Source organism: Pinus tabuliformis, chromosome 2_1, assembly GCF_031772625.1.
Source record: "Pinus tabuliformis cultivar Carrire ecotype Pingquan chromosome 2_1, CPIR1, whole genome shotgun sequence".
Taxonomy (NCBI): Eukaryota; Viridiplantae; Streptophyta; class Pinopsida; order Pinales; family Pinaceae; genus Pinus; species Pinus tabuliformis.
In genome coordinates, this window is record NC_142299.1 from 138939953 (window position 1) to 139012041 (window position 72089).

General features: G+C 36.2%; 1 pseudogene; it reads right to left on the minus strand.

The window, feature by feature from the left end:
* Positions 1-1987: 1987 nt before the first annotated feature.
* Positions 1988-58742, minus strand: LOC149199161 (putative glucan endo-1,3-beta-glucosidase A6; annotated as a pseudogene).
* Positions 58743-72089: the final 13347 nt, after the last annotated feature.

Sequence of the window (72089 nt, forward strand, 5' to 3'; positions counted from 1 at the left end):
TAATAACGAGAGGAACCTTACCTCCTCTACAACAAAAGAAGAAATTTGTAGCTATCCACCACGAACCTAAAAATATGATGGACATATCTCTAAGTGCAGGCAAGTTTATTCTCAGATGAAACCCCATCGGGGACATTAGGGAACTGGGGATAACCCTCCCCTCCTGGATGGGCTAGTCATAAATTATATTTCCTCCTTAGTGGGCCTATACCACACCCTAGGACCAACAATGAAAGTCTACTCCTGGGCACTCCATCAGTGGATCAGATGCACCCATAAGACAGAGAACGCTTTCAGGGATGTAGCCTCTTCATAGTACTTGAGGATGCCTACATTGCTTAAGAGTGCTCAGGTCATTGAAGTAATAGGGTTAGGGTATAAATCTCTCTCTCTCTCTCTGATCTACCATGTTCAAACCATAATGTATGGGGCCTGCCTGCTACTCTTGATCCCTATGATAACATCTATGCTACATGATTGACATATAAAATACATTAGCCTCATTCATAAAATATAATTTATTTTATTAAATGAAAAATGTATTTATAAATATGGAAACATAACTTTAAATTAAAAATCAGTGGTGAGCTCAAAATAAAGTCATGCATCAACATTGATGAACTTTCAACTATAACCACACTGATATTGGTGCACACATAAGTATGATGCACCACTGTTGGTTCAAAAACTTAAATTTTGATAGCAATGTGGCACACTTGTGCACCAGTGCGCACATATAACCTTTTTGCATTGCTACATAACGCTCAGGTTATTGAATGCACCGAGATATAGTTATATTTTTAATTATTATTTTTGTGGTGCGCTTGGTAAATATAAACACACTGAGTGTGACACATTTGTTGCATCTTTCCTGGTGCATTTTCATTTAAACAATGCACTACAATAATGATGGTGTGTTATGTTCATGCACTGAAATGTGGTGCACCTTGTAAATTTACATAGCGCACAGTTATTGGTGTGAGCCAAACATATCAAGCGCACCACGTGGTGAACTTGTTTTTTTGAAAAACAATGAAATATTTAACCTAATTTGAAATTCTAATGTGCTAAAAATATAAATTAGAAAGAAACATAGGCATTACTTGGAAATTTGGTCCCCGGGGAAGCATTATGGACACATAATGGAGAAAAACAAATTTTAACACGGTTTGAAAAAATTAGAAACTCAGACAATGATCACAATATGGAAGGATGGTGAGCAAGAGAGGCATTGATGTTTGGGTGCTTGCATGTGGAAAGAGTGGCACCGGTGCTTCAAAGCTCTCCCACACTATAGATGGTAAAAATCAAAATTACGGCTGGGAGGGTTTTTTTATTTAACCCTCCTCCAGTGAATTTCTCTAACCGCACCAATCCAGGATATACCCAAAAGAGCCACATTTTCTTTTAATTAAAAAATATCGTGGTTATTTTCTCGAGATTCCCCAAGGAATTTCTATACAAGTACCGCACTAGTGTTGTGCTTTTACTATAGCAACACTCTTTTTCTAGAAATTAAAAATTGCCTAGAAGTGTGCTTTAGAGAATGCCCCTAGGTGTATTGATAAGTTTACTGCACTAGAGTGTTGTTGGAAAATAGAACCACATTTTTCTAAAATTTAAAACTACAGTCGTTCTCCTTAGTGGTATGGACCAGGATGTTTTGTTATGTGAAGGAAACCAATGCTATCAACTATTCAAGCATTGGTGTATTGTGTTATTTAGCACATTGTGTTTTATTTTTATTTTATAAAAATAATTTTTCCACAGTGCACCATGTTATATGAATCATTGGTGCTTATATGGATAGTAAATCACTAGTGTGTTTGTATATTTTTGATGCACCATCCAAAAACATCCACTAAAACATCTGCCCTCCCACCTCCACTAGTGACCTCCACTACAAACAGGTTTTTGGGCTATTTTCATAGGGGCCTCCACAAAAACCTCCTTTGTAAGGTATTTTCCTTGTGGTGTGTTTTTTTCCTTAACAACATGCATAATTAATAGCAGACGATAAGGAAAAAACACTTAGATTAACATCTACAACACACAATAATTTGCTAGCGTAGGGTGGAGTTGGAGGAGGGAAACACTTATACTCTAAATCATGAAGTTCCCTAGGGAGATAAATCTCATAAACCATTGATCCATTTGGATATAACAAATCACAATGTCTCTCAATTCCCATTCTAGGCTTTTGATCCTCATTAAACAATGAAAAAATGTATCTGGGGATGAATTGAATGGGCCTACGAGTGGTTCCCAAGGGAGGATCTGCAATCATTATCCTTATAAGCCTCCTATTATAATGGGTTGTATTAAATATGTTGGCACCCAACTGATTAAGGTCACCGACATTGGGCCTTTAAGTTTCAGCTACGATTAACCTAATGTCCTCATAACCCAGTTTCTTCATCGCAACTAAAGCTTCATCAAGTTGTTGGTCCAACAAACTAGTATACATAGTGTATACACAAGGCCATTAAGGTCGGTGTAGTTTTTTTCATGATCCCCAAAATTGGCATATTCCAAATAAATATTCGTAGGATCAAAAGACTAAGCAAAGTAAGGATACACATCAATAAAAAAGTAGGATCTCATTCTAGTCAGAAACTCAAGCATTGGTTTCACGACAGTTTTTGCAACATCATCCCAAAAAGCACCAGTTGATGGAGGAAATGAAGTGTTGATCAAATCCATAGCCAAAGGGGTTCCTACCTTGATATGATGCAACTTATATCTAAGTAGAGCTCTCTTGATTCTCAACATAGTGGGCACTAGCTGATACCAGGTCTGGTTGTTGGAGTAGTTTGATAAAATTTCATTCCCCACTAGGACTATATTGATCCTGGTTGTAGGATAGAATTAAACAAAATTATTCTTCATCTTTTTGTCTACAAATGACTGGCTGACAGAGAACTTGGAAATGTATTCATTCTTAACCATGATGGAGACCTTAATACTGTTGTGAGAGAGCGCCTTTAGGATTTCTGGATTAGTATCATGGGCCAGATTATTGCATTCACTTTATATCCCAATTCCTTTAGTACAGTCTTATTGATATCCTGTATAAGTGCATACTACAATTATATATGTGGACTATTGTATGTCTGTAAGTATATACTATAAAGTATAAAGTGTATATATGTGCGGAGTTACAGACATACATTAGATATTGATCATGAGATAATGGTCAAGGATCTATTAGAATTAAATGAAGTCTATATAAAATTCATTTGATAAGATTGGATCTAACTAAGAGATCATTAACCAATGTGATAATGGTCACAATTCATGGAAATGTCAAACGGACCTAAGAACCAACAAGAGACAATAAGCACAAGCAAACATTTTATAGATGGAAGTAAGGAAATTGAACTGATGAAAAATATTTCTTAGGAAAGATATCTTCCAACAATAGAAATATGGACATATCCATACAATTCACTAATAACAACAAAAAAGAGGTACTCATAGACAAAAAAAGCTCAAAACAATGATAGATTTCCCGTATATTGATATTTTTAACTATATTTCTCAAAAATCGATACATGAAAGGAAAAAACCTTGAAGATAGGGATTTGGGATAAATTAAACAAAATTTTAAACTATGAGCCATAATGGAACATATATAGCTTAAGTTTAACTCTAATAGTCACTTTATCCTTGATGACACTTTTATCCCTAACATCTATCCAACTGCCAAAATCTAGTATAGTTTGTTGGACACTGCACAATTTAGATATCATGATAATTACAAATATAAAGTTATGTTTAATGTACAAGTAATAATATATATAGAAGAAATAATTTTATACAGCGTAGACTAATGAGGATAAAAAGTGTAGAACGCATTGTTGGTCAATGAAAGCTTTTTGTAACCTCCAGTGCATGACTTTCACCCAAAAAATGCTCAAATAACGAGTTGTGACTTGCCAAATTCCCAATACTATAATCCTCAAGGTAGACATCTAAAACATGATGCAATGACAAAGCTGATACCTTGTGAAATTTGTTAAAGCTTGATAGCTTGATTAATTTACAAAGACATATGGACAAGTATCACATTTTTCAAGTTGCGGAAGGTAATAAACTATAAAGGTAATAAAAACTATAAATAAGTTGAACAACTTCTTTGAAGAAAAGCTTGTTAATATTGGTTGCATCTGCATGTTTATTATAATATTTATAATAAATCATTTTTAGAACATGCTCTCAACAACATAAAGTTTCTGAATTCAAGCTTATGTGATCCATATTACATTAAGAGGAGTGTTTTTGGTAGAAATCACATAGGAGAATTTTTTTTTTTCTTTTGAGTTAAGCCCAACATAAACTCTGAACTTATGTGATTCCATGGTTAATCTATATTATTTACTCTTATTGAGTTTTTCTTGCTTCTTGCTTCTTGTTAGTTCTTAGGTACATCACAAATTTCTATGACTTGTGATAAATAAGTTCACTTCGTCCACGTCCTTGCTAATTTGTATACCTACTATTTTGGTTTTTCAATTCTTATTTTTCCTTGAAGTTGACATTATAGACATGACACTTCCATGGTTGGAGTTGTATTTGTTCAACATTTATGTTTCTTTGCTCCTCCCACTTCTTGATTTGTCTTTCTACATTTATGTTTCCAACTTTAACACCATTTTTTTCCTCTTTTTAATTTTGTATCAATAGGAGAAAACATTTACAAAAACATGTTAACCACACACACTAGAAAATATCCATATGAGCCTTGTTGAGGCCTACACTTCTTTCAATGTTGAATATATCTAGGATTTTGATAGATCTATGCTAGTACTCAAAACTATCAAACTATTGCTCACAATTTTGAGATTCTTTAAATAAAGTTTTCACATAATGTTAAAGGTCCATGTTTTTTGTTCAATTCTTTAAAAAAATATTCCCGCGTTATAGGAAGCTTGATTCTCTGTTTTGTTAGTTCGATGGTTTTAACTAAACTAAGGTTATAAAAAATCAATTTCTTTATTCAAACAATTCTCCAAACCATTTATTTTAAAATAAAATATTCATATTTATAATTTAAATATTCAATTAGAACACATAACATATCACATCTTCTTTCATAAATGCTACTCTTCCCTTTCCTATTTCCTTACAACGTTTCCTTTGCAACATGTGGTGCAATCACTAGTATTAAGAACTAGCATATATCCATCTTAACTAAGGATCTATCAAGTAATGGGTGGAACCAAATCCATCTAGGTGAAAAATTTTCCTCAAGTTTTGCACTCAAAAGGAAGTTTGCATCTCGAGAGATTTGTTCCAGGTTCCTATGCTTGGTAAATATGGAGTTAAGATGGATCTATGTTGGTTTGTACGGTACTGCAATTTGTTGTAAGAATTGAACTACACAAATGTGTAATCATAACATAACATCCATATAATTTGACACATACTTAAACTTTTATCTTACTTTCTATTTTACACAAATAACCCATGTTGCATTAAAAAAACCCATCAAATACCACTAGTACATCAGCCTAACATCACACATGGCTAAAATTTAACCTTGCTTTCTATTTTGACCAGATAACCCATAGGATTTAAAAACCCCATAAAATAACCCATATTTAATGAAATAACTTTATAAATTTTCTCCCATATTCGATATAAAAAATACTACATTTATCTAAAACCACACAAAATAACCCAGATTTTATGAAAAAACTCTTTAAAATGCTCTCCTCGTTTTCTATTTTGAATGAATGACCCATATTTGATTAAAGACCATCTATAAATGGGGAGATTGGAGTGGGAGGGATCATTTTGGATCCTAGTGGAAATATGGTATCTCAATTTATGTAGGGACTTGTGAGAGCTGTTTTTCCTCTGAGATAGTAGTAGGTCAGGCTACCAATGCCAAAGCATCTAAAATAATTTGTTTTGGGGTTTTTTATTTTAGTTTTTTGGAAGACTAATGAAAGAAGGTAGATTTAGAATTTAAATAATTAATCCTTTGGATAATATTAATATTTCAACAAAGGGCTGCTATAAAGCTTTACACAGTGATATAGGTCAAAATAGTGGTGAGATGAGGACAGAAAATAATATGATTATCACAGTTTCCAGACTATAAAACAGAACAATCATAAGTAGGAAAACCTTATAAACTACGTTCCAAAGGTTCAAGGAAGTATACTTAAGCTTACACAAGATATTGATGATTTATTGATTAGAGGGGATTAGCTAAACAAACAGTTCATTAATCCATTCTCTTAATAGATTATCACTTCAGGAGCTTATAGGAATCAATTGAGACACAAATTGTTCCTATCTAGATATCTTTGTAAGTCATAAGCATATGAAGAAAAACATGATGATTGAAAATTGGAAAAATCTTACAGGGTAACACAAACTGTGTAAGGCCAAATTCAGAATCCTCTGCTTTGTATTAAGGTTCCAGAAAGACTGATTACATCAAGTGTCCAGAAAAGCTTCCTTCAAATGTGCAACCAGGTTCAAAATGGAATGAAGCAATCACGACTTAACAAGTAATGAGAAATCAACCATGAACTTTGAACCCATAACATCTCGAGAAGAGAGTTATTTATACAATAATAAAACTAAGAAATATCTTAAAATTGTTTAAGATTATTCTAGGAAAGGAAAAAAATTTCATGGAAGAAGATAGGGGCAGTTGTTTGAACTGCTTCTTGCTGTCCCCTTTATTAAGGTTGTGCTCGCTTTGTTGTTTAATATTCTACCCTTTATGCTGCTTTATTGTTTGTATCCTCTACGCTGGTTGTTTTCTTCATTTTGATCTTTCATCTGACTTCTTTAAACTATGTAAATCTTCTTTAACCCTATTCAATAGAATTTACTGTGCATTTCAAGTTTTACTGTGTTTTCCATAGTAAATCGCTCATATTTGTCTTCAAAATGTTATGCAGGCCTTTTTTTTCTAAGCCTAGAACAGAAGCATTTTACCTGCAAAACACAGAAACTATTAAGAAAACTAGGTGACAGAGGAGGTCTCCATTAGTTTTATTGAGCTCGAAAGGTTATCGGAAGGAGTCTGGGGCGTATCAGAGGGTGAATCCATGGCTTTATTTGGTCCTAGAGGCTTATGGAGGGTTCTCTGAATAAACAAGAAAAAACAGAGCAAAAATGGTGTTTTCTACATTTAAATGGAGAAACAGTTAACTTTTTGCACTATTAGGTAAAGGTGAACAGTGGTGGAGCGAAAGGAGGAGTACAGAGGGATTACTTATGGCGGTAATGGCTATATTATGGGTTAAAAATGTGATTAGTGGTGAAATTGAGGTTTAAGGTTAATTCTTTGTTTAAATCATAAAAATGATTTAACAAGGAAAATCTTCGCAAAAACACATATGGCGGATTTGAAATTTTATGAACTCGTGCAGATAATAATATTAGGTCCGGGCTAATTGCATATGGCTATTGCAATTTGGAAAGGGAAGGCCCATCGGAAGGAGTGCGATAAGGGCCGAACACAACGTAGGAATAAATCATGTATGATATATGATCAGGTCCAAGTTCCCATCGCAATCAGGGATCGCAATGGCGGAGGGTTGGTGTTTCGGCTGGGATTTGCGATGAGGATGGATGCAAAATGGCGATGAACTATGATATATATTGTGTTAGGTTTGTCTCACATCGCATATCACAATGAGGAGGATATATATATAGCTAGGACTTGCGATGGAGGCGGACGCAAAATGGTTATGAAATATGATATATATTTGTTCGGGTCCGGGCCCATCATTGATCGCATATCACAATCGGGGAAGAGTCCATTCATATGAAAGGTTGCTATCCATCAACATTTTGTGATGCAATATTAAAATACATAGTTTTATTCTAAAACTAAGGTTTTGGGATATTTAAATAAGAAGTTAATATAATAAGGGAAAGGGGATACTTTAAGGATTTAATACTATAGTTAGTATTAATATGAAATATGAGTGGAAAAGGGGAAAATGGGCTAAGTATAAATTTTTTTTAATGGGATTATTTTCTTTTCATATATGCATAATACTTAGGGTAAAACATGTTTTTGTGGGTTTTTTATGTAAAAAGGGATTTTACATGGGATTTTCACTTTTCTTAAAAAAAGGGTTTTGACCTTAGGAAAAGGGGTTCTTAGTGGAAAAGGAATTAATATGAATGTATAAAGGTAGGAAGGGGAAATTAATGAATATAAGGGTGAATGGGGATGAATGGGAAGTTAATTAATTGATTTAGTATAACTTCATTTGCCTTGTGTAATTGCCTCATGGACATAAAAACATGATAAATGTACATTTTGTCCAATGAATAATCAAACTTTTGCAACCTTTCTCTACTTACCCTTTGCTTATCCTATCATTTCTTCTTCACTTAATGGGTGCATTTAAGCTAGCAAAACCATTTCCTTTCTTTTTCTTTACAAAAGAAAACTATCTAAATCTACCCTTATAACCTCCAAGGGCTCAGATTAAACTGGTGGGCACCTTCTTATTCTCTACCTAACTACTGATCTCCCAAGATTAAACAATTTGGCCAAATCTTTATTCTCCAACTATAACATCAAAGTTAAAACATGAAGCAATCAAGATTAAACAGTTTGGTTGTCATGGGTTGTGGCATTTATGACAAGCTGCACAAAACCATTATTTTGCAGGAAAAATAGTAGTGGCATTTAGACTTGCTCACTTTCATAGTTTATTTGTTTTTTTTCTTTCTAACCTAACATTTTCTTTTTGCCTTGATTTTTTAGAGCATCTACCCTAAAATTTTCTTTGATATGGAAATTATCATCAAGATATTTTCTTTTACTAAAATTTTATTCACTATTGTTATGTCCATATCCTAACTTAACATTTTTTCAAATACTCTCTTATCAAAACCAAAAAATGCTACAACATTGGCTCTAACTGGGGATTGCTTTCTCCTATAGAATGCAGAGAACCTGCAGATCCATGTGCCTTCTCCTCAAGCTATGGAGTCCTTGCAGTAAAAAATATCACACTGACATCTTGGAAAGGAAAAGAAAACCGAAGTATTTATAATGAAAACTATTTCAACTTCTTAGTACTGAATGTAATGTTTGAGAAACCTTCCATTTACAAGATAAGTGGAATATAGCCCCTCAAGGTTCTATAGCAAAAAAGTGTCGTTACCCTTCACTTCAGCAATTGCTAAAGGTCCAAACCATAGATTGTAAACTTTGCCATGCTTTCCTTTCTCTTCTTGCCTGGCATCCCATCTTAGAACTAGGTCACCTTCTTTAAAATCCCTTTCCCTTGCTCTTCTGTCAAACAAGATCTTCATCTTATTATGATATTTATTCAATTTGTATTGAACTTCATCTATTTTTTCATTAAGCTCAATAATATGATTTATTCTTCTTGAAAAACCATCAGCTTCATCTGTTGCATCCTGCGGAAATTTTAAAACAGGGAAGGCCAAATTAGTAGGGAATATTGCATCTTTCCCATAGACTAATTGAAATGGAGATTTTCCAGCTGACCTCTTGGGAGTAATTCTATTTTCCCATACTACGTAAATCAAATGTGAATCCCAACTTTTCTTATGATCATCTAGAGTCTTTTTAATTACCTTTTCCAAACTCTTGTTTGATGATTCTGCAAGGCCATTACCTTGAGGGTAATATGGAGTTGAATGATGTAACAGAATTTGATATTTCTGGAAAATTTCAATCAATTTAACACTAGAAAAAGATTTTGCATTATCAGTAACAATTTGAGTTGGGCAACCAAATCTAGATAAGATATTCTCCTCAATAAACTTAATTACTACTGAATTAGTAGCATTTCTGACTAGAATTGCTTCCACCCATTTATTAAAGTAATCTGTTGCAGTGAGGATCCATCTATGTTGATTACTTAAAGTGGGGTGAATCTCTCCAACAAAATCTAATCCCCATTGAGAAAAAGGCACTGAAACTATTGATGGAACGAGTGGAAGAGCTGCTAATTTCTGTTTTCCAGCAAACATTTGATAAGGAACACAACCTTTGACTTTTGCCCCAACTTGTAAGAACAATGTGGGCCAATAAAATCCTCCCCTCATAATCTTGTATGATGTTGTTCTCCAAGCGTAATGTCCCCCACGAAATCCTGTATGAAACTAGTCAATGATTCCTTCAGTTTCTGATTCTGTTAAACATAATAACAAAATATTTAGTGGATCTTTCCAGTATCAATTTGCATTTATAATGCAATACTTGACTGATTTTAACTTAAGGGTTTTATGTTGGGTTTTGGAGAATGATGCTGGACACTCAAAATTGATCAATAAATTTACTATATCTTGATACCAGTTTGACAGCGTGAATTTTTCATCAATGTATATAGGACTAATCTGCTCTGAAGCTAGAGGTTCTTGTGGATTCTACCCTTCTGCAAGAACAGAAGGTTCTTGTGTATTCTTCCCTTGTATTTTTAAAACAGAATTGATTGCAAGTACTTTGTAGTTGGATTCAGCTAGAAGCTTAGCTAATCCTTGACCTTTTAATAGCTTAGTAGTCTTGATAGTTAGATCAAACATTAGAATTTGAGTGATCCATCTACCACTTTTCCCATCGGTGTTTGGTTGGGTTAAGACAATTTTCACAACACTAATAGGGACATAAACAATAATAGGTGAGTGTAAGACATACATTCTGAATGGCTTTAGGGCTTGAATAAGGGCATAGGCTTGCTTCTCAATGATTTCATACTTAATCTTAGCATCTCTTATAACCTTGCTGAAAAAGGCTATGGGTTGGTCATGGGAATCTTCATTTTTCTGTAATAAAATAGCAACAAGGGTTGTTTCAGAGGCAAAAGAGAAAATACTAAATGGCTTAGTATAATCAGGTCTGGCTAAGGTGGGAGCTTCAGAGATTGCCCTTTTTATTTGTTCAAATGCATGCCTAGAAGAGGGAGTCCATTTGACTTCATGGTCCTTTCGGAGCATGTCCGTTATATCTTTTATAATCTCTGCATAATTTGGAAAAAATCACCTTAAAAAATTTATCTTGCCTAGAAAAGCTTGAATCTCCTTCTTGTTTCTAGGTAAGGTCAATGTTTCAATGGCAGATACTCATTTGGGGTCAATTACTACTCCCTCCTTTGAAATTATATGGCCCAACAGTTTCCCTTCTTTGATAGCAAACAAGGACTTCTTCGGGTTCAATGATATTCCAAATTTTTTGCACCTTGTTAGCACCTAAATCTGCCTCCGGTTGAAGGAAGGCAAAAATTAGGGTAACCACAAACCATGCTCAGTCTGGTAGCTAGCCCTACCACAGCAGGAGAGGGCTCTCTCCGTGTCACGCTCAGTGAATGGATAGTCGAAAACGATCTGAGATGACTTACAATGAAATATTTACCTTAGGCTAGTAAGTGAATAAGGATTCTGGAAACAATTTTCATGAATGACCAAGCTTTTGGGATGTGATGGGACCGGCACTCAGCAAAGAACAGAGAATTTAATACAAAGGCACAGATTATTCTGTGAGGCAAGGTAGGCAGAAAATGTAACAATTTAGTTATAGGTACCGCGGCATGAAGAGATTGCTGAAGAAAGTGAAAAGGGCATAGTGACATGAATCCTTTTCAACAGAAGAATAACACTGAACATGAAATTTTCCCACAGGCAGAGCAATAAAATTTGATTCTACCTAATCTCACTCAGAAAATTTCGCTGGAAATGAACATGAATTGAATTATGAAACATAACGAAATACATATGAAAACATAAGAGACACATTTGCTACACTCACAACCATCTCATGAAACAGAGCTGCTGCCTTTCATTAATTCTCTGTCAAAAATACACAGTGAAGAAACAAAGTTTCTTTCCCACAGTCTCCCAGAAGTTACAAGCCAACTAACCCTTTGCAAATAACTTGCATACAATATATAGAATGTGTGAGGAAGAGATAGAACACCCAGGGGTTAGGGAGTTACTCGAATCATTTCAAAATGGAGATGAAGAGCCAACCATCAGCTACAGATGCAGCGCTACAAACATGACATTTGGTTTGGGTGACCGTTTGCCTTCCTTCGCCATTTGGATAGAAGCCAATCTGGAGAAAAAACTCTTTAAATGCCGCCTTTGGTGCCAAAAAACCAAAGTGTAGATGAGCGGGCCCACTTGGAGAAGTTGCGAACCGAAATTTTGCGAAACAGAAGCAAAATGGCAATTTTTCCTCTGTGCGCTGCGCCATTTTCTCTGTGCGTCGCGCTACTTTGGGGCCTGTTTTGGGGCACTTGCAGGTGTCCAAAATGTGCCCAAGTGGGCTTGATGGAAAGCCTGTCTTGTATACTTTCTAGCCCAACTGGAATTTTCAAATTTGGTGCTCATTTTCCCCTTCAAATCTCCATTCTCCCAAGACTGCTTTCTGTGTGTCAAAAAAGTGGCAGAGAGGCTATTTTTGGGAGTTTTTTGACCTTTAGGAGACCCAGATCTTGCCCAAATTTCTTGCCCGGACACCAGTAGTCGTAATTTTCCATGATGAATCCAAAACTGCAAGCCATTCCTCATTTGGAGCTCTAGAATTTTAGCGTCGCGCCACAGGGAGAAAATCCCTGTTTTTTGCCCAAAAAATTACCATGTGACCAAAAATTCCCCAAATTCCTTGAAATTTGGGCTGGAGGTTCTCTATGGGGTGTTATGATGGGCCAAGGAAGCCTCAGCCAAGATTCGAAGCCGATCTTGTTCTTTTGCCTCTTTTTCCTCTTTTGTTGCTTTGCTCAATTTTGCCTTCAAATTCCTTATTTGCGCCTTGCAAACATGATTGCATACCCAATAATGGTTTTTCATGTGCTCAAGCATGTACTTGTCCTTGTTATCTTTCGCCCATCACTGTGTTTCTCCATCTCATTCTCCGATGAATGTTGTGAAGCCATGACTGCTGTGTATACTGTACCTAGGCTGCCCTTTGATGATGGTGTGAGGCTGGGTGCCTTTGTGATGTCTATCACCAAGGGGAACAATGAAACAGGGAGTATTAGGAAGGGAGTAATGTAATGGGAATAGGGGTTATAGGGAGAAATTTGTTTAGGGATATGGGAGGAGTTTGGGTACTTTGATAGGGTAGGGTTTGGGGTGTCATATTTACCAGACAATGGAGGGATATGGGAGAGGGTTTGATAGTAATTTAGGGCAGGGGTATTAGGAAAAATGAGAAAGGGGGGATAGGAAAAATGATAGGTGGGAGGAAAATTATGGGTGGAAAGGAACCTTGGCACTAACAACACACTTTAGAAACCCTAGCCATCATTTTTCTTGGTGGTTTCTTATGGTTGACTTTATGCATTTTGGTGACATTCAAACATCTCTATAAACACCATATCATTGATAAAACTTGATGAAAAAAGGATTTCAAAGAGCCTGCCTTTCAATTTGATGGGCTTCACAAAAATTTGGAGGTGATTTGGCCTTGTTTCGGCCCTTGGTCTGTGTGCGTCGCACGCAAAGCCCAGTGCGTCGCGCCCTAGGTATGCGCCACACCCTAGGTATGCGCCGCGCCTGTGGAAAGTTTGAACTGTGGGCAAGCTCTGTGTGCGCCACACCCTCTGCGTGCACCGTGCCCCTGAGTATATGCGCCGCGCTCCTTGGAACTGCCTCCAACTCACTCAAACACGCACGATGCACACTTTGCTCTCCTAATCACTTTGCAACGTTTCTTTATGACCTTGATTTGCACAGTGACCTTGTTTTCTTGTGGAAACCTTGTGGAATGAAGAATTTGTAGTTCTGGAGGAAGATTTCAGTCAACTTCAGGCCTTTTAGCCCTGTGTGCCGCGCCAGTGTAAATTTACACTGGAAATTTTCTCCCAGTGCTCTGCGCTCTCTATGTGCATCGCGCCCTTTTCCAGGTGACTTGGGTGCAGGATAGCTCGTTGGAAAGGTCTTTGAGTCTACTTTCTAACCCAACCAGAATTTTTCAATTTGGAATTCAGTTTCTCTGTCAAAAGTCAAATATCCCAATACTGGTCAAAATGTGCCAAATGAGGCTGCCTCAAGGCATAGTGTTGTTTCAGTCAACTTTTGAATGCCTTCCGCAACCCCAAATTGAGCTCATGATAGCTCATTGGAAAGATCTTTGTGTCTAGTTATTATTTTACTCATCAAGCAAGTCATTTGGCTAACCAAGCTAGGAGAAAACTTGATTTTCCAAAGGTCACTTCAGAGGTGTATCAATTCTCCCAAGGCGATAGTATTGTTGACATTTCTCTAAAACCGTGACACTTGTGTAAGAAGTGAGGGAGGTTTTTCTTCCTTGGTCGGCTGTGGACAAAACCCTCTCTCAGTTTTCCCAAATGCATCTTTGATTTCTCAGAAACATCATTTGAGTGAAACCTATCCCGATGTGTGAGACAATGGATTTGCCGAAATGAAGCGAAATGAAGGGGATAGGGGACTTCTAAATTCTTGAGAAAATTTTGGGAAGTGGGGAGGGATGTTAGAAAGTAGGGGAAAGTGGAATCTCAGAAATTGAGTGAGGGGAAGGGGTCCAAAAAGGCATAACACAGGCCTAGCCTAGAAAATTGCCAAGTTGTGGCAAGAAACTAGGGTTTGTGCGAAAATGAGGAATTTGGGGTATTTTTGTGATGGGAAGTGTTTAATAAGGTACATTATGGATAGGGGAAGGTGTATGAACCTCAGGATACAAATGTTTCTGATGATTTGACCATCCAAGAGAAATTAGCTTCAAAACCCTAGGAGAGGAAATGAACCTTGCCTAGGCGCAACTGAAGCATGAACAAGGTGTAAAATGACTCAATGGAACTTGACATGATGATGAAAGCCCTTTGAATGATGGTATACTCAGTTGAATGGTGACATGGAACGTCATTTGGACAACTTTGACAAGGGTAAAATCAAACCCTAGACCTAATGCCTAGTCACCAAATTTTGCTTGAAGACTCACTCAAATGACAAAATTTGACCTTGACACTCTGAGACCACTTTGTGAGAGAATATTTGATCACTGGAGGAAGGCTGCAAAGACTGAAACTAACATTGGCTCCAATAGGGATGGCAGCTCCTTGGAGGTGACAAGAACTACAGATCTTTGGGTGAGCAAACAGTGCCTTCGTCCATTGGGCTATGGAGTCCATTATTCTGACAAACCAACATGACTCAATTTATTGACTGAAACTTGACTCAAAATGACTCAATGTGAACTGAAATGACTAAAAAACTTGACTCTATGCAAAAGGAAATGACTCATGACTGACTTAACTAAAACAAGAACTGACAAAACTTATTCAATGGCAGCAGTCCATCAAGATTCGAGGGTTTCAAATCATGATGACAGCCACCTGCGTACTAATGCAATATGTACAATCATGTGTAATGTGTCTTCCAATGTAACCAATCAAGTAGATGCCTCCTTGATTGATTCTCCGGATCAGATCTTCTGGTCAACAACAGATATTGGTAACTGGGCCTCCAAAAACACAGTTGACCATGATCTCCTTCATCACTGAATACTGCAATAATCACCTTCACTGCTGACTGCAACAAATCTGCCATTGGATCCTGAAAAACATGAAGATTCTCCTCCTGCTGAAGAAACAAGGTGTCCATTTCTTGTGATGCTGATCTCTTTTCACAAATAAGAGTATGTTCCTGGTCCTTAAAAAATTCGAAATAAGTAGATGAGCAGCTCTCCGTTTCAAAGAACACTTCAAAACATGAGACATATGAAGAAGAATCTAAAAGGGAATCCAGAATGATCTGATTTTATGTGGTCTGAATATACTGTAGGTCATCTTCATATGATATGACAGCTAGATTATCATGTTCCTCATTACATTCATCACTCAAGATAAAAGAAACTTCAGATGGTTTTTGAAACCCAACACAATCCTTTATATCATCTACCACAAATTCATCTAGAGGAATGTTTTCACTTACTTGAGCAAAGATCTGAGCTGACTGGATTATTTCTTCATGAAGACTGTGTTCTGATGACATGAGAACATTTGGATCCATAACCCTACCTTCTTCATCCCAGATGATTTTAACCGCAGAGTTCTCTTTCATGGGACTTAGTACAAGGTTTTCTTGGTCATCACAATCTGAATCTGAATCTGAAATGGGTGACTTGACATTATCACATTCTGGAATTAGAACTGGACTTCCTTGCATGCTGTCTTCTTCTATGGACAGATCTGAACCGACACTTTTTCTTTCATCACTTTCAACCATATGGAACTCTTCAACCTGCTGATCTATTTCATGTAATTCATGTTGACTGTCAAGATGCAAAATTCTTTCCTCTTCCACCATACTACAATCTTGATCATGCTGCAAATTTTCATGATCGTCTTTACGCTGCTGAAAGGGATTTTCATCCAAGGCTTCCATGGTCTCATCATCCATAAAATTATCATCCTCATAGTATTTTTCAAGGCTTTCAATAAAAGTAGAAGCATGTTTGCAACAGTCATGAACTAGATTTAATGATGGATAAGAGTCTTTATATCATTCAATGAACATGGCATGAAAACCCTTTAAACAGTAAATACAAGCAGGCGGCAAACTTTCATACCAAGATTGGGCTTCACCTTCTAGAGTGGCCATGAATATCTTCATTAAGAAATCTTTAGGAAAATCAACCCTCAACTTGCGAATATGCATGTGAAATCGAACTAGATGTAAAGCAGCGTCCTTCTTACCGTCATCTTTAAACGTAGGCAAATTTCTTGACCAATCTACTTTCGGAATCTTATCTGGAAAGCCTGGAATGTGATCTCGGCTCATGGGAGCGTATCTTCTTGCAACCCGATCCATCTTGAAAACCTCAACTCTACTGACCTCTCTGCAGTGGAGTCACCATGAAGCACTGATTATTGGATTCTTCAGTGAATGGAGTCACCAGGTGAATGACTTCAGCCGTCTTCTTATGTCTGATCGTTGTTCACCATCAACCATCAGATCTGAGCTTGATAGATGTACTGGGGCAAAACAATCTTCAAGAAAACCATTTTCGTTCCCCAGTGGAGTCGCCACTATGTTAGCACCTAAATCTGCCTCAGGCTGAAGGAAGGAAAAAATTAGGGTAACCACAAACCACGCTCAGTCTGGTAGCTAGCCCTACCAGAGCAGGAGAGGGCTCTCTCCATGTCACGCTTAGTGAATGGATAGTCGAAAACAGTCTGAGATGACTTACAATGAAATATTTACCTTAGGCTAGTAAGTGAATAAGGATTCTGGAAACAATTTTCATGAATGACCGAGCTTCTGGGATGTGATGGGACCGGCGCTCAGCAAAGAACAGAGAATTTAGTACAAAGGCACAGATTATTCCGTGAGGCAAGGTAGGCGGAAAATGTAACAATTTATTTAGAGGTACCATGACATGAAGAGATTGCTGAAGAAAGTGAAAATGGCATAGTGACATGAATCCTTTTCAACAGAAGAATAACACTGAACATGAAATTTTCCCACAGGCAGAGCAATAAAATTGGATTCTACCTAATCTCACTCAGAAAATTTCACTGGAAATGAACATGAATTGAATTATGAAACATAACGAAATACATATGAAAACATAAGAGACACATTTGCTATACTCACAACCACAAGAATCTCATGAAACAGAGCCGCTGCCTTTCATTAATTCTCTGTCAAAAATACACAGTGAAGAAACAAAGTTTCTTTCCCACAGTCTCCCAGAAGTTACAAGCCAACCAACGCTTTGCAAATAACTTGCATACAATATATAGAATGTGTGAGGAAGAGATAGAACGCCCAAGGGTTGGGGACTTACTCGAATCAGTAAAAAATGGAGATGAAGAGCCAACCATCAGCTACATGTGCACAGCTACAAACATGACATTTGGCTTGGGTGACCGTTTGCCTTCCTTCGCCACTTGGATAGAAGCCAATCTGGAGAAAAAACTCTTTAAATTTCACCTTTGGTGCCAAAAAACCAAAGTGTAGATGAGCGGGCCCACTTGGAGAAGTCGCGAACCGAAATTTCGCGAAACGGAAGCAAATTGGCAATTTTTCCTCTGTGCGCTGCGCCATTTTCTCAGTGTGTCGCGCTACTTTGGGGCCTGTTTTGGGGCACTTGTATGTGTCCAAAATGTGTCCAAGTGGGCTTGCTGGAAAGCCTGTCTTGTCTAATTTCTAGCCCAACTAGAATTTTCAAATTTGGTGCTCATTTTCCCCTCAAAATCTCCATTCTCCCAAGACTACTTTCTGTGTGTCAAAAAAGTGGCAGAGAGGCCATTTTTGGGTGTTTTTTGACCTTTAGGAGACCCAGATCTTGCCCAAATTTCTTGCCCAGACACCAGTAGTCGTAATTTTCCATGCTAAATCCAAAACTACAAGCCATTCCTCATTTGGAGCTCTAGAATTTTAGCGTCGCGCCAGTGGCGCGGCGCACAGGGAGAAAATCCCTGTTTTTTGCCCAAAAAATTACCATGTGACCAAAAATTCCCCAAATTCCTTGAAATTTGGGCTGGAGGTTTTCTATGGGGTGTTATGATGGGCCAAGGAAGCCTTAGCCAAGATTTGAATCCAATCTTTCTCTTTTTCCTCTTTTGCCTCTTTTGTTGCTTTGCTCAATTTTGCCTTCAAATTCCTTATTCGCGCCTTGCAAACATGATTGCGTACCCAATAATGGTTTTTCATGTGCCCGAGCATGTACTTGTCCTTGTTCTCTTTTGCCAACCACTGTGTGTCTCCATCTCATACTCCGATGAATGTTGTGAAGCCATGACTGCTGTGTATACTGTACCTAGGATGCCCTTTGATGATGGTGTGAGGCTGGGTGCCTTTGTGATGTCTGTCACCAACGGGAACAATGAAACAGGGAGTATTAGGAAGGGAGTAATGTAATGGGAATAGGGGTTATAGGGAGAAATTTGTTTAGGGATATGGGAGGAGTTTGGGTACCTTGATAGGGTAGGGTTTGGGGTTTTAACAAGGTAGGGTTTGGGGTGTCATGTTTACCAAACAATGGAGGGATATGGGAGAGGGTTTGATAGTAATTTAGGGCAGGGGTATTAGGAAAAATGAGAAGGGAGGATGGGAAAAATGATAGGTGGGAGGAAAATGATGGGTGGAAAGGAACCTTGGCACTAACAACACACTTTAGCAACCCTAGCCATCATTTTTCTTGGTGGTTTCTTATGGTTGACTTTATGCATTTTGGTGACATTCAAACATCTCTATAAACACCATATCATTGATAAAACTTGATGAAGAAAGGATTTCAAAGAGCCTACCTTTCAATTTGATGGGCTTCACAAAAATTTGGAGGTGATTTGGCCTTGTTTCAGCCCTTGGTCTGTGTGCGCCGCGCGCAAAGCCCAGTGCGCCGCGCCCTGGGTATGCGCCGCACCTGTGGAAAGTTTGAACTGCGGGAAAGCTCTGTGTGTGCTGCACCCTCTGTGTGCACCACTCCCCTGAGTATATGCACCGCGCTCCTTGGAACTGTCTCCAACTCACTCAAACACGCACGATGCACACTTTGCTCTCCTAATCACTTTGCAACGTTTCTTTATGACCTTGATTTGCACAATGACCTTGTTTGCTTGTGGAAACCTTGTGGAATGAAGAATTTGCAGTTCTGGAGGAAGATTTCAGTCAACTTCAGGCCTTTTAGCCCTGTGCATCGCGCCTTCCATGTGTGTCGCGCCAGTGTAAATTTACACTGGAAATTTTCTCCCAGTGCGCCGTGCTCTCTATGTGTGTCGTGCCCTTTTCCAGGTGACTTTTGGAGGCCTTCCCTTTGTCCAAATTAGGCACATGATATCTCGTTGGAAAGGTCTTTGAGTCTACTTTCCAACCCAACCAGAATGTTTCAATTTGGAATTCCGTTTCCCTGTCAAAAGTCAAATCTCCCAAGACTGGTCAAAATGTGCCAAATGAGGCTGCCTCAAGGCAGAGTGCTGTTGCAGTCAACTTTTGAATGCCTTTCTCAACCCCAAATTGAGCTCATGATAGCTCATTGGAAAGACCTTTGTGTATAGTTATTATATTATGCATCAAAAAAGTAATTTGGCCAACCCAGCTAGGGTAAAACTTGATTTTCCCAAGGTCACTTTAGAGGTGTATCAATTCTCCCAAGGCGATTGTATTTTTGACATTTCTCTAAAACCATGACAGATGTGTAAAAATTGAAGGAGGTTTTTCTTCCTTGGTCGTGTTTGGACAAAATCCTCTCTCAGTTTTCTCAAATTCATCTTTTATTGCTCAGAAACATCACTTGAGTGAAACTTATCCCGATGTGTGAGACAATGGATTTGCCGAAATGAAGCGAAATGAAGGGGATAGGGGACTTCTAAATTCTTGAGAAAATTTTGGGAAGTGGGGAGGGATGTTATAAAGTAGGGGAAAGTGGAATTTCAGAAATTGAGTGAGGGGAAGGGGTCAAAAAAGGCAAAACACAGGCATAGCCTAGAAAATTGCCAAGTTGTGGCAAGAAACTAGGGTTTGTGCGAAAATGAGGAATTTGGGGTATTTTAGTGATGGGAAGTGTTTAATAAGGTACATTATGGATAGGGGAAGGTGTATGAACCTCAGGATACAAATTTTTCCGATGATTTTACCATCCAAGAGAAATTAGCTTCAAAACCCTAGGAGAGGGAAATGAACCTTGCCTAGGCGCAACTGAAGCATGAACAAGGTGTAAAATGACCCAATGGAACTTGACATGATGATGAAAACCATTTGAATGATGGTATACTCAGTTCAATGGTGACATGGAACGTCATTTGGACAACTTTGACAAGGGTAAAATCAAACCCTAGACCTAATGCCTAGTCACCAAATTTTGCTTGAAGACTCACTGAAATGACAAAATTTGACCTTGACACTCTGAGACCACTTTGTAAGAGAATATTTGATCACTGGAGGAAGGCTACAAAGACTGACACTAACACACCTATCAAAAACCTTCATCAAGTGCTTTAGATGTTTCTGATCTGATTTAGAAAAAATAGTTATGTCATCAAGATAAATAACCACAAATTTATTTACGTGACCCATAAAAGCTATGTCCATATCTCTCTGAAATGTCGCTTCAGCATTGGTTAAGCCAAATGACATTCTAGTGTACATGAATGTACCCCATGGTGTAGTAAAGGTTGTCTTCTCTCTGTGTGTTGTATCAATGTTCCCCTGATTATAGCCTGTAAAACCATCAAGCATAGAAATTCTTTGTGCTCCTAAAACCATTTGCAGTAACTGGTCCATTTTTGGCAAAGGATAATTATATTTTAATGAAGCCTTGTTCAAATTTCTAAAATCCACACAGAGTCCTATTTATCCACTTTTCTTTCTAACAGGAACTAGATTTGCAACCCAATTAGAATATCTAAGATGGAGGATGATCTAGGCATCTAGCATTTTCTTAATCACTCTTTCTACAGTTGGTAGAAGGGCTAGATTTATCCTTCTAAGTTTTTGCTTCTGGCTTCAAAGGAATCCTGTGTTGTATTAATGGAGTATCGTAGGTCTTTAAATCAGCGTAAGTCCAAGCAGAAACGTCCTTATAATTTTGCAGTAACTTAAGATATTGAGCTTTGATTTGTGGGTCTAGAGATGCACATATTTTGACGTTTTTGATATCTTGATCAGTTCCAATGTTAATCTCTTTCTACGTCATCCTCTGAAGAAATGGACTGCAGGTTTCGGAAAACATCATTTTGATCGAATAATTTTTCTAAAGGAATGAGTCCCTTTGGAATAAAATTATTAGATAATTGAATAATGTCGTGATTGGCAATTTGGGCTTTAAAATCTGAATTATCATTTCGATCTGCGTTTTCACTTATTTCAGTTCTATCATCATCAATTTGTAGAAATGAAAAATCATCTATTGCTTGTTGAAACAATTTCAATTGTTCATCATCTTCCAATATTTGCCCATGTTACAGATTATTTGGGATAGATGGCCAACATTTGACTTGTATCTAACAAAGCACATTAGTATGATCAGGAATTTTAAAAGAGCTAGTAGAGACAGCTAAGGCATCTGCGTGAATATTCTGATCTCTAGGAATATGAGTCAAATTAAAAGCATCAAAAAGGTTTTCAACTAAGTCCCATATTTCATTTCGGTAGGACCTAAGCCTAGGGTGTTTGGTTTGGCAAACATTTTTTACTTTCTTAACAATAAGTTCTGAATCAGTAAACACACTTAAGTTTTGAACTTTTAGGCTTTTGGCTAGTTGCAATCCTAAAAGGAAAGCTTCATATTCCACAAGATTACTGGTAACTTCAAAGTCTAATTTACATGATTGGGTTATATTATCCTTTTAAGGAGAAATTAAAACTACTCTAGCTCCTGCCCCATATTTCGTGCAAGAACCATCAAAGAACAGTTTCCAAATATTAGTTTGGTTTGGTTCAGGACTTTCAACTACCTCTTCAATTTTGACCTGAGTTTTATGTTGGTTTGAAGTGAGATGAAAACAATCGAAGTATTGATCTATTGCTTAAATTGGATGGTTCCTTGGCTGGTCAGTCTTACAAAAAGTATGTACAAATCTTACTTCTCTATATAATCTTAATTATTGTCCTCCATAAACAGGAATAGTAGCATAAAACATATCCATCTGTAGAGTTCCCCCTAATTTGGCACAGCAAGACCTAGAAAGGAGCATTCCAAACTTGGGAGGGATATATATGACAACAATATCAAGTACTATGATTTTTACTAGAAATTGGGCAAGCATAACCACTAAATCCTTGATCAATCCCAAACAAGGCACCCTTTTAGAATCAAAGGTGTACATTTCATGGTAGTATTTAGTGATGTCAAGTTTCAAATGGTCGATGATAGAGTTTGGCATAAGGTTGTGTGATGCTCCTGAATCAAGCATACAATTGTACAACATGGATTCATTTGTTTTAAGAGTTACATAGAAAGGAGGCACTATCTCATCTATCATGTCTGAACTAGGGCCAAAAACTACTGCTGGTTTTTCACCTTGGAGACTTATGACATCACCTTCATCATGAACTGAGGTATTTTGTATCCATTTTGTGACTTGGCTTTTGTAACCAGGGTTTTTAGAAAGTTATAATAGTGGAATTGGGATCTTAACCCTCTCTAATTCTTTTTCAACAGTAAATGCAGTCAAAATGTTTTTACCAGCTTGGGTAGTATCAATTGACTAATCTAAGGGCTGAATAAGAGTTGTTTGAGCTTCAACAGTTTTGGCATGTGGTTCAATTATTGGAGTTTCCTTTGGAGGTCTCCTAAGACTAGGTCTAGGCCTGAGATGATACCTCTTATTTAATTCTGCAATTAAAAATTTAGAGAAAGCGTGATATTTAGAGACTTGTGAAGTTTCCAGATCTTCTTGAAACTGATTCTGTTGTGAGAGAGGAATGATGACTATTTGTTTGGAAGAAGAATCCATACTATTAATATCTTCAGTAATTGTCATAGTGTTATCATCAGGTTGTTGGTCATCTATCAATAGAGAAGTAGGAACCTGTTGATCATTGGTAGGTCTCTGAAGAATTTGCAGTGGTTGGTTTCTTTTATACTGACCTTGATTTTGGTTTTGGGGTCTAGTAACTATTTGTTGTATGGTCCTAGGTTGGTTCTCAATCTTTGAAATCCTATTTGATAGGTTTCTAAGAAGAGATGTTATTTCATCTATTTTTGAGTCTTCTAATTTAGTCTTAGAGGAACTAAAGGCTTCTTGAACAGATTTAAGTTTTCTTTGGGCCTTTTCTTCCTTAGGTTTTAAAAAAGTTGAGGTTGCCCTATTTGCTTCTACTTCTATAGTGTTTGTTTGCATATCTTCAAGAGTTCATGAAGTTCTCTCTCATAGCATAACAACAAATTCATCATCGAAAGCTTTAGAAAATCTAGACTTAGATGTTGCTACAGGGGGCTTACAATCAACAGGCATTTTGTGATAGAGTTTATTGAATCTTTTAATAAAATACGATACTAGTTCATCGAAGTTCCTTTTAAGCTCTTAAAATTATGTGAGGAAGTAAAGAGGATCCTTTTTGACACCCCATTGATTTTTAAATATGGTTGTAAGCTCTTCCCAATTTCTAATGGAAGCTGCTGGTAACTGCCTAAACCAAATCCTCACATTTCCTTCAAGTGACTGCAAAAACAATCTCATATAAACGTTTTCTTCTTCAATATTCATGTTGTCTACAAAGTCTAGGAAAGCTTGAAGATGGTACTCAGCTGAGGGACTAGTTTCTCCATTATATCTGAGAAGTTATTTTAAGTATCCAACTGGGAATGCATCAAGGTTATTAGGTAAGACTAAGGCAACATATTGTTACAGGGAAAAGTGTCTATGCAAAACTGCTAATCCCACTAAGGCTAGTAGCTACCTTAGAAACAAACAAAGTAAAACTACTTTCATTTTCCTTTATGAAAGACAGATGAGAGAAGAATAAAGGAGACCAACCTCTGTCTTGCGCTTGGTTCCTTGCTCGATTCCTCTCTCTTCTGATAGTCCTTTGCTACTTGCTTTCTTGTATACCCGGCTTCACAGAGTACCTGTAGAATCAAAACAGCATAACACTATACAAGAACATGGATCTATTATCACAAACAATCTAGGATCAGATGTAAATTGACCATACAAATGCATGAAACATAAATTACACAAGAGTATGGAGGAAAACTTGAATAGCTTTATTGATAATCAAGAAAAAGCCAAGAAAGTTACAACCAGTTGTTCTGACCCAACATCATCCTCTTAGCAAGTAAGCCATTCTTCACCTCATGAAAATCTTAGATCACCCAACACTATGATGTTGCCTCAAGAAACCAACAGCAATTCCTTACAAGATGCGAAATTCCAGCCTCCCACCTCCTGATATCTGGGATGAGAGATCTATATATAGATATTTGCAGAGGTGTGAGTCAGCTCTGGGTTTTTGATTAGTGTCTTCTCTCTGATAGTTCTTGATTCCACTTGGAGATCTCATTGATCTCTAACTCATCCTTGGGCGATTCTGAGAGGCAAGTGTCCCAGGAGAAGTTTCTGGAAGATTCCAAGATCATCCACTTAGCAAACTGCTTCCGCCATTTGTCTACTCTCGTCCATCACACCCCATAGAAGGGGTTTTTGAGATGCATCGCACTTCCCGTGTGTACAAGGTGAGATGCATCGCACCCTGGCCATGGAGCAAGTGAGATGATCCAGTTTTGACCAGTTCTGAGTAGTTTTTCATGGAGAACTTCTGGGAGAAGCTGTAATTAGTTGACCTTGTTCTTTTAGGGGTTGGAACAACACTTTTACGGACTTAGGATCCCTTGGTTTATGGACATTTTATGCTTGGGTTGCAGTGCCCAAAAATGTCTATAACACATATCTAGCCTGTACAATAGTCAGAAAGCCATGACAATAGGTGGTGTATGAGGTGCTTGAGGTGTATGAGGTATCTGTGTGGATGTAGAGGATGAAGAAGAAGTAGAGGAAGAAGATGGTGATTTAGGGGTTGATGAACTAATCTGAGGTGAAAGAGGAGGAGATCTCCTAAAAAACTTCAAAGGAGTCTTAACAACTAACTTTGGGACCTGTAAAGGAATATCTTCGTTTGTTTCAAAGAGAGGATTGGTATATATAGAGAAGGTCTCCTCATGTTGTTTAGAAGAAGAAGCTTGAGATTGGTCAAAAGTGGAAGGAAATGGATAGGTGGTAGCGGATATAAAATTTTTGGGTTTATTAATGTGGGTATTGGATTAGATTCTAATGAATGAATAAGGTATGTTGACTTATAATCAACTCCTCTATCAAGAAGCTCAGCAACCCTAGGTGATAAATGGGAATAATCGGGTTCAGATGGGGTGTTACTATAGAAGTCAAATGACTCTAATTCTTTAGACTGTGTGACTGAAGAAGAAGAAGATAGTTTGTGTCCCCTTTTAGAACTGGCTTTTCTCAGAATCCTTTCAGGATCTGACAAAGGGCTAACTATGTCAACTTCTGAATGAGATCTGGTATGTTTATAAGGTGCCAGCTTGGGAGTGTGGAGTTGCCTAGATGAATGAATTTAACCTTTCTAAATCCTTTAATCACCTTTAAAGGAAAGAATGAATGAATATTGTTTTCCCATGGGAAAATTAAAAAGAAATTCGACTCCCCGGCAACGGCGCCAATCTGATGTTGTTCCTCTGAGATAGTAGTAGGTCAGGCTACCAATGCCAGAGCATCTAAAATAATTTGTTTGGGGTTTTTGATTTTAGTTTTTTGGAAGACCAATGAAAGAAGGCAGATTTAGAATTGAAATAACTATCCTTTGGATAATATTAATATTTCAACAAAGGGCTACTATAAAGCTTTACACAGTGATATAGGTCAAAATAGTGGTGAGATGAAGACAAAAAATAATATGATTATCATAGTTTCCAGACTGCAAAACAGAACAATCATAAGTAGGAAAACCTTCTAAAATACGTTCCAAAGGTTCGAGGTAGTATATTTAAGCTTACACAAGAAGGTGATGATTTATTGATTAGAGGGGATTAGCTAAACAAATAGTTCATTAATTCATTCTCTTAATAGATGATCACTTTAGGAGCTTATAGGAATCAAATCAGACACAAATTGTTCCTACCTAGATATCTCTGTAAGTCATAAGAATATGAAGAAAAACATGATGATTGAGAATTGGAAAAAACTTACAGGGTAACACAAACTGTGTAAGGACAAATTCAGAATCCTTTGCTTTGTATTAAGGTTCCAGAAAGACTGATTACATCAAGTGTCTAGGAAAGCTTCCTACAAAGGTGCAACCAGGTTCAAAATGGAATGAAGCAGTCACGACTTAAGAAGTAATGAGAAATCAACCACGAACTTCAAACCCATAACATCTCGAGAAGAGAGTTATTTATACAATAATAAAACTAAGAAATATCTTAAAATTGTAGAGTTGAGGCTTCTGTGATCCATAACAAGTTTATGATATATTTTTCGGCGAAAATCACATGAGAGACCATTTGTCGACGCGTTTCGAACCAACCAGTGTGGTTCATCGTCAGGACAAGTTGAAGAACAGATCCAGCATAGCCTGTTTAAATAGCTAGAACAGAGACACCAACGGTTACCTGGGCAAAAAATTGACTAAGGAACAAGGTCAAATTTAGTTATATTAGGTATAAAATAAATATATAAATATATAAATGAAAATTAATAAAATAAAAATAAATTATAAATGGTACCATTAGTTAGGTAAAACTAAACAGAAGAAGTTACGAAACGGAACTTCTCTTTTAATATATAAATATGTAAACAAATTAATGGGTTAATTAGTTAGAAATAATAAATAAATAAATTAGAACCGTAGAATAAAAAATTAAATAATCCAATAAAAGAGGAAATAAGGATTAGAAAATAAAATAAAATAATTATAGTAACAGTTAGTTATAGGTATTAAAAACTAAAAGAAAAGTGGTTATATAAAATAAAAAATGTAAGAATAATTAAAAGTTAAAAATATTAAAAGTAATAAACAAATAAAAGGGTTATTTGGAAATAATAGGATACATAATAATAATAATAATAATAATAATTATTATTATAATAATAATAATAGAATTAAGTTATAGAAAATAAATAAATAAAAAATAATTAAAATAAAAAATAAATAAATAAATAATAATACTGATAAAGATATAAATAAAAATAAAATAAAATAAGAAAAACGATAATAGTATTTCAAAATCGTTTATTATATTAGTAATAGTTTATAAATAAATAAATAATAATTAAAAATATAATAAATAATAATTAAGTTATTAAATAAATAATAATAGAATAAAGTTATTAAAAATAAATAAATAAATAAATAACTAATAATAATAATAAAAATAAAATAAGAGACAAGAAAAACGATTACTAGATACTAGTATTTAGTAATCGTTTATTATAAAATAGAATTTAGTAATAGTTTATTATTTGCATTTATAATAGTAACTGTTTAATAGTTACTTTAATAGTAATTGTTTAATAAATAATAGTAAAGGATTAATAAATAATAATAATAAAAATATAAATAATAATAAGAGACAAGAAAAACGACTAAGAAGAAAGTGTTGGGACCCAGCACCTACTGATTTTCCATCCATCATCTCTATTGAGATTGTTGGGTCTCTTTTCAATCTCAATAGCTTCCCTAAATTTCCTATGATGGAAATGCGAAACCCTAACGATAACACTAGCTTCCTCAATGCAAACATGATGATTGGTTTTTTCTACATGTTCAGCTAAAGCGGAAGAGTTAGCTCTCCTATGCTTAAGGTCAGCAGCGTGCTCACTAATCCTCTGATTAATGGAGCGACCGGTTTCTCCAAAAAGAATTAGATCTTTTCTTTGAGCATCTCAACAATCAATCCTATGCCATTAAGTTCACTAAGGAGCAGGAGGTTGATGGGTGCCTCCCATTCCTTGATATTCTTATTTCGAAGAATGATGATGGGTCCATCGCCCACCAGGTTTTTCGAAAGAAAACTCATACTGAGCAGTATCTTCATGCCAATTCTCACCATTTCCCAGCTCAAAAGATGGGTGTTCTCAATACCCTTGCTACTCGGGCCCTAAGGATCTCGGATAATAAGAGTTTTGAGAAAGAAAAATCCCATCTCCTTGATGTCTTTGTTGAGAATGGTTATAGTAGATACTTGGGTCAGAAGGCTTTCCGAAAAGCCGCCAAGAATTCTCTGTCAAAAAGGGAACCTAAGGAACGGATTCCAGGTGTCCATCTTCCTTACGTTCAGGGGACCACTGATAAGGTTGCAAGGATTCTCAGGATGCATAGTGTCCCCGTGACCTTTAGGCCCCTTAGCACCATTCGTTCGTCCCTCAGATCAGTTAAGGATCCTATTGACCCCAAAGATATGAAAGGGGTTTATATTATCCCCTGCTCCTGTGGGACCCCTTATATTGGAGAAACCGGTCGCTCCATTAATCAGAGGATTAGTGAGCACGCTGCTGACCTTAAGCATAGGAGAGCTAAGTCTTCCGCTTTAGCTGAACATGTAGAAAAAACCAATCATCATGTTTGCATTGAGGAAGCTAGTGTTATCGCTAGGGTTTCGCATTTCCATCATAGGAAATTTAGGGAAGCTATTGAGATTGAAAAGAGACCCAACAATCTCAATAGAGATGATGGATGGAAAATCAGTAGGTGCTGGGTCCCAGCGCTTTCTTCTTAGTCGTTTTTCTTGTCTCTTATTATTATTTATATTTTTATTATTATTATTTATTAATCCTTTACTATTATTTATTAAACAATTACTATTAAAAATACAAATAAGTAACTATTAAACAGTTACTATTATAAATGCAAATAATAAACTATTACTAAATTCTATTTTATAATAAACGATTACTAAATACTAGTATCTAGTAATCGTTTTTCTTGTCTCTTATTTTATTTTTATTATTATTATTAGTTATTTATTTATTTTATTTTTATTTATTTATTTATTTATTTTTAATAACTTTATTCTATTATTATTTATTTAATAACGTAATTATTATTTATTATATTTTTAATTATTATTTATTTATTTATAAACTATTACTAATATAATAAACGATTTTGAAATACTATTATCGTTTTTCTTATTTTATTTTATTTTTATTTATATCTTTATCAGTATTATTATTTATTTATTTATTTTTTATTTTAATTATTTTTTATTTATTTATTTTCTATAACTTAATTCTATTATTATTATTATAATTATTATTATTATTATTATTATGTATCCTATTATTTCCAAATAACCCTTTTATTTGTTTATTACTTTTAATATTTTTAACTTTTAATTATTCTTACATTTTTTATTTTATATAACCACTTTCCTTTTAGTTTTTAATACCTATAACTAACTATAATTATTTTATTTTATTTTCTAATCCTTATTTCCTCTTTTATTGGATTATTTAATTTTTTATTCTACGGTTCTAATTTATTTATTTATTATTTCTAACTAATTAACCCATTAATTTGTTTACATATTTATATATTAAAAGAGAAGTTCCGTTTCGTAACTTCTTCTGTTTAGTTTTACCTAACTAATGGTACCATTTATAATTTATTTTTATTTTATTAATTTTCATTTATATATTTATATATTTATTTTATACCTAATATAACTAAATTTGACCTTGTTCCTTAGTCAATTTTTTGCCCAGGTAACCGTTGGTGTCTCTGCTCTAGCTATTTAAACAGGCTATGCTGGATCTGTTCTTCAACTTGTCCTGATGATGAACCACACTGGTTGGTTCGAAACGCGTTGACAAATGGTCTCTCATGTGATTTTCGCCGAAAAATCTATCTTAAAATTGTTTAACATTTATTCTAGGAAAGGAAAAGATCTTCATGGAAGAAGATAAGGGTAGATTTTTGAACTAATTCTTGCTATCCCCTTTATTTAGGCTGTGTTGGATTTGTTGTTTAATAGTCTACCTTTTATGCTACTCTATTGTTTGTATCCTCTACACTGGTTGTTTTCTTCATTTTGATCTTTCATCTGACTTCTTTAGACTATGTAAATCTTCTTTAACCCTGCTGAGTAGACTTTACCGTGCATTTCAAGTTTTACTGTGTTTTTCATAGTAAATAGCTCATATTTGTCTTCAAAGTGTTATGTATGCCTTTTTCTTGTAAACTTGGAACAAAAGCGTTTTACCTGCAAAACACAGAAACTATTAAGAAAACTAGGTGACATAGGAGGTCTTCATTAGCTTTATTGAGCTTGAAAGGCTATCAGAAGGAGTCTGGGGCGTATCGGAGGGTGAACCCATGGCTTTATTTGGTCGCAGAGGCTTATGGAGGGATCTCTATATAAACATGCAAAAACAGAGCAAAAATGGCATTTTTTGCATTTAAATGGAGAAACAGTTAACTTTTTGCACTATCAAGTAAAGGTGAACAGTGGTGGAGCGAAAAAAGGAGTACAAAGGGATTAATTATGGTGGTAATGGCTATATTATGGGTTAAAACTGTGATTAGCGGTGAAATGGAGGTTTAAGGTTAATTATTTGTTTAAATCGTAAAAACGATTTAACAAAGAAAACCTTCACAGAAACACATATGGCGGATTTGAAATTTTATGAGCTCGGGTGGATAATATTATCAGGTTCAGGCTAATCGCATATGGCTATCGCACTTTGACAAGGGAAGGCCCATCGCAAGGAGTGCAATAAGGGTCAAACACTACATAGGAATAAATCATGTAATATATATCATCGGGTCTGGGTTCCCATCGCAATCGGGGATCGCAATGGTGGAGGGTTGGTGTTTCGGCGGGGATTTGTGATGAGGATGGATGTGAAATGGTGATGAACTATGATATATATTGCATCGGGTCCATCGCGCATCGCATATCGAAATGCGGAGGATATATGTTATAGCTAGGACTTGCGATGGAGGCGGACGCGAAATGGCTATGAAATATGATATATATATGGTTGGGTCCGGCCCCATCATTGATCGCATATCACAATCAGGGAAGAGTGCATTCATATGAAAGGTTGTGATGCGATATTAAAATACATCATTTTATTATAAAACTAAGGTTTCGGGATATTTAAATAAGAAGTTAATATAATATGGGAAAGGGGATATTTTAAGGATTTAATACTATAGTTAGTATTAATATGAAATATGAGCGGAAAAGGGGAAAATGGGCTAAGTATAAATGTTTTTTAATGGGATTATTTGCTTTTCATATATTCATAATACTTAGGGTAAAACATATTTTTGTGGGTTTTTCATGTAAAAAGGGATTTTATATGGGATTTTCACTTTTGTTAAAAAAAAATGGTTTTGACCTTAGGAAAAGGGGTTCTTAGTGGAAAATGAATGAATATGAATGTATAAAGGTAGGAAGGGGAAATTAATGAATATAATGGTGAATGGGGATGAATGGGAAGTTAATTAATTGATTTAGTATAACTTCATTTGCCTTGTGTAATTGCCTCATGGACATAAAAACATGATAAATGTACATTTTGTCCAATGAATAATCAAACTTCTGCAACCTTTCTCTACTTACCCTTTGCTTATCCTATCATTTTTTCTTCACTTAATGGGTGAATTTAAGTTAGAAGACCCTTTTACTTTATTTTTATTTACAAAAGAAAACTATCTAAATCTACCCTTAAAAAACCTCCAAGGGCTCAGATTAAACTGATGAGCACCTTCTTATTCTCTACCTAACTATTGATCTGCCAAGATTAAACAGTTTGGCTAGATCTTTATTCTCTAAATATAACATCAAATTTAAAACATGAAGCAGTCAAGATTAAACAGTTTGACTGTAATGGGTTGTGGCATTTATGACAAGCTACAAACAACCATTATTTTGCAGAAAAAAAGTAGCAGCATTTAGACTTGCTCACTTTCAAAGTTTATTTATTTTCCTTTCTTTCTAACCTGACATTTTCTTTTTGCCTTTATTTTTTAGAGGATCTACCCTAACATTTTCTTTGATATGGACATTATCATCAAGATATTTTATTTTACTAAAATTTTATTCACTATTGTTATGTCCATATCCTAACTTAACATTTTTCAAATATTCTATCTTATCAAAATCAAAAAATGCTACAACATTGGCTCCAACTGGGGACTGTTTTCTCCTGTAGAATGCAGAGAACCTACAGATCCATGTGCCTTATCCTCGGGCTATGAAGTCCTTGCAGTTAAAAATATGACACTGACATCTTGGAAAGGAAAAGAAAACCAGAGTATTTACAATGAAAACTATTTCAACTTCTTAGTACTGAATGTAATGTTTGAGAAACCTTCCATTTACAGGATAAGTGGAATATAGCCCCTTAAGATTTTGCAGCACAAAAGTGTTTTACCTTCACTTAATCAATTGCTAAAGGTCCAAACCATAGATTATCAAATTTGCCATGCTTTCCTTTCTCTTCTCTCCTGGCATCCCATCTTAGAACTAGGTCACCTTCTTTAAAATCCCTTTCCCTTGCTCTTCTATCAAATATGACCTTCATGTTATTCTAATATTTATTCAATTTGTATTGAACTTCATCTCTATTTTCATTAAGCTCAATAATCTGATTTATTCTTCTTGAAAAATCATCAGGTTCATCTGTTGCATCCTGCAAAAATTTTAAAACAGGGAAGGCCAAATTAGTAAGGAATATTGCATCTTTCCCATAGACTAATTGAAATGGAGATTTTCCAGCTGATCTCTTTGGAGTAATTCTGTTTGCCCATAATGCGTAAATCAAATGTGGATCCCAACTTTTCTTATGATCAGCTAGAGTCTTTTTAATTACCTTTACCAGAATGTTGTTTGATGATTCTGCAAGGCCATTACCTTGAGGGTAATATGGAGTTGAATGATGTAACAGAATCTAATATTTCTGGCAACAATCAATTAATTTAACAATAGAAAAAGATGTTGCATTATCAGTAACAATTTGAGTTGGGCAACCAAATCAAGATAAGATATTCTCCTCAATAATCTTAATTACTATTGAATCGGTAACATTTCTGACTAGAATTGCTTCCACCCATTTAGTAAAGTAATCTATTGCAGTGAGGATCCATCTATGTTGATTACTTGAAGTGGGGTGAATCTCTCCAAAAGAATCTAATCCCCATTGAGAAAAAGGCGCTGAAACTATTGATGGAATGAGTAGAAGAGCTGCTAACTTATGTTTTCCAACAAACATTTAATAAGGAACACAACCTCTGACTTTTGCCCCAACTTGTAAGAACAATGTGGGCCAATAAATCTTCCCCTCAAAGTCTTGTACATTGTTTCTCTCCAAGCATAATTTCCCCCACAAAATCCTTTATGAAATTGATCAATGATTCCTTCAGTTTCTGATTCTGTTAAACATAATAACAAAATATTCAGTGGATCTTTCCAGTATAAATTTGCATTTATAATGTAGTACTTGACTGATTTTAACTTAAGGGTTTTACACTGGGTTTTGGAGAATGATGTTGGACACTCAAAATTGATCAAGAAATTTACTATATCTTGATACTAGTTTGACAGCGTGAATTTTTCATCAATGTGTATAGGACTGATCTGCTCTGGAGGTAGAGTTTCTTGTGGATTCTCTCCTCTAGGATGAAGAGAAGGATCTTGTGGATTCTCCCCTTCTGTAAGGACAAAAGGTTCTTGTGTATTCTTCCCTTGTATTTCTAAAATAGAATTGATTCCAAGTACTTTGCAGTTGGATTCAGCTAGAAGCTTACCTAATCCTTATCCTTTTACTAGCTTAGTAGTCTTGATAGTTAGATCAAACTCTAGAATTTGAGATCCATCTATCTCTTTTCCTATTGGTGTCTGGTTGGGTTAAGACAAATTTCACAGCACTATTAGGGACATAAGCAGTAATAGGTGAGTGTAAGATATACATGCTGAATGATTTTAGGGCTTGGATAAGGGCATAGACTTGCTTCTTAATGATGTCATACTTAAGCTCAGCATCTCTCATAACCTTGCTGAAAAAGGTTATGGGTTGTTCATGGGAATCTTCTTTTTTCTGTAATAAAACAAAAACAAGGGTTGTTTCAGAGGCAAAAGAGAAAATACTAAATGGCTTAGTATAATCGGGGCTGGCTAAGGTGGGAGCTTCAGAGATTGCACTTTTTATTTGTTCAAAGGCATGCCTAGAAGAGGGATTCCATTTGACTTCATGGTCCTTTCGGAGCATGTCTATTATATCTTTTACAATCTCTGCATAGTTTGGAATAAATCACCCTAAAAAATTTATCGTGCCTAGAAAAGCTTAAATATCCTTCTTGTTTCTAGGTAAGTTCAATGTTTCAATGGTAGATACTCGTTTGTGGTCAATTACTACTCCCTCCTTTGAAATTATATGGCCCAACAGTTTCCCTTCTTTGATAGCAAACAAGGACTTCTTTGGGTTCAATGATATTCCAAATTTTCTACACTGGTCAAAAACCTTCATCAAGTGCTTTAGATGTTTCTGATCTGATTTAGAAAAATAGTTATGTCATCAAGTTAAATAACCACAAATTTATTTGCCTGGCCCATAAAAGCTATGTCCATAGCTCTCTAAAATGTCGCTCCAGCATTGGTTAAGCCAAATGGCACCCTAGCATACATGAATGTACCCCAGGGTGTAGTAAAGGTTGTCTTATCTCTGTATGTTGTATCAACATTCACCTGATTATAGCTTGAAAAACCATCAAGCATAGAAATTCTTTGTTCTCCTGAAACCATTTTCAGTAACTGGTCCATTTTGGGCAAAGAATAATTATCTTTTAATGAAGCCTTGTTCAAATTTCTAAAATCCACACAGAGTCTTATTTCTCCATTTTTCTTTCTAACAGGAACTAGATTTGCAACCCAATTAGAATATATAGGCTGGAGCATAATTTGGGCATCTAGCATTTTCTTAATCTCTCTTTCTACAATTGGTGGAAGGGCTAGATTTATCCTTCTAAGTTTCTGTTGATAAGGCTTTGCTTCTGGCTTCAAAGGAATCTTGTGTTGTATTAATGAAGTATCATAGGTCTTTAAATTAGCGTAAGTCCAAGAAAAAACGTCCTTATAATTTTGCAGTAACTTCAGATATTGATCTTTATTTTGTGGGTCTAGAGATGCACATATTTTGACGTTTTTGATATCTTGATCAGTTCCAATGTTAATCTCTTCTACGTCATGCTCTGAAGAAATGGACTACGGGTTTCCGAAAATATAATTTTGATCGAATAATTTTTCTAAAGGAATGAGTCCCTTTAGAATAAAATTATTAGATAATTGAATAATGTCGTGATTCGTAATCTGGGCTTTAAAATCTGAATTATCATTTCCTTCTGCATTTTCACTTATTTCAGTTCTAACATCATCAATTTGTAGAAATGAAAAATCATCTATTACCTGTACAAACAATTTCAATTGTTCATCATCTTTGAATATTATCCAATTTCATATTATCTGGGATAGATGGCCTATATTTGACTTGTATCTGATAAAGCACATCAGTATGATCAGGAATTTTAAAAGAGCTAGCAGAGACAGCTAAGGCATCTGCGTGAATATTCTGATCTCTGGGAATATGAGTCAAATTAAAGCATCAAAAAGGTTTTCAACTGAGTCCCATATTTCATTTCGGTAGGACCTGAGTCTAGGGTGTTTTGTCTGGCAAACATTTTTTACTTGCTTAACAATAAGTTCTAAATCAGTAAACACACTTAAGTTTTGAACTTTTAGGCTTTTAGCTAGTTGCAATCCTAAAAGGAAAGCTTCATATTCAGTAACATTATTGGTAACTTCGAAGTCTAATATACATGATTGGGTTATATTTTCCTTTTCAGGCGAAAGTAAAACTACTCCAGCTCCTGCCCCATATTTCGTGCAAGAGCCATCAAAGAATAGTTTCCAAATATCAGTTTGGTTTGGTTCAGGACTTTAAACTACCTCTTTAATTTTTACCTGAGTTTTATGTTGGTTTGAAGTGAGATGAAAACAACCTAAGTCTTGATCTATTGCATAAATTGGATGGTTCCTTGGCTGGTCAGTCTTACAAATAGTATGTACAAATCTTACATCTCTATATAATCTTAATTGCTCTCCTCCATAAACAAGAATAGTAGCATATGACACATCCATCTATAGAGTTCCCCCTAATTTGGCATAGCAAGACCTAGAAAGGAGCATTCCAAACTTAGGAGGGATATCTGTGACAACAATATCAAGTACTATGCTTTTTACTGGAATTTGGGCAAGGGTAACCACTAAACACTTGATCAATCCCAAACCGGGCACCCTTTTAGAATCAAAGGTGTACAGGTCATGGTAGGATTTAGTGATGTCGATTTTGAAATAGTCCATGACAAATTTTAGCATAAGGTTGTGTTATGCTCCTGTATCAAGCATATAATTGTACAACATGGAAGGTTTCCGTTTCATCTCCTCTGTTAGAAAGGATGATACTATTTCATCAAAATGCAAGGCAGTTGCATTGCTACCTATAGCAATAACTAGACTATCCCATGAATTTGGTAGAGAACACAACAAACTGATGCACTTATCTTCATATGAAAATGGACATTGAACATATAACAGCAAAAGAAGCTTATATTGCTAGAATGAAGATGAGAAGCTTGAGTAGGAAAGTCTCAACAATCTCCAGAAGTTGAACCCTTATTACATTTAGTTTTCAACCTTTTATAGGCCTTTTACAATGCTCTTGAGCTCTCAAAGGCTCGAAGTCTTAATCTATCCTATCTGTCTTGTTAACTGACTGACGCCCTGCCTAGGCAAGCATGGGCTTCAGAGGTTCCTTCTTATGACAGAAGAGTAACCACATTCAGGTGGTTTATTGTGCTAGTAGGGAGCTCTCTCATGCCAAATATGCCCCATAATCGATTCTGTTATTTTTGGGTTGAGCACTGTCGATGCCCCATGATGTTTCTATTTGTTTTGGGAAAGTTGCAATGTCTACTCCATGACCGCTTCTCGGCCTCTATCCCTCGGTAGTTATTCCCGGCCTCTGTTATGTGATAGAATGGGTCTTCGGGCCTCTGTTATCTTTTAAACGTTTATAATGATTGTTTTCTGTTTAATACAGAAAACACAGCAACACTGTAAAAATTGTAAAAATCCCGCCAAGCTCTATTCTTCCAGACTTCAAAAGTCCTTAATCATGGCCTATCTTCCTATTGGGTCCACCTTTGTAGTGATATCACATCTCCACCGTTGATCTGGGAGTTCTAGATCCAACAGTTGTGATCCATTTCAAGCGGCTCTTTTGTACTGCAGTTAACCGCCCGATGAGGGTGGTTTTCTCTCTCCTCATCATGGACATGTGGCAGCTATTGTATGGCATCGAGCGGAGCTCAGCCTAAACCACTTATCGCCTTTGGCTCTCCCGAAATCTTGTCGGTTTTGTGATTTTCCCTTTATATTGGAAAATACATTAAAATGTGAAAATCTTGCTTTATCAGATTTGAAATGTTGTTCAACCGCCTTAATAAACCATTTCGGGTCTGTAATGTCGCATCGGTGCTGCTCCCATGTTCTCTTTGTATTTCATTAAATAACGAAATACATTGAAAATGCATCAAAAATCGACTTCCTTATAGACCTAAAATATTATATATTTCATTCCCGAACCCTTTCGGGTCCTGGACCTATCGCATCCACATATGAAGGTGTAAAGGCTCCGCCCCTTGGTGCTGCTCCACTGTGATATAGCGATGCGATTTGATCGTAATTGCTTATCGCTCATGCCCAGGGCCCTTACTTAGCGCACTCCTTGTACTTCCGATAGCGATCTTGCGACGTGATGTGGGCTGTCGATCTATGTCGCTTGATCGACAGTCCACGTTGCATCGTTGATCACAATCGCATATCCACTCGGTCCCTACTTATTCCTTCGGCTTGCCTCAGCTGATTGCGATTTGCCACTTAGATCTGGGTCGTTGATCGACCAGATCTAACAACTGTTGTGCATTGCTCAGTTAAGCCTCTGAACTTGGTTTTTTGACTGTTTTAATGTGTTTTAGCCACCCAAAAGTGTTTTTCCGCCATTCCAAAGGCTCTTGGCATGCGATGGTTTTGACTTTGAATGATCCTTAGGCAAATTTTGAAGACTTTCGGAGTGTTAAAGAGCATATTTGGATCCATTTTTGGGCCATTTGCCAACAAGGCTAACAAGACTGAAGAAGAAGAAGATAGTATGTGTCCCCTTTTAGAACTGGCTTTTCTCATAATCCTTTCAGGATCTGACAGAGGGCTAACTATATCAGTGTCTGAATGAGATCTGGTATGTTTATAAGGTGCTAGCTTGGGAGTGTGGAGTCGCCTAGATGAATGAATTTAACCTTTCTAAATCCTTTAAATACCTTTAAAAAAAAGTGGTGAGCACCAGTATTGCAGCAATAATTTTGCAACTCCTGGGGCTTCCTACTTTACTTTTATCAACCCGGTAGTTCGTAACAAACTTGGAAGCGACAATGTTGTATGCACAAGTACTAGTTCTTACTGCAAGCTGTCACTTGGTCAACTAGCGCAAAAATCACTACGAGCTCAAGCCAACTTCTATGAATTCTAGAAGAAGTTTTAAATATGATGAAAGAAAGGAAAGCTTACTCTACAGAGGCTATTCTACTTGCAAAAAGAGAAAGAATACTGGAATGTAAAGCAAAACCTAGCAAACCCTAATTTACCAACTAACCCTACTTTTGCAGAAAAAGAGATGAAAACCTATAAAATGAATGCCATTACCTACTGAGGAAGTAAAATACACCTATTCAAGTTATTTCTAGAAGGAAATGAGGAAAAATTGTCTTTTTTGGATTTTTATGTATTTTATGTGACATTGTTGTGCATGTAATTTATTTGTTTGTGAATGTAGCAGTGATTAAGTGGTGATGGAGGGCGAATTTGGGATTTGCAGAGGTGTAGGAAGGTGTGGAGGGGTCCTAAGAGGCCTCTGGCAACTTTATGGAGGCTTTCCTTGCAATCGGACTTCAAAAAGTCACTTACAGGAATTTCTATAGGAGGCTGCAGGGGATCTACAGGAGGATGCCGAGGGCTGTTTTAGAGGTTTTAAAGGTGGAAAAATGGTTGGAAAGGGTAGATGAAGGCTAGAAGGATGTGTTAAGTTGTCTGAGGTTCATCAAGGAGGATTAGGGAAGGGAATGATGGTTGGACTTGTTCAAGGGACAAGAGGAAATTTTATGAGAAAAGTGCAGAAAATTAGGGCAGATTTATGAGGGGCTGTGAATGACCTATGGAACATGTAGCAAAGAGAGTTGGTGATGGCTGATTTATTGACTTATTATGAGCAGAGATGTATTGCAAGAGAGCTGCAAATCAAACTCTGAAATTGAGCAAGCAAAGAAACTAGTTGCACCAAAAAAACATAATTGTATCTCATGTTAACCTAAATTCTGATATAGGAAAATAAAATGTTGGACAATGCTATATGGAAAGGAAAAAATGGAAAGAGATTTATTGCAGAAATAGAAATGAGTATGGCAAAATGGATCTGAAGCAAAGCATTAACCTCTAAATCAAACTATAACACTAGAAATTGCATGGAGAAGCCAAAATTGTGTTTTTGGTTGCAGCAAGAGGGTCTTAACCTCAGCTCATGGTCCCAAAGGGAGGAAAGGAGGTCAAGGCTCTGTTGATGGCCATTCTATATCTTTCTCTTACCACTATTTAACCTACTTCAGCAAACTGAAATGGAAATAGCTATGTAAATCACCAAAAAGAAACATATTTTACTAAGGAAGAAATCTATCTAACAGCAACTAATTCATGAACTGAAACAAGACATATAAATACAAAACAAGAGGTGTTGGGTAGCTTGGGTTGGACCCTAACCCAAGAGCTTGAACCCCTGGAAGAACTCATTGCTCACTCAAAAAATATTTCATCTTCATTATCAAAATAATAGTCACATTACATAAAACTGTCCACAAAAGTAAGCTCGAAATGAGCTGAGCAAAAGTTGCAACAAAAGTGTGAAAATTTGACTAAAATCCAACTAACCTATTGAGGCCCTAAGCCTTCCTATTTATAAAACTGGAGCCTCCAACAACTCTCCTAAAATCAAGGAGGCTTGGCTCCCAAGACTAGAGATAGACATCAATTCTTCTTCACTTGCTCGGCTACCCTTTTGATGCATTGATGTGGCTGCTTGTGCTCTGAGCCTTCTGAAGGAGGATTCGAAATAGGGGGTCATAAATGAGGGGGACACCCTTCTACAAATCCTCTCCCTTGTTTTCCTCGAATATTGGCTGCCAAATGCTCATTAAACCTTTGACTTTGTCTCAAAATTGACCAAAAGTCTGCATAAAGCACACATTAGACTTCATGGCATAATGACTGACCCAATTCACTCTATTAGCATAAATATAATAAAAAACATGCAATAAACTAATGAGAATGGTGGATTAAGCTGAGTTAGGAGGCAAAATGAGCCCATATAATTACCCATTTATGGGGCTCATCAGAAAGAATGAATGGATATCGTTGTCCCAAGGGAAACTTAAAAAGAAATTCGAGTCCCCGACAACAGTGCCAGTCTAATGTTGTTCCTCTGACATAGTAGTAGGTCAGGCGACCAATGCCAGAGCATCTAAAATAATTTTTTTTGGGGTTTTTTATTTTAGTTTTTTGGAAGACCAATGAAAGAAGACAGATTTAGAATTTAAATAACTAATCCTTTGGATAATATTAATACTTCAACAAAGGGCTACTATAAAGCTTTACACAGTGATATAGGTCAAAATAGTAGTGAGATGAAGATAGAAAATAATATGATTATCACAGTTTCCAGACTGTGAAACAGAACAATCATAAGTAGGAAAACCTTCTAAACTACGTTCCAAAGGTTCAAGGCAGTATACTTAAGCTTACACAAGATGTTGATGATTTATTGATTAGAGGGGATTAGCTAAATAGACAGTTCATTAATCCATTCTCTTAATAGATGATCACTTCATGAGCTTATAGGAATCAATTGAGACACAAATTGTTCCTACCTAGCTATCTCTGTAAGTCATAAGCATATGAAGAAAAACATGATGATTGAAAACTGGAAAGAACTTACAGGGTAACATAAACTGTTAAGGCCAAATTCAGAATCCTTTGCTTTGTATTAAGGTTCCAGAAAGACTAATTACATCAAGTGTCCAGAAAAGCTTCCTTCAAAGGTGCAACTAGGTTCAAAATGGAATGAAGCAGTCATGACTTAACAAGTAATGAGCAATCAACCATGAACTTTGAACCCATAACATCTCAAGAAGAGAGTTATTTATACAATAATAAAACTAAGAAATATCTTAAAACTATTTAAGATTTATTCTAGGAAAGGAAAAGATCTTCATGCAAGAAGATAGGGGCAGTTGTTTGAACTGCTTCTTGTTGTCCCCTTTATTCAAGCTATGCTGGCTTTGTTGTTTAATATTCTGCCTTTTATGCTGCTTTATTGTTTGTATCCTCTATGCTAGTTGTTTTCTTCATTTTGATCTTTGATCTAACTTCTTTAAACTATGCAAATATTCTTTAACCTTGCTAAGTAGAATTTACTGTGCGTTTCAAGTTTTACTATGTTTTTCACAGTAAATCGCTCATATTTGTCTTCAAAATGTTATGCAGGCCTTTTTTCTGTAAGCCTAGAATAAAAGCCTTTTACCTGCAAAGCACAAAAACTATTAAGAAAAATAGGTGACAGAGGAGGTCTTCATTAGCTTTATTGAGCTAGAAAGGCTATCGGAAGGAGTCTAGGGCGTATCAGAGGGTGAATCCATGGCTTTATTTGGTCGTAGAGGCTTATGGAGGGTTCTCTGTATAAATAGGCAAAAACAAAGCAAAAATGGTGTTTTTTGCATTTAAATGGAGAAACAATTAACTTTTTGCACTATCAGATAAAGGTGAACAATGGTGGAGTGAAAGGAGGAGTATGGAGGGATTAATTATGGTGGTAATGGCTATATTATGGGTTAAAAATGGGATTACAATGGAATGGAGGTTTAAGGTTAATTATTTGTTTAAACAAAGAAAACCTTCGCAAAAACACATATGGCGGATTTGAAATTTTATGAACTCGGGCGGATAATAATATCGGGTCTGCGCTAATCACATATGACTATTGTAGTTTGGCAAGGGAAGGCCCATCGCAAGGAGTGTGATAAGGGCCGAATGCGACATAGGAATAAATCATGTATGATATATGATCGGGTTCGGGTTCCCATCGCAATCAAGGATCGCAATGGCAGAGGGTTGGTGCTTCGATTGGGATTTGCGATGAGGATGGATGCGAAGTGGCGATGAACTATGATATATATTGTGTCGGGTCCATCATGCATCGCATATCGGAATGTGAAGGATATATGTTATAGCTAGGACTTGCGATGGAGGCGGACACGAAATGGATATGAAATATGATATATATTTGGTCGGGTCCGGGCCCATCGTTGATCGTATATCACAATCGGGGAAGAGTGCATTCATATGAAAGGTTGCGATACATTAACATTTTGTGATGCGATATTAAAATACATAGTTTTATTATAAAACTAAGGTTTTGGGATATTTAAATAAGAAGTTAATATAATACGGGAAAAGGGATATTTTAAGGATTTAATACTATAGTTAGTATTAATATGAAATATGAATGGAAAAGGGGAAAGTGGGCTAAATATAAATGTTTTTTAATGGGATTATTTGCTTTTCATATATGCATAATACTTAGGGTAAAACATATTTTTGTGGGTTTTTCATGTAAAAAGGGATTTTACATGCGATTCTCACTTTTCTTAAAAAAAAAAAAGGGTTTTGACATTAGGAAAAGAGGTTCTTAGTGGAAAATGAATGAATATGAATGTATAAAGTTAGGAAGGGGAAATTAATGAATATAAAGGTGAATGGGGATGAACGAGAAGTTAATTAATTGATTAGTAGAACTTCATTTGCCTTGTGTAATTGCCTCATGCACATAAAAACATGATAAATGTACATTTTGTCCAATGAATAATCAAACTTCTGCAACCTTTCTCTACTTACCTTTTGCTTATCCTATCATTTTTTCTTAACTTAATGGGTGCATTTATGCTAACAAACCCTTTTCCTTTCTTTTTATTTACAAAAGCAAACTATCTAAATATACCCTTATAACCTCCAAGGGCTCAGATTAAACTAATGAGCACCTTCTTATTCTCTACCTAACTACTGATCTGCCAAGATTAAACAGTTTGGCCAGATCTTTATTCTCTAACTATAGCATCAAATTTAAAACATGAAGAAATCAAGATTAAATAGTTTGACTGTCATGGGTTGTGGAATTTATGACAAGCTGCACACAACCATTATTTTGCAGAAAAAATAGTAGCGACATTTAGACTTGCTCACTTTCAGAGTTTATTTGTTTTCTTTTCTTTCTAACCTAACATTTTCTTTTTGCCTTGATTTTTTAGAGCATCTACCCTAACATTTTCTTTGATATGGACATTATCATCAAGATATTTTCTTTTACTAACATTTTATTCACTATTGTTATGTCCATATCCTAACTTAACATTTTTTTCAAATATTCTATCTTATCAAAACTAAAAAATGCTACAACAAGAACCACCAATAACCAAGTAGAGTTTTTGGCATTATGGAAAGGGCTCAAAATTTCATGTGATTATAAAATCTCAAATCTAAATGTTTTTTTAGATTCTTTATTGGCCATCTGCTAATTTATGAAAGGGAAAACATTAATTGCCAATGACTTGGCTCCAACCAATCAAAGAATCCTTTGGCTTAAGCGCGCTTGAGCCAAAGGCGATCTGGGATGGGTGACCTCTCGGGAAGTCCTAATTACTAGGTGTAAGCCCCGGAAGTGATGATTGATGCTATGTGATTCATTTCAATAGTTTCAATCCCACTTCTTCACCCCTGTGAGCATCACCCGATGCAATGAGTGTTAAGTGGACTATTAAAAATCATGAGAAATTAGTCAGTTACGACTATCTCTCATGGAAATGGTCATAGATGAATGCCTTACTTAATGCAGTTCAATCCCAAAAAATGATATCTAATCCTCTACCTGTTGCCAAAGTTTGAGGAGTAAAAATTTTTCACATCCTTCGAATCTTGAATTCATAGGTTGACACGTTAGAAAAAAGGGTTCCTTATGGCTCAACAAAAGCTAAATATGAACCAAATGAGTCACTTCATACCAATTTTTCTATTTTCTCCATCCTTAAAAGGATGTTGTTAAAGTCAAAAAACTCACGAAATTTTTTCAATTACGAAGCCCCGCCGATGTGTGTATTTTCAATGTCCTTCACCAAGTCTGTATTGTATCTACGAAGGAATCGAGCCTTAGTTAGAAACATTTTGTTTTCCTTTTCTCATCAATTCTCCCATCGGTCTCCCACCTCAATAAATCCTCATTCCCTCGCAACTCGCACAACTCCCACAAAGAAACGCCCAAATTTGGACATAGCAACCAACAAGTGGCTTTGAATCTGGCCTTTGTAAGTGCCTAGTTTCCACGGAGCAACGAGAAAGTAGCTTCCATCCACGAATAAGAATTCTCTCATTTCCTACAATCAACAGAAGGTTTCCCGCTCATGAACAGGGAGTGAAATTGGCTATGTGGACAAGCCCAAAGAACTTGTTATCGACAGAAGTTCGACGATTTGCAACAAAATAATGAAGGAGCTCGTCGTCGTTAAGCACATTGAGAGTTGAGATGCCTCCTACATTCTACTCTTCACGAAAATTGTGATATATTTTTGTGATATAAAGGGATCCATCAGGAAGAAAGAAAAAATGTTGTCGGTTTGATATGAGATGGAGCCAAGGTAAAAGAAACTTCTTATCTATGGTTGTGAAGATCACCAATGTAAGTGAAAAAGATGGAGGAGGTTCTTTCGTTGTGTCAGGTTAAACTATGGTGTTATAAAGAAGAGGAGAATGGTAACATTGTCAATGTTGGGTTGTTGGATCATTGATTATCCTGCGTGGAGGAATATGTTCCCTGTATTGAAGCAACCACATCCTTATAAGGATGGAACAAATAGAGAACAAAGGATGGATAAAACTATATAATAGCAACAAAAGTATCAAGGATACATCAACCATAGAATGCACATATAAACCAATACAATTACACATAATATACCAAGGAAATAACCTCTTATTAATGAATGTAAAATCTAACTCGAGATGGGACTACCACGTTCCATCCGATCATAGATTGGTTGAGCCAAGTCTCTCTTCATCCAATCACCCCCGTGCCACATTCCAAGCATGAATGTGGGATTTAAACCAAAAGAACCAACTAGGGAATCCCGAGGCTAACCCACCTCACCATCATCAATACAAACCAATCTTTACTGCAATCCACATCGGATCACTAGGCCAACACAATAAACATGTAATAACAAGATTTACCATGATCTCCACTAGGTCACTAGGCCAAAACAAGCATGGATTCCATCGAATTTCTCCACCTACACTGTGAGGAATTTTCATGTCTCCTAGTCTCTCATGCTTTACCGCAATCCACAGTCCGATCCAGAGATCATTAGGCCCTAAAATGAGACTCCCCTCTAGGCTTTACCATATATCCTGCCATTCACTGGCAAGGATTCCTAGGCCTAATAAAGGGAAACTACCTCTAGGCTTTACCGTATATCCCGCCATTAACAAGTCTAGGATTCCTAAGCTCACCGAAGCACACAATACCTAACTTTACTGCAACCCACAGTTTGGTTCAAGGGTCACTAGGCTAGTAGCTTTACCATAATCCACACACCGGTTCAGAGATTAGGAGGCCATGTGTTCTTTCTTTCGAAGATCCAACTCACTCAGCTTTGAATCCATCGTAAAATCCAACTCAACCAAAAGATGAGAATCCCATCACTCCATGGCTATCCGGAAATGGAAAGGCTAGGTTGAAAACACTATGGCAACTAGAAAAACCCATGCCATAACAACAAAGTACCACATGCAATACCATGCATACAAAATCTAGCAAGGAAAACACACAATCAAATCAATACCTGCAAAGAATCATGTTGTAGTTGCTTGATCTTGTTCTCCCTTGCTTGCTCCTCCCTTCCTCTCTCCTTCTTTGCCTTTCTTGATCTAATGCCAAAGTGTTCCAAGAAAACTCTAAGTGTCGAAGAGTGAGAGAGAGAGAGAGAGAGTAATAAAAGAGCTCTAAAACTCAACTGACAAAAAGTACCAACTAAAATCTCTTATCGCATTCTAGTATGATCTAGAGATCATTAGGTCCTAAACTGAGACTCTACCCTCTAGGATTTACCATATATCTCGCCATTCATTGGCAAGGATTCCTAGGCATAATCAAGGTAAACTACCTCTAGTATTTACCATATATCTCGCCATTAACCAGTCTACGATTCTTAGGTCCAAAGAGGCACACGATACCTGGCTTTACTGCAACCCACAGTCTAGTTCAAGGGTCACTAGGCTAGTGGCTTTACCATAATCCACAATCTGGTTCAGGGATTAGTAGGCCATGTGTTCTTTCTTTCGGATATCCAACTCACTCAGATTTGAATCCATCCAGAAATCTAGCTCAACCGAAACATGAGAACCCCATCACTCCATGGTTATCTAGAATTGGAAAGGCTAGGTTGAAAACACTATGACACCTGGCAAAACCCATGCCATAACAACAAAAAACCACATGCAATACCATGCATGCAAAATCTAGCAAGGAAAACACACAATAAAATCGATACTTCCAAAGAATCATGTTGTAGCTACTTGATCTTGCTCTTCCTTGCTTGCTCCTTCCTTCCTCTTTCCATGTTTGCCTTTCTTGATCTAATGCCAAAGTGTTCCAAGAAAAATCTAAGTGTCAAAGAGTGAGAGGGAGAGAGAGAATAATGAGAGAACTATAAACTTAACTGACAAAAAGCACCAACTAATCCTCATAAGCTTTTTTTATCAATTAAGCCTCTATTTTCTTCATTTTCCATTATTTTTCTTCATTTTCCTTCTCACATGCAACCTTTGACGTTCGTTTTCTCCTAATTTCCATTATTTTCATAATTAAATGTGCTAAAAATGTCATTTTTCCTTTCGAGAGTCTTTGCAATTGCCTTTGCCAGTTTCCTTTGACATAATAAACCAATGAACACCCACACTAAGATGTCTTAATGCCCATCATGCAGCTTGGAATAAGTGTCCCATCAACCGTGGTTATCAACTTTTATTACATTGAATTTTCACCAAAGTTGTTACATTATGATGTAACTAAGATTCTATGTAAAGGTGTTGGGTCCTCTCGCGCTTTTGTTTATTAATATAAATACATACATATCCATTTCTTAAAAAAAAAAAAATCCTCTATAAACATGCTTCATACTTACTTTCTATTTTGAACAAACAAGTCATATTCAGTAAAAATCCTCATAGAATAACCCCATATTCAATGAAAAACCTCTATAAATGGACTTGAAACTTTTGATAGAGATTACACGCAAAGAGCGTAGAATGAATAACAACATAAAATGTTACAATCGAAATTTAACATCAGTATCTCTCGAGGGAGGGATATTGGTACCACTTCACCACATGGTCCATAACTTCAACCTTAACCACACTAATAAGTTTGATCAAATAACCCATATTTGATTAATGAACCCTATTGAATAACGCAGTTGTCTATAACGCGACTTTTTGAAAGTCTTTCCGGCGGGTTTTTTCGGTCGAAATCCGGCAGGAATTTATTGGAATCGCAAGTTTGATAGCTAGTTTCTGCACAATGAAAGCGTCCCAAGGGTTTTTCAGGGTGCTGAATCCATATATGCAGTTAAAAAACCATTTTAACTGCAACAAATCAAGATTTAACCTCAATTTCTTCCGCCGGATTCTGTCACCGGAATCTCCAAAAAGTCGCATTATAGACAACTCCTTGAATAACCCATAATTGATTAAAAAAACCTCTATAAATGTGTTAAAAACTTTTGGTTGAGATTATGTGTAAAGAGAGTCGAATTAATAATAACATAAAAACATTTGTGGTCCTAGTAAATGAGGGAGGGATATTGGTTCCACTTTACACGTCACTCACTCTCCACAACTTCAAACTTAACCATACTAATAAGGTTGAGACTTTCAATCTTAACTACATTTTCTCTCTTTGTAAACGGGTCATTCACATCAAGGAGTGCGTTAACAAAGTACCCAATAATCACCGTCTATCCATGAACGTGACATTAAAATAAGAATAACTTCTAATTAAAATAATAAAAATAAAATTAATTTGTGTAATTTTTTGTTGGGTAATTAAAGTAAACATGATTGGGTCAAGTTATTAGTGGTTTTTGAGCTCCTAGTTTATGAGAATCCATGGTATTGACCCATAGTATTCATGTAAAATATATCATATTTAAAAAGGAAATTAAACCATCTTATATGTATCTTAACTCTAGGTCGAGAGCCAAACCAAATAAAATCTCTTTTTTGAAATATAAATTGACATCTAAAACGGCCAGCAGTGTGCGTTGATCGATATTATATGCGTTATGATGTGGTTTGTCAATCTCTACTGCATATTTATTTGATTTCCTAAAATTTTTAAGTCCAGATATTCACAAATGCTCTCTTGAAGAATGATATTTTGTTATATCCACAGATGCGTTCAGAGCGGGAGCAACTGAGAGCACGCCATATCAGTGTGCCGCAAATTAAGAAAGCTGTATTCCCGTCTTGTATTGTTTTTCTATAAACACTTCTTTCCTATTCACCGGTCATTCTTATATTCTTGTCTCTTTCTTATTCTTCTCATGTATTGTTTTTCAATAAACACTTCTTATTTCAGCTACTTAATATTTTTATATATTTGACCTGGGGAATTCCAGATTTATGGTGAATTGTTGGAGATTTTAAACACTCTATTGATTCGTTACATGGTACAATGCGAATGGCTGAACTGTGGATTGGCCTGTTCAATAGCAACTGTGGATTGGTTTATTCAATAGCAAAGTCTTCCACAGTTTTTGTGGGTTGGTTTATTCAATAGCAAAGTGGAAGACAGTTTCTGTGCCCGTTTTGATTTTTCTATTGACATCATGATGTCTTAGATTTCCTTATTTAATATGGAAAATTGAGTTTTGGTCTGTGGGAATTTTTGAATGATAGTTAAATTAAATTTTGGTGTAGGTGTTGTAGTTATTTCCTCCCCATCTTGATTATGGCTGATTGGGGCACTTAGTTAGTGATTAGTTGGGAGTAAAGTTAAATTAAGAATAAAAGTGTCCCTTAAAGAATTCTGGAATATGAAGGTAATTTTTTTTGGATTTTTTTAAAAGTTTATATAGTTTTAGAATTTGGTTATTTTAACGGACTTGGTATTAAATCTATTTACAGGTATCATTGCTTATTATTTAATACCATGTCCATAAAAAATAACTAAAATTAAAACTATTTAGACCTTGAAAAAAACCAAAAAAAATCCCTCTATTTTCACGAATTCTTAGAGGGACACTTGTAGTCTTAATTTGACTTTGCTTCCAATGGATCATTGTCATGAATGTTTTAAGGGTGCCTTAGCCAGCCATGATCTGGATGGAGAGGAAATAACACTAACCTCTGGCATCCAAGTTTAGCTTAACCATGAGTGAAGAATTCCCAACAACCAAAAATCAATTTGGTAAGTTAAAATCATACAACTTGATCAGAGGAAATAACACCAACTTCTGACATCCAAGTTTAGCTTAACCATTGGTGAAGAATTCCCACCATCCAAGTTTAGTTTAACCATAGTGAAGAATTCCTACAGAGAGAGGAAATAACACCAACTTCTAACATCCAAGTTTAGCTTAAACATTAGTGAAGAATTCCCACTAACCTTTAACATCCAAGTTTAGCTTAATCATTAGTGAAGAATTCCCACTAACCAAAAATTAATTTTGCAAGTTAAAATCATATAGTTGATCATTATTGCAGGATCAAAACTTGTTTGTGAGACAATTATTCAATCTTAAGGTCACGGCCAAGCCCAACACCGCATTGGTGTAACATTGGTACCACCCTCTTTGTGAGACAATGGACCCACCTCTGGACATACTCTACTTCTCTCTGCTTTTGAATCTGTGACCTCTTAAGAAGAAACACATCCTCTTAACCATTAAGCCCACTCACACTATATATTCAAATAATCCCATTATACCATATATTATATCCCATAACAAATCATTTATGAAAAATATGTTTCAATGTGCCTTCCAGTCGAGATGATTACTCCAGTTAGCCATCAGATCTTGTGTTACCAAGTTCCGTAACGACCTTCATTTGCCCTATCCCCCCGATAGGTGGATCGTTGATTTGTAGAGCAGTTATGAGGGGAGAGCTTGACTTAATGGGGAATATGAATGCTTCCTTTCCTTAATGCGGACTACGGACTGTGGGTCGGTGGATTGGGAATACCCTGATTCCCGCTATGTGGTGGAGTTCGAAGCTGCAATTATTTCAGATCCTGATGTATTTTGTATTATAACTCTAATATTCCTGAATGCTACAATATACCAAAGAGATTAAAAAAAATCCAAATTGTACTTTCACCGTACCAAAGCAATGACACCGTTCCAAAGCAATGACATATGTGTGATCTCATTTCAATAAATACAATGAAATATTTGTAATAATATTTCACTAAATACATGAGTTAAGCCCATCTATTTTATTAGAAACCTATTAGGTATGAGTCTCTATTTGTAGGTCTATTATAATTGTGGGCTTATGGAGGTTTATGTGATGTCATTTCTAATACTGATTTATTTATCTGGAATTCATGTATCTTGTCACTACCACTGTGATGACTATGTACTAAATGCTATTTGCAACCTGGGTTTGAAATCTGTGATGACTCTGCAATAAATGATATTTACTGCATATCACCGGTTGTTAGGATATGAATTTGAGGTTCAGGTTGTTCGTGATACTCTACCTCGTCGATGTGGGCCTCAAGCTTGCCAGAAGTGAATGCATCTCTCGTTAACTTTTTCAATATTTTATATATTTTGGAGTGTTTTTAAAAACATTTTGGTTTTTTCATGTATTTTTTCCTGTGGGATAAAAAAGTTTTAGCTTTTAATTAATTTAAAAAAATTTAAACAAATTTGAAAAAAAAATATTAAATTAAAAAATTGGTTAATAAAACAAATTAAATTTTTAAAATGTAAATTGTGTTTTTTATTTATTGGTGATTATTTTTATATGGTTTTAAATTGAATTGTAAAATATAAAAATTATATTAAAAAAAATCTAAAAAAAAAATCATGTGCAGATTTGTTATAATACCATAAGCCCATACCACATGCCCCAAAAATTATGACATATTTCAAAATCCAATTATTTTATATATATTTTAATTTAATTTAATTTTGTAACAAGTTTTAAATTAAAACTTAATACTCACAATATAACAATATTTTTAACCATCAATATTTAGGTCCATTTTACCATGGATATTAATAACTCGTAAAGAGGTTTTGTTTCAATACCATGGGCAAGTTATCTATACCACTGTTTATCAACACTGCTCGCCCAAAAACCATAATTCATTTCAAAATTAAAATATATTACAAATATTTTAATTTAATTTAATATTTTATAACATTTTTAGACCTCCAAGGCACGTTATATTGTATTTTATTTCTATGAAATTTATTAAGCTCTTATTATGCTGAATTTTTATATTGGTTTTTAATATTATATTATTTAAAATTATATTAAATTATGTTTAATATTAAAGTAGGTTTAATATATATGTTTAATATGAATTAGATTAGTTTTTAATATTATATTAATATAAAATTATCAATAAAATTAATAATAATATTATTATTTAAAATTGTCAATTACTTTTTGTATAAGAGGAAGGTACTGAGTAGTAATGTTGCATATTATGCTTGTTTAAAATTGTGTTTTCCTGAATGAATTGTATTGATTTATATGCACAATTTTATTTTGAGATTGCAATTAACTGTTTAATAACATTTTGTTTTTCTCATTTTATTTTTGTCCCTGGTTTTTATTGTAACTTCTCCCTTTAAACTTGTGATAGGCATGTCATCAATAGTGCATATCACTTTCCTCAAGTTATCATCAATGAAGGCATTGTATTGAGCCTTATCAAACTTCAAGCTAGTCATATCTCCCTTTAAACATAAAAGTGATCTTTGTTGATCTAGGAACATAAACATACGGTTATCTTCTTACACTATTACCTTTCAATTCCAAGATGATGATATAAACATCTTGAGTTCACAATCCTTCAAGGATTACTAGACACTCAATCCATATGTTTTTTGAATCACGATCAATACCAACAATTGAACTTGCCCTAAATTTCATTATGTATTCATGTAGTGTCTTTCCAAGTAGAAAAGCAATATGTTAACCAGATAACATAAAATATTAAATATCATATTTACCTTATCATGATGCCCCCTTCATCAAAGTATTTGTTTATTTTAGTCCTTTGAGATCAACATCCTTTCACATGATTCATCTCCATATCGTGCAAGAATCCTTTTAAATTTTAATTTTGATCAGGTTTCCAATGGATCAAACTTGATTACCAAGCTACAATATCTTCTCTGGAGTTGTTATTGTTCACTCCCTTTCTTTTTTTTGGAGATTATACTTGATGTTGATCAACATTGTTATGTCATGCAATCTTGTGAGAGAGCTTTGATCTCCATCCATTCTAAAGCATGTCAAATTTATTCTTTTGATCATTGTGCAACCATATGGGAGACTTACCAAGCACACTTTTATAACCAACTCCTTCTACAAGGTTTTGTACATATGAACCCTACCCTAGAGAAGGGTTACTTTAAACATGCATACCTTTTCTTCCATACAATAATCTAGCCATCCTTTCTTGAACGAGATTGCTTCTTAAACCTGTTGAAACTAGGTTTCTTTTCCTGGAAGTAGAAATGCTTTCATTATGTCCTTCACATTGCAACTCGACCATCTACATTCCTTCATCCTTTAGAGGTATTATTTCCATACTAGATGGAATATATACTAGTCATGTAATAATGCTCCTTCTAATAACCTTCTAAAATGATGGTTCGTGTAGGAACTTGATGATCCATCGTTGCAAAATGGCTACCTCTAACATCATGTTAGAAAATGCTTGGATGAACAATAACATGCAATATGGTCCCAATATTCTCATTCTTTGATAGTTGGATGACTTTTCAAAGCAACTTGATTATGTAGACTCTAATTCTTATACTATAATATGCTTCTATCCATGATGAAATGTTTCTTATAAAACCAAGACTCTTCAATAATGCATGATACTCTACTTTATACTTGATAAAAGAAAGACAAATTTCATAAAGAACATGACAAACATGAGACTTCCTTTAGTAGTAGAGATCCTTTGGGGTCACCTCCTTTCATATTTTTATAAGGTTCTCCTTTTTGTTTAGATATTTGAGTTTCACTTCTTTCCTTTCTTTTGTTTTTCACCTTGTTTGGACAATCCCTCTTAAAGTGTCCATACTCATTACATTCAAAGCATTACACCTTGGACATATCTATCTTCTTCTTGGACTTTCCAAACTTCCCTTTCTTCAACTTCTTGTACCTTGCAATAAAGGCAAGAACTTTCATTTGATTTGGTGTCATCCTTTGACTTGATCCTTGATTCTTACAAGATACATTGAAACCACAACTCATCAAAAGGTATAGTACCATTCTTAGAGTAGATACTTGTTGCAAAAATGCTCCAGTCTCATGGAAAAGAATTTAATACATAGATCGTCATTTTAGAGTTGGAAAGAGTTTCTTCAAGCCTTTTCAACTTGTCTCTTATTTGTGAGATCTTCATGAAATAAGTGGATACGTCTTCATCTTTTGATTTACTTATTCTATATAGTTGATTCCTCAAGGAAATATTTTGACTTGATGTACTTATAGAGTACAACTTTACCAATTTGTCATACATAGCCTTGGATGTCTTTAAATCGAAAATAAAGGGAACAAGATGGTATTTAATGGATTCAACAATGATGCTTTGTGCCCTTACTTCTCCCTTCTTGTATTTTTCTGGCTATTGAGTCTTGTCTTTGCTTGGTTCAACAACTTCACCAAGAAAATATTCTATGACTTCATTATCTGTGAGCGCCAAGTCAATCCTCTTCTTCCATGCTAGGAAATTTGTTGATCCAACGAGATTTTTTCATTCCTTTTAAAATGTAGCCATATGATCTGTAGATTGAGACATAGAAAACAATATGAAACTTACTTGTCAATAAAGAGTTTTCCCTTTTTGATGATGTCTCCATCTATCTTGATGTTTTCAAGACCTTCAAGGATACTTTAAAGATGTTGTTGGCTTAGGGGGTCTTGACCCAGGTTCAAAGTTAGTTGTGCCAACCAAAAAAACCCTATACTACTAGGCCTTTTGGCAACAATCTACATAGCCAGGGTTGTATTCTCACCCGAAGTAGTATGGGGGGATGCTGGAACCAATTTTTCACATCCAGAGATTAGTGTGATGTCTTTTAGCACCCTATATCTGCCTTCACGCAGATCGATAAGCCCTTAATGCTCGGTACTGCAACTATGCTAAAACATCCTCTAGACTTTTGCAAAGGTCTACGATTGGTCTTTGCGGACCCTTAACATTCAATTTATCCCCTTAGGCACACTAGAAAACAACCCTAAATTAGTGTTTGCGCAGATCTACTTAAGTTATTAGTAAACATGACAGAATCCATCAGAGTCTTCGTGAAAGTAATTAACATGCATTGTGTACATCTATGAAGACTTATTCAAGAGAATCACGCATCATTAGATCAATATTCCATAAACATGTTATGCGTCAACAACATATAATATTAACAACAGTAAACAAAAATACACAGGAATTCTTTGGTAACTGTCTTTATTGATCTTCAATTTATATTTATAGACTAAAAACTACCTTGTGCAGTCAGCTGCAAGGGTCTGCGCACTCAGCTGCGGACTCTACCTAGGCCTTTATGCACTCAGTTGTAGAGCCTTTCTTCTCCTATCTGACCCACTTCCTCTCGCTATCACTTCTAAGACTCCATCTTTTATTCCTTAGACTCTCTAAGACATGCCTATTTATAGCCTTTTTCATACAATCCCATGGTCCACTGACCATGGGTGGATTCAAAACCAACTCAAACTCTACATAAAACAATGGGCTAAACCCCTTTGACTCTTAATCATCTACGCACTCCACATCCACAAATCGCAAAGACTTCACATTAATTACAAAATTGTATCAAAACTTGGGTTATCTTAACCCCAAAATTGACCCAGGGGACCCTATCCTAACAGATGCCCTAGAAGGATGCCTTCAACAACAGTATCTCCAAACAACTTCAAGAGTGAAAGATGATACCAAGATTCCTTGATGCTTTCTCTTCTTCAATATGATGCACCAAAGAATATTCAACAAATAGTTGTCCTTCCTTTCTTCTTTGTGTCCTTCTGCAAATGATTCCCCTCGAAAAAAAACCCTTCAAGCTGATCCTTTAGATTCCTTCTCTTTTTCACATTAGGTCTAATACCATCTTAGAGAATGCAATAGGGAAACTATTAATTCAAATTATCCTTAAACTTAATAGTTGCTTGTGAAATTTATTTATCTTCTTGTATTTATTTATTAGATCTTAATACCAAACCATTATCAAGAACAAAAAAAGTAAAGACAATGCACACAATTATTAGGCTCCAAGCCATGGAAAAGCCCCTCTAAGGGGAAAACCTGGAAGGAATATATTATTTTATTATAAAATCTGCTTCAAATGAGAAAACCAAGACCCAAACCCTAGACCAACTCCTTCCTGCAAGCACCGAGTCCTCCCTCCAAGAAGCCCTTCCAATTATGTCAGAGACAACCAACTCAACAAGGATCAATTATACATCAACCAACTTCCAGCTTCAACTTTACTCCAAACTTTGACCTGCAACTTCGACCTGCAATTTATACCTACAATTTTTGGCCTTCCAGAAGTTGTAGAAACCCTAACCTTAACATGTGTGAGAGAAAGGAGCCTAAAAACAAACTTTCTTTCTTCTTCTTGGTTTCTCCTTACTTCCTAGACCTTCTTTCTTACTTCCTTGACATTCCCAGCTCCAGATCAAACTTTTTTTATGAGATTATCGAATTGGTGCTAAATGAGGCTGATGCTACTTTTATTTATACACATCTTTGGGGTTTGAATACCCTTCTTTAGGCCAAATTTTCACTTCCAAGGATGACATGTGCTTTGTGCAAGTTGGCCACCATAGACTTGCGTGCAAAATCTTCTACACAGTGGCCTTTCCTGCATAATGACCTCTCGCAGCCCCTCCATGAGCTTCAACGAGAATGCTATCCCTCTCAAAATTTGGAACAAACTTCGCAATATTTCATATGCACCCATCTTATACAGATGTTCCGCAATAACTGAAAAATATGTCGTGCGCACTATGAGTTCCTTCTTTTTCTAACTTGTATACCCTTCCGGTGCCATCCCCGTAGTCAAGAAGTGAATAATATCTACAAAATGGTTATCTTCTATGCACACCGCAAAGAGATGTGCATCTGGAAACCCTTCCTCCACATTATTGGGCTTCTCTCTTGTTTCGATCCGTGACAGATGGTCTGGTCCCGCATTTAACCTCCCTGACTTCAAAATCACTTGAAATTCATACTCCTGGAATAGTAGCAACCATCTGCAGATCTTCCCCCTCAACATAGGCTTATTGACCAGGTATTTCAAAGCAAAATGATCTGTGTACATCTTTAAATGTCTGCCTAACAGATAGTGCTTGAAATTTTGTAGTGCATACACCATGGCCAATCCCTCGCGCTAATTTGTTGAGTAATTCTTCTCGACCTTTGATAATTTCCTACTCGCGAAGGCTATAGGATGGTCCATTTATACTTCACTAGCTTGTGTTAACACTACACCCAACACAATGCAAGAGGCATCCACATGTATGCAAAATTCCTTTTTCCAATCAGGGAATACCAAGATCAACGCAGTGACCATCTTTTCTTTTAATACATATAATTTGTGCTGACATTCCTCATCCCAATAGAATATTGCGTCCTTCTTCAACAATTTCTCCATGGCACGGTAATTTGATCATATGATTTGATAAATTTTCTATGATATACCGTATGTCCAAGCATCATGTGCAGTTGCTTAACATTCCTTGGGGCCTCCAAATTCACTATCACTACAATCTTGGCAGGATCCACCATTAGCCCTTGCTTTCACACAACATGACCCAACAAGATCACGAAAGGAATAGAGAATATGCATTTCTTTAGGTTCAGCACAATCTAGTATCTGCAACACATATCCAACATCAGGCATAGACTTTCTACATGGTACTTTACTAATCCAAACATTGTCCAGTCATCAAAGTATACTTCCAGGAACTTATAAATGAACTCCTTGAACGATGTGATGACTATGTTAGAAAATATCGCAAGCGCATTCTTGAGTCCAAATGACATCATAGCGTATTGAAAACAACCCCACTCTATCGCGAAGGTCATTTTTCTCCTATCCTCGGACACGATCTTAATCTGATGGTACCCCGAAAACCCATCAGTCAATGAGTAGGCCTCCTGCCCTCCAACGTTGTCTAATAATTCATCGGTAAATGATGTCGGGAATGGATGATGGGCACACGCATCATTAAGCCTCCGAGTTTATGCTTGCATCTGGTATGTAGGTGTTCTTTTCATCTTCAGCTCATAGTTGCAACAATGGCGATCATCGTGGCCCACCGATTTGAAGAATTCACATAACAACTATTGAGGTGTCTGGACGAATTTTTGAACCAAATGACAATTATCCATCACATGTTTTCCAACAACCTGACAAATAGCACACCATAGCGTAGTCCCCACACTCAGCCTTGTTGGAGCTTCTAGCCTTAGGGGAATTGGTCCCCCTCCTGTAATATAATTAGAGTACACGAGACAATGGTATTTATCGTACCCTTGACTGTTTCACTCCAGACACCAAAATTCCGCACGCACCTCTGGTTTAGTCGCATTGTCTTTCTTCAAGCTCTGAAATTCTAAGCAGAGGCTCTGTAACTGAGAGTGAATTTGTTGTACCCCCAAGGCCGCATCCTGAGTAGGTGTTGCATGCAGCCTCATGACGATTTCCAAAGCTTCCACCTGTGTTCCTATCTTCTGTTGTAACATGGAAACCCTCAAGTGGGGCAGAAGCAAAGCTATAAACCATTCGCGATGCTGACCATCTGTGAGCTTCATGTTAGCTTCTTGAACTTGAAACTTCAACCTTTGACCTAATTCCCAAGGTGTCTCATCAACCCTCATCATGATTTCCTTAAATCTAATAACTAACTGCGAGTCAGAGTGCGCAATCCTGCAGGGTGGCATCCAATTGTGCCTTATTTATATTGTCATCAGTAATCAGTTGTGTTGTCTGAACAACATTCGCAACAAACCAGAACTACTTTGTATCTTCACTCCCGATGCCCTTGAAAATCGACAACTTCATAGTGTTCGCCATGTTGAATGGAGGTGGTGGAGGTGGAGGTGTGGGCGAAGGTGTATGCGGTGGAGGTGGAGGTGGAGGTGGAGGTGGAGTGGATGGATGATGTGTTCATAGGAAACCCTATGTTATCGACTAGACAACACTCCGTGGTGAGGCCTATACCGCTCCCTCGTCATCACTCGAAGGAGGTTTGATCAACGGGATATATTCTTGACCTTATCACTCTCAATCTCTAAAGAGTCTTCCACTTCGCGTAGCTCCAAACATCAAGGCAATGGCACAACTCACTTTTCACATAATAACATTTTAATCCAAGTATTCAAAGATCTTAAATACTTACCTCGCGGTCCTTTGAAAAATCACTGCTCCGCTTCGTTGTAGCTGACTAAGGTATCAATTCAGAATTCTGTAACAAATCCTCCCAGAATTCAATCGAGCCAATGATCAACAACCCATAAGATTTGGTTTTCAGAGGCTTCTAATCATCGCACTAATTCAGGAGTCCACACTATAGGGTTATCAAGCTTCCACCTTCCTTGGATGTCTATCAATTTAGCTAACCACTTGTACAATTCAATGGGAAAAGTGCAGAAGAAAATTTCGTGTATCTCTGTATACGGATACCTATTCAACCACTCTTCCTTCGACAAGCGCGGATTCCAGTTTTCTTGCGCTGCAAACTCGTGAATCTTCTGATCCAACCACTTTTCAATTTCTTTCTTGGTTAGATTCTAGTGATGCGACATCACACATCTCTTTTAAGAAGATCCTGGTCTCGACAATGGAACCATTTGGTGGCTTAGGGGGTCCTGACCTAGGTTCAGAGTTAGTTGTGCCAACCAATAAAAACCCTACACTACTAGCCCTTTCGGAAAAAAATTGTGTAGAGCAGGAAGCATTCTCACCCGAAGCAATATGGGGGGATGCTAGAACCAAGTTTTGACATCCAGAGATCAGTGTGATGTCTTTTAGCACCCTAGATTTGCCTTCACGCAGATCGGTAAGCCCTTAGGGCTTGGTACTACAACTCTGTTAAAACAACCTCCAGACCTTTGCGAAGGTCTACAATTGGTCTTTGCATACCCTTAATAGTCGATTTATCCACTAATGCACACAAGAAAACAAACCTAAAGTAGTGTTCATGCAGATCTACTTAAGTTATTAGTAAACATGACAAAATTCAGTAGATTCTTCGTGAAAGTACTTAACATGCATTGCGTACATCTATTAAGACTTATTCAAGAGAATTGCGCATCATTAGATCAATATTCCATAAACACATTATTCGTCAACAACATATAATATTAATAGCAGTAACAACACAGGAATTCTTTGGTAACTGTCTTTATTGATCTTCAATTTTATATTTACAGACTTAAAACTACCCTATGCACTCAGTTGTAGGGGTCGGCACACTCAGTTGTGGACTCTACCTAGGCCTCTACGCACTCAACTTCTGAGCCTTTCTTCTCCTATCTGACCCACTTCTTCTTGCTATCACTTCTAAGACTCCATCCGTTATGCCTTAGACTCTCTAAGGCACACTTATTTATAGTCTTTTTCATACAATCCCATGGTCAGCGGACCATGGGTGGATCTCAAAACCGACTCAAAATCTACATAAAACAAGGGGATAAACCCCTTTGACTCTTAATCATCTACATGCTACACATCCACAAATCGTGGAGACTTTACATTAATTAAAAAATTGTATCAAAACTTGGGTTATCTTACTTCCTTGACATTCCCAGCTTCAGATCAAACATCTTTTTTGAGATTATCAGATTGGTGCTAAATGAGGTTGATGCTACTTTTATTTATACACATCTATGGGGTTTGAATTCCCTTCTTTAGGCCGAATTTTCACTTCCAGGGACGACATGTGCTTAGATGTTCTTAGGACTTTCTAGACTTAAAATAATATATTTTTCATGTTAAATATTTCCCAATAGGGTCTTCTACAAATGATAATGAATCTATTAACTCAATAAAAGTATTCGTTTGGCATGAAAAACCATAGAAGCATGAAGAACATTATTTACGTAGATGACCATTAAAATGGAGCACGAAACCCATGCTCAAAATGATATTTTTCTTTCTCTTTTTTCTCGTAACATATTGAAATGAGTACATTAACAATTATGAAGACCAAATTTAGTTACAATTTCCAACAATAAGGTTAGGGAATGAGCCTCCCACCATCCCTAGGTTCTTATATTGGGAGAGAGGCTCGAAGGATGCCACTATCCCTAAGATTATCTTTTATTGTCTCATTTTTTTCTTCATTTTTGTTACATTGAGAATTGGATTGTAAAGTGGGTTTCCAATAGGTAACGTCGTTGTGAAAAAATTAAATTAAGATTATAAAGTGGGATGACACTAGAAATCCATTGACATCTAGGAAAGGAAAAGTAAGATCATAAATTGGGCAACAAGGTTGAGGAAAAACACTACAACATGTGAGGGCCTAGAATTGGTTGAAAAGTTTTCATTGGGATGAAAAATCCCAATCATCAAGTTGCGTTCTTGGGAAAAACAATAAGAGAAATAACCTAGTCACCAAGAGACTGCTACTAGGTTTCACAATCATACACAATAGACAAGTTTGAGTTACCATTAGTGGGATAGAAGTCAGAGAGTTTGTATGTCAAACAACGCACAACAAAAGATGATTTTCTATGCATGGTAAGAGTAGTAAGGAAATTTTAGTTGTGGTAATAGGCATGGCAAACTTTTTCTTACAGGGTTATGAAGGATAATATCAGTAGAGTATGATTGTCAAATTTCACCTTTTATAGGGAGACTAATAATAATAATAATAAATTATTGTGTATGTTTCAAAGGATTAAGACACAAATCTCCAAGGATATCAAGGAGTCTCGCACCATCCAAATGTTTTATGAAATAATCAACGAGAAGGTCTTGGGAAATTAAGGCACCATAGGTTTTAGAGTCTAGTAGAGTGAAATTTAAGTTATATCCAATGAAAGAATTATGTTAGGTGGCTTAAATAATATTTTGAAGAGATTATGCCTAAAGGGCTTCATGAAAATAAGGAAGGCACAATACCAGTTAAGGTTGGATAGACCTATAGAAAAAGGAGTTGGAGTAATAGTTTGAAAACTGGAGAAGAGATAAGTTGACCTAAAATTTTCCTCAAATTAAATCACAATCTCCAAAACATGAGGGAAAGAATGAAAGAGTTCAAATTGTATCAAATCATGGGTAATCCATAATTGTAGTGTCCATAGATAAGTCACTCATAGTTATTTGATTTAGTGTAAGCTTAGTTAAATTGTAGGAAATAATAGATTACCCATAATTGTAGTGTTTATGGAAAATTCACTCATACTTATGTGATTTAGTGTAAGCCACATTAACACTAATACTTGTAGGAATCCTATAAGAGGAAGAAGTTGTCCCTAATTAGTTTTTTTGTAAAAAATTTAATTGAAACATCCCTAAAACATTGCATTGAATATGTAATTACATGTCCATATTAATAAAATATAAGGAAACCATGTTTTTTATGTTCCAAGGCAAGAAAAGAGATTGATCCACCTCCCTTATAAGTCTCAAAAGTAGAGGTAAGTGTTTCTTAAGGTCACCAATATTGTTATGGATATTCTCTTCCTCAAATGCAACAATACCATTATCTAATATGTCCTTATCAATATCATATTTCATTGGAAATTTAAAAATGTTTGATGGTGTTTTTCCCATTTGTGGGGCATTTGAAATAGTATGAGAAGTAGAACCACTTCCTATAGAGTCACAATCACCACAAACATTGACTTGTTGAATTTTTCCTAAAAATAATATGCTATTATATTAAGGAAATTTTATAACACAAAAAATACATAAGCATATTGTGAGTTGAGACATTCTTAAGATGAAGGACATTGTGAATCACGATCACTAGTAAACTTAACTTATTGAATTTGTCAACAAAAATATTATGCAATTATATTATGGAGGCTTTATAACACCATAAAAAACATGAGTATATTTTGGATTGATAAATCCTTAAGATAAGGGGAACCAAAACTACAAATATGAATGAAAATTTTGTAATTTTTGGTCCCATAAATCCTATAGGGTTTTTGATGGATGCAAATAAAACTATTATATTTTATTTTCTTCTACTAGTATTATTATTTATGGAACAATGATGGCCTCTTATTACAGAAGAGGAGGGGGCTTATGTGAAATCACCTGATCATTATTAATAATATCATACAAACTACTCATAGATAGAAATTAAAATGTTTGTATTCATGTATTATTATTTGTAGAAGGTGAGCTCTAAGCACCAACACTTTTGAAAGGGATGCAATGTTTGGTTTCCATAACTCTTCTAAAACACAACATTCTAGCCTTACTTTAAGAAATCAAATTGATGGTATAAACACAATTCTTTTCCTTTCCTTGCTTTAAGAAATAATAATAGACCCTATAGATAAATTATTTTTAATACAATGTTTTGTTAAACAAGTGACTGATCTCCCAATTTCATGTGAAAATTGGACACAAGTTGTCACCATTACTAGAGTTAAATAATTAATTCTCGGGGTCAAATGGAAATATAAAGAATTTATCCATTGTTCCTTGCAACAAACATCAACATTGAAAATCTAATGAAGTATTATGAGTATTAAAATTAGAAAAAAATATGTTTATATACACTTATAGAGACATGTTTATATACCAGCATCCTTGACCTTGCAGATCGTTTTGACCAGGAGTTTGGGTTCACTGAGTGTGAGTCCTCTAGTGCAGGATCACCTGCCACACAGGTTCAGAGGGAGCATGCTTTTCCCTCGATTAGCGGAGCATCTTTAGGTATCTGGTATGTGGACAGTGGGGCTTCACGTCACATGAGAGGAGTCCGTGAGTACTTCTCAGAGCTTTCAGAGAGTGGCACTGATATAGAGGTAGTACTCAGTGATGACAGAGTTGTTAGAGCAATCGATGTGGGGACACTGACATTTAAGAGGGAGTCCAAACCTCCCTTGAAGGTTTCAGATGTTCTTTATGTTCTAGGGATGAGGAAGAACCTCATATCCGTCTCAGCTTTGGAGGACAGAGGATATGAGGTACTGTTCAGGGGAGGACAGGTGTTGATGTATCCCGGGGGCACTCCAGCTGATTCAGCTAGAGTGATAGGTGTACGCCATGAAAAGGTGTACAAGTTTGCATTCCAGCCCCTTTTGGCATTGAGCAGTAGTACCGACAACAGAGCTAGCAGTTCTGCGCTGTGTGAGATTTGGCACCGCAGGATGGGGCATATGTATCATGGAGCCTTGAGGACCTTGCGGGAGATCACTACAGGTGTGCTAGATTTCAATACTGATCACTTTGATACTTGCAGAGGATGTGCGATGGGAAAGTTTGCCAAATCCCCTTTTCCCAGCAGTGACAGCAGAGCGATTGGGATACTTGATTTGATTCATTCCGATGTGAGTGGTCGGATGTCTCATGTTTCCTTGAGTGGATATGAGTACTATGTTTTATTCATTGATGATCACTCCAGGAGGACCTGGATTTATTTCTTGAAGACCAAGAGTGAGGTCTTCAAGCGGTTTCAGGAGTTTAGAGCTCTTGTGGAGACACAGACAGGGCGGAAGATCAAGCCCCTAAGGTCGGACAATGGGGGAGAGTACACCCTTGGAGAGTTTGTTGACTATTGTGCTGAGGCAAGCATTAGGAGGGAGTTCACTGTTCCTTACAACCCCTAGCAGAACAGGGTTACAGAGAGGAAGAACAGATCCATCGGAGGGGCTGCCAAAGCCATGTTACATGATCAGGGGTTGCCATTGTTCTTGTGGGCAGATGCCTGCAACACAGTTGTTTATTTGCAGAACAAGAGTCCGCATCGTGCCTTGGGGCACATGACTGGGGAGGAGGCCTTTTCTGGGAAGAAGCCTGATATTGGTCATCTTCATGTCTTTGGGTACATTACATACTCCTACATACCCAAGGAGAAGAGGACCAAACTAGAGCCCGCCGCAGAGAAGGGTATCTTTGTGGGCTACAGTGAGACCTCAAAGGCCTTTCGGATTTACATTCCTGCACAGAGGAAAGTTGTTATCAGGCGGGATGTGAAGTTCAAGGAGGACAGGGCCTTTAGGAGGTCACGGGAGTTAGAGTATCTGGATCAGCCAGACCCTCAGCAGCAGTTGAGTCAGTCGCAGGGATCCAGTGGGCAGGGATCAGGAGGATCCGAAGGTACATCTATGACGATGTCAGGTCCGTCAGTGAGCAGTGGCTCGCCGAGCCAGAGGGGTGGTGCTCCGGGCAGCATGCAGAGCAGTCCACAGAGCAGTTCACTAGGGAGTCCACTGATGGACAGTTCACACGGTACCTCAGCTTCTACAGGTTCAGGTGCAGGCAGGAGGACAGCAGACAGACAGTCAGGAGTTCAGGCTCCTGATGATGATGATGATGAGGAGTTTCATTCTCCAATGGGAGAAGTATGCTCAGGGAAGAGGAAGCCCAAGTGGCTTCAGGACACCTTGAGAGATGCCACATCTATTGCTGAGCCTAAGAGGTCGGTCAGAGAGAGTAGACCACCTGAGAGGTTTTGTAGCTATATGGCAATGGCTACCAGCATCCTTGACTCTGAGCCTTCTAGCTATGAGGAGGCAGCTAGCCAGCAGGTCTGGAGAGAGGCCATGCAGGAGGAGTATTCTTCTATCATGAAGAATGATGTTTGGGAGGTGGTGCCGAGGCCTGAGGGCAAATCTGTGGTTACTTCCAGATGGCTTTATAAGGTAAAGCATACTGCAGATGGTAGCATTGAGAAATTCAAAGCGAGATTTGTGGCTAGAGGGTTCTCCCAGGTAGAGGGAGTTGATTATGAGGAGACCTTCGCTCCCGTGGATTGATATACTTCGATCCGCTCCATTATATCGATAGCAGCAGAGATGGGTTGGAAGATCCACCAGATGGATGTGAAAACTACATTTCTCAATGGCTTCATACAGGAGGAGGTGTACATTGAGCAGCCATATGGCTTTGAGGTGCATGGGAAGGATTCCCATGTGTGCAGACTGAAGAAGGCCCTTTATGGCCTGAAGCAAGCTCCCAGAGCTTGGTACTCCAGGATAGATACATACTTGCAGGGGATGGGTTTCACAAAGAGTGAGGCAGATCCGAACCTTTACTATATTGTGATAGATGAGGAGCTTCTCATTCTGGTGCTGTATGTGGATGACTTGGTCATTATAGGTGAAGAGAGACTCATAGAGCACTGCAAGAGAGATCTTGCGGCGGTGTTTGAGATGAAGGACATCGGCTTGATGCATTACTTTTTGGGTTTGGAGGTGTGGCAGGAGGAGGGGCATTTCTTCCTGGGGCAGGGGAAGTATATTGTGGACATCCTTGGCAGATTCCACATGGAGGATAGTAAACCCATGTCGACACCGATGATCACCAACTGGAAGAAGCTTCATGCTTCGGATTCCGAGTTGGTGGATCCCACATTGTACAGGCAGCTGATTGGTTCCTTGATGTATTTGGTCAACACTAGACCAGATATTTGTTTTGCAGTCAACACGATGAGTCAGTTTATGTGTGAGCCTTGGAAGGTTCACTGGGTGGCTGCAAAACACATTTTGTGGTACTTGTAGGGGATAGTGGATTATGGTCTGGACTACAGGCAGGGGGATGGAGTGAGGTTGGCAGGTTATACTGATTCTGATTGGGCAGGTTGTGCTTCTAATAGGAAGAGCATTTCAGGGTGTTGTTTTGGGTTGGGTTCAGCAGTAGTGTCATGGTTCAGTCGGAAGCAGCAGTCAGTAGCATTGAGTTCAGCAGAAGCAGAGTATATGGCAGCCAGTCTAGCTAGTTGTGAGGCCATCTGGCTTCGCAAGATGTTGTTTGGCTTATTTGGTCAGTCGTTGAGACCTTCAGTGATTTACTGTGATAATCAGAGTTGCATTAAACTCATGGAGAATCCAGTATTTCATGACAGGTCAAAGCATATCGGGATCAAATATCATTTCATCGGAGACTATGTTTAGAAGGGAGCTGTGAAGCTTGAGTATATTCCCACTGATGAGCAGGTTGCAGATATTCTTACCAAACACTTACCACGGGGCAAGCATGTCTACTTCAGAGACAAGATGGGTGTGGTGAGGAACACCTTCCTCGGTAAGAGGGAGTGTTGAAATTTAGTACCGGAGGACAGGTGGTTCCCTAAGGCTTTGATCTTTGGCCTAGGGAAAAGTGTCCAAAAGAATTTAATTTTTCTCCTAAAGTGACTTTATAATTTTTATAAAGTCAAATCTAATTTAAAAGTGACTTTAAGTGATAAAGTTACTAAAGTCTAATTTTAAAGTGACTTTAATAAAGTCAATGTAAAATTAGAAAGAAAAAGTGACTTTGGACATAAATGACTAAGTGGGTATTTATTAAAGTGGGGTGAATTAAAAAATAGAAAGTGAGATTTAAATGAGCATTTAATCTCAGTCCTAGATCTCAATCTATTTCAGCCATTGGATTTAGGGATTCCCCAAAAGTCACTTAGGGTTAGATTAAAGGAGGGAAAGGAGGAAAATGTCATTAATTCTTTCATGAGAAGATTGAGAGAAGGAGAGCAAGAGAGCAAGGGAGATTTCTGGACAGTGAGGAGAAAGAGACAGTAGCTTGGCACATATTCCAAGGCAACGTTTCAGCAAGTCCGTACAGCTGAGTTAGCACACAGTGAAAGGCAGATTTTGGGCACAATTTTCTAGAAAGGCCATACAACAGTTTTGGTTCAGATTTTAAGGAGGCCGTTCAGCAAGTTAGCACATAAATCGAGGAGCAAAAAATCTAAAGTTTGCTGGCACGTTTTTCAAGGGAGGTCGTACAGCAAGTGGTTGTACCTTGGCATGCTTTTCTAGGTAGAAATCCATACAGCTGTATTATTGTTTTTCTACACAGAAATCGAGGAAAACCGTACAGCAGCATTTATGGCAGCTTGCACGCTTTTCTAGGCAGTCCATACAATAGCATTTAAGGCTAAAATTTGGGCACAAAAATCGAGGAGGCCGTACAACATTTATTGTTGTTCTGTTTTTCTGTTTGTAAGTTTTTTCTAGTTGACTGTGAGGCACAGAAAACGAGATAAGTTGTAAAAGTTTGCTTGCTAATTTTTTTTTTGCTGAATATTTCTCTCACTGTAAAAAGCATTTTCGAGAAATAAGAAGGAGCTTTCGAACTAGTTTTCCCCAAGAGTTGTAGGGGGTTTTTCCAGGGTCACCTTGACCAAAAATCACTGTGTTTAAATGTGTTGAATGACTGTTTGTATGTGATGATATTTATTTCTGCATTTTCAATATTCTGTAATATTTCCAGAATTTGTGTTTTCAGCAAAATTTATTTTCTAGTTGTTGAATATATCGATGTGGGAAAGGGCATTTAACTATTTTGGAGAAATAAGGTGACACTGAAAACTGGGGTGGGAAATGAGAAATTTCTACATAAGTGTCCCATCAACCGTGGTTATCAACTTTTATTACATAGAATTTTCACCAAAGTTGTTACATTATGATGTAACTAAGATTCTATGTAAAGGTGTTGGGTCCTCTCGCGCTTTTTTTTATTAATATAAATACATACATATCCATTTCTTAAAAAAACAAAATCCTCTATAAACATGCTTCGTACTTACTTTCTATTTTGAACAAACAAGTCATATTCAGTAAAAATCCTCATAGAATAACCCCATATTCAATGAAAAACCTCTATAAATGGACTTGAAACTTTTGATAGAGATTACACACAAAGAGCGTCGAATGAATAACAACATAAAATGTTACAATCGAAATTTAACATCGGTATCTCTCGAGGGAGGGATATTGGTACCACTTCACCACATGGTCCATAACTTCAACCTTAACCACACTAATAAGTTTGACAAACTTCAACCTTAACCACACTAATAAGTTTGACCAAATAACCCATATTTGATTAATGAACCCTATTGAATAACCCATAATTGATTAAAAAAACCTCTATAAATGTGTTAAAAACTTTTGGTTGAGATTATGTGTAAAGAGAGTCGAATTAATAATAACATAAAATATTATAATTTAAAAGAAAAACATTTGTGGTCCTAGTAAATGAGGGAGGGATATTGGTTCCACTTTACACGTCACTCACTCGAGTCTCCACAACTTCAAACTTAACCATACTAATAAGGTTGAGACTTTCAATCTTAACTACATTTTCTCTCTTTGTAAACGGGTCATTCACATCAAGGAGTGCGTTAACAAAGTACCCAATAATCACCGTCTAATGAACGTGACATTAAAATAAGAATAACTTCTAATTAAAATAATAAAAATAAAATTAATTTGTATAATTTTTTGTTAGGTAATTAAAGTAAACATGATTGGGTCAAGTTATTAATGGTTTTTGAGTTCCTAGTTTATGAGAATCCATGGTATTGACCCATAGTATTCATGTAAAATATATCATATTTAAAAAGGAAATTAAACCATCTTATATGTATCTTAACTCTAGATCAAGAACCAAACCAAATAAAATCTTTTTTTGAGATATAAATTGACATCTAAAACGTTCAACAGTGTACGTTGATGGATATTATATGCGTTATGCTGTGGTTTGTCAATCTCTACTCCATATTTATTTGATTTCCTAAAATTTCTAAGTCCAGATATTCACAAATGCTCTCTTGAAGAATGATATTTTGTTATATCCACAGAAGCGTTCAGAGCGGGAGCAACTGAGAGCACGCCATATTCCCGTCTTGTATTGTTTTTCTATAAACACTTCTTTCCTATTCACCGGTCATTCTTATATTCTTGTCTCTTTCTTATTCTTGTCCTGTATTGTTTTTCAATAAACACTTCTTATTTCAGCTACTTCATATTTTTATGTATTTGACCTGGGGAATTCCAGATTTATGGTGAATTGTTGGAGATTTTAAACACTCTATGATTCGTTACATGGTACAATGCGAATGGCTGAACTGTGGGTTGGCCTGTTCAATAGCAACTGTGGATTGGTTTATTCAATAGCAAAGTCTTCCACAGTTTTTGTGGGTTGGTTTATTTAATAGCAAAGTGGAAGACAGTTTCTGTGCCCGTTTTGATTTTTCTATTGACATCATGATGTCTTAGATTTCCTTATTTAATATGGAAAATTGAGTTTTGGTCTGTGGGAATTTTTTAATGATAGTTAAATTAAATTTTGGTGTAGGTGTTCAAGTTATTTCCTCCCCATCTTGATTATGGCTGATTGGGGCACTTAGTGATTAGTTGGGAGTAAAGTTAAATTAAGAATAAAAGTGTCCTTAAAGAATTCTGGAATATGAAGGTAATTTTTTTGGATTTTTTTAAAAGTTTATATAGTTTTAGAATTTGGTTATTTTAACGGACTTGGTATTAAATCTATTTACATGTACCATGGCTTATTATTTAATACCATGTCCATAAAAAAATAACTAAAATTAAAACTATTTAGACCTTGAAAAAAACCAAAAAAAATCCCTCCATTTTCACGAATTCTTAGAGGGACACTTGTAGTCTTAGTTTGACTTTGCTTCCAATTGATCATTGTCATGAATGTTTTAAGGGTGCCTTAGCCAGCCATGATCTGGATGGAGAAGAAATAACACTAACCCCTGGCATCCAAGTTTAGCTTAACCATGAGTGAAGAATTCCCAACAACCAAAAATCAATTTGGTAAGTTAAAATCATACAACTTGATCAGAAGAAATAACACCAACTTCTGACATCCAAGTTTAGCTTAACCATTAGTGAAGAATTCCCACCATCCAAGTTTAGTTTAACCATAGTGAAGAATTCCCACAGAGAGAAGAAATAACACCAACTCTAGTAATACCAACTTCTAACATCCAAGTTTAGCTTAAACATTAGTGAAGAATTCCCACTAACCTCTAACATCCAAGTTTAGCTTAACTATTAGTGAAGAATTCCCACTAACCTCTAACATCCAAGTTTAGCTTAACCATTAGTGAAGAATTCCCACTGACCAAAAATTAATTTTGCAAGTTAAAATCATATAGTTGATCATTATTGCAGGATCAAAACTTGTTTGTGAGACAATTATCTTGAATTCATGTATCTTGTCACTACCACTGTGATGTCTATGTACTAAATGCTATTTGCAACCTGGGTTTGAAATCTGTGATGACTCTGCAATAAATGATATTTACTGCATATCACTGGTTGTTAGGATATGAATTTGAGGTTCAGGTTGTTCGTGATACTCTACCTAGTCGATGTGGGCCTCAAGCTTGCCAGAAGTGAATGCATCTCTGGTTAACTTTTTCAATATTTTATATATTTTGGAGATATTTTGGAGTGTTTTTTAAAACATTTTGGTTTTTTCATGTATTTTTTTGTTTGAGGTAAAAAAGTTTTAGCTTTTAATTAATTTAAAAAAATTTAAACAAATTTGAAAAAAAATATTAAATTAAAAAAATCATTAATAAAACAAATTAAATTTTTAAAATGTTTTAATTTTTTAAAATGTAAATTGTGTTTTTTTATTTATTGGTGATTATTTTTATATGGTTTTAAATTGAATGGTAAGATATAAAAATTATATTAAAAAAAATCTAAAAAAACATTTTATGTGCAGATTTGTTATAATACCATAATCCCATACCACATGCCCCAAAAATTAGGACATATTTCAAAATCAAATTATTTTATATATATTTTATTTTAATTTAATTTTGTAACAAGTTTTAAATTAAAACTTAATACTCACAATATAACAATATTTTTAACCATCAATATTTAACTCCATTTTACCATGGATATTAATAACTCGTAAAGAGGTTTTGTTTCAATACCATGGGCAAGTACCATGGCTTATCTATACCACTGTTATCAATACTGCTCACCCAAAAACCATAATTCATTTCAAAATTAAAATGTATTACAAATATTTTAATTTAATTTAATATTTTAACATTTTTAGACCTCCAACGCACGTTATATTGTATTTTATTTCTATGAAATTTATTAACCTCTTATTATGCTGAATTTTTATATTGGTTTTTAGTATTATATTATTTAAAATTATATTAAATTATGTTTAATATTAAAGTAGGTTTA